General features: G+C 34.4%; 1 protein-coding gene and 2 long non-coding RNA genes across 7 annotated transcripts in view; 1 reads left to right on the top strand and 2 right to left on the bottom strand.

Moving 5' to 3' along the window:
• LOC145109371 (uncharacterized) overlaps positions 1-1,567 on the bottom strand; it is a 3,170-nt gene extending 1,603 nt beyond the window's left edge. For 3 of the 5 annotated variants that reach the window (XR_013708979.1, XR_013708978.1, XR_013708980.1), the window contains exons 1-5: positions 1,271-1,567; positions 1,110-1,181; positions 948-1,011; positions 576-723; positions 19-131 (exon numbers count right to left, since the gene is read on the bottom strand). This is a non-coding gene — a long non-coding RNA (uncharacterized LOC145109371). Of the gene's footprint in view, positions 132-575; positions 724-947; positions 1,012-1,109; positions 1,182-1,270 lie in introns of all 5 variants that reach the window. The other 2 variants (XR_013708977.1, XR_013708981.1) reach the window with 2 other exon arrangements.
• A 10,662-nt stretch (positions 1,568-12,229) lies between these two features.
• Positions 12,230-15,430, bottom strand: LOC145109370 (uncharacterized). Its single transcript, XM_079046509.1, has 8 exons — positions 15,114-15,430; positions 14,515-14,635; positions 14,299-14,393; positions 14,091-14,216; positions 13,886-14,006; positions 13,705-13,789; positions 12,659-12,772; positions 12,230-12,564 (listed from the first exon to the last, which is right to left on the bottom strand). The coding sequence occupies exons 1-8, from the start codon at positions 15,288-15,290 to the stop codon at positions 12,372-12,374; spliced, it is 1,032 nt and encodes a 343-aa protein (XP_078902635.1). The 5' UTR covers positions 15,291-15,430; the 3' UTR covers positions 12,230-12,371.
• A 25,317-nt stretch (positions 15,431-40,747) lies between these two features.
• On the top strand, positions 40,748-42,896 carry LOC145109369 (uncharacterized). Its single transcript, XR_013708975.1, has 5 exons — positions 40,748-41,461; positions 41,549-41,686; positions 41,836-41,878; positions 42,032-42,087; positions 42,659-42,896. It is a non-coding gene; the product is annotated as an uncharacterized LOC145109369 (long non-coding RNA).
• The last annotated feature ends 29,193 nt before the right edge of the window (positions 42,897-72,089 follow it).

Here is a 72,089-nt window from a genome sequence, read left to right as displayed (position 1 = left end):
AAGAAAAAAAAATCTAACCTTTGGAACATTGACCAACTTTGGTGGAGCTTTAACATCTCTAAATTTGATCTCTTCACGCCCGGAAGACTTTATTTCATCCTAATTTGACTTCTTTTTCTTTTCCCATTCTTCTAGAAGTTTGTAAATATCAATCCAATTGGTCATAAAGACATTTGGGAAAAAAAAGGAAAACATAAATAAATGGTTATTTAAGTCATCCAAACACTCAAAACTTAAGTAGTACAAAACAGCAATAAGAAAATGGTAGAAACAAATGAAAAAGTTACTTTTTTTGTTGTTATATAACATATCAATAACTAAATTTAAAAAAAATGGTATAAACAAATGAAAACACTTATTTTTTCTTGCGTTCTTTACTTTTATAAGCAACCACACCTAATACAGCCTTTCAGCAACCATTTATTAGTATTCCACCTCAATAAATTTATACTTTATGTATATAGTACTTCATATACTTCTTATGAATTACCAAAATTTTCTATTATAGCAAGCAAAAATAAGTGGTCATTAACACAAAACATTTCTTTTTTAAGATGTTTCAAAAAAGTTGTTACCTTTATGGTAATAGGGGCAATTGCACACCTACAGATACCATGATAATGGTCAAGTTAAAAAAGTGGCATGTAACTCCAACCTTGTTACTCACTGTTGTAAATAGCCCAAAAAGCTTTGATTCAAATGAAGGAGGTGAAGTGGCCCTCCCTGTATATGGAGAAAAAATAAGTTATTGGCAAGCAAACAAATCAAAAAAATTATAATTTGTGGGTAACAGTTAACAAATATCTAATAATTATATTTGTTAGCCATTAAGTAGCACAACTTACCTCCTATTGGTTGTTGCTTCCAGTCTCATCCGATGTTAAAATTAAATTTTATTAAAAAAAATATTATATTTGTTTTATTTTATATACCTTTAAAGTAATTACCTAATTATTTTCCCAATTTTTCTAAAAAGAGCACCATCTTTGCAAACAGAAATACCTCAGTAACCTGTCATCAATGGAGAAACAGAACTGAAGAAAACTAAACATAAAGATAAAAATTCTATTAATTCTAATAATCTTCATCAATTTTAATGTGAGGTGTACCTCCAGAAGTCGTTTTGTGGCATCATCAACATTTCTACATAAAAATGTCTTTGAGGTATCAGCATGATAACCCTAATTAAAAAGATGGATAAAAAATATATATATAATATTTCTATAAAAATAAAAAAATTAAAAAAAAAAAATATATATGATAATCTTACATTTAAGTAAACGGTGACATCAATATTTATAATATCAGAGTAACACCCAAATTGGAAGCAGGTGGAGAAAGCAAAGGAAGGCAGATGGCAATTGCAGAAAACAACAGGCAAAATCAGTTAAAACACATAACCAAACCATTATAGCAGAATCGAGAAAACCAACAGCGTCGATTGAGTGAATAAAGGAGAAGCAAGTCATTCGAAGAATTGCTGAGCTTCATCAACGACCGTTAGGAAGAAGTTGGAGCAGCGACCACCCCCTCCCTAAATTTGCCCTTGCAATCTTAAAACCTCCAACTAACTTCACCCTATTTAAAAAACACAATGAATCCATCCAATAAACCAATAAAACATACGGTCTTGAAATCATAGAATACAGGTACAGTGGCGAGTCTAGAACGTAACAAGAAACCGATAAAAGAAGAAAAATATTAAAAAAATATATTATTGCGGGTTCAAATCGGATCGAGTCGTAAAAGCAAAACAAAAGAAAAATTAAGTTCTTACAATTATACCCGACGAGGTCTTATAGCTTGATATAATTTCACAATTGTATCATTACTAATACTATCTAAAACATTTTTTTCAATATATGACACCAAACTATCACTTAAAAATTGATCACCCATTTTGTTGCGTACATCAGTCTTTACCAACTTAAGTCAACTCTCATATGCTTATGTTGTTCATTATCTTCTTCTATTACTTTTTTATCACTCTTTCTAAAAAACTTGAATAATGACATTTTTTATTTAATTTCTAAAACAAACAACAATCAAATACTCAAACAAATAAACAACAATCAAATACTCAAACACATTGAAATTAGAAACAATAAAAAAAGCCTATTTAAAATTATGAATAAAACAATCAAAACAATAGAAAAAAAATTGACAGATTCGATATTAATAAAATACTCAAAGTTCAAAAAATTAAAAAAAGTTTTTTTGCCAACAATTAACAATCAAATACTCAAGGTTCAAAAAATTAACAAAAGTTATTAATTAACATACCTGCAGTGCAGCAGTGGGCAAGTGGGTAATTGGGCAATTGGTTGAACAAGGAACATGCGCCGCTGTGAACTGATCTTGATTAACATTATTTTTTTTAAAATTTAAAATCTACTGGGCTTTATATGCATACTGGATTATGCCCTAAAAATATTGGGCTATTAAAACATAAAACAAGGGCTCTAAAAATTTGATATATATATTTTTGCTAAAAATATTTAGATAGTTCACACATATTTTTTGAGGTGGGTCACAAAAAAAATTATATACAACTTGTTATATGTATAAAAAAAAAGGTGGGTCAAGTGACCCACCCTCAATACACATAAACTCGCCACTGCAGGTAAATTCAACCCCTCAAGTAACTAATAAAAAGCTCCCAGGATGATTAGCAGGGTGAAATATTTGTCACCCCGTCATTAACAGCTCATGTTCATCACTAATTATAAACAAAGAGTTGGGGGAGCGATGTTGGAGATCGAGAATGGTAGGGCAGCCCTTCTAAAAATCAATTTCGTAACTTCAAAACACCCTTGTGTAAAAGGATTCCACTATATTGCCATTAATCAACAAAGAAACCCAAGACTCAGGTAAGATGGGAGCCCTCAAACTTTGATTTAAGGAGTCATTAGACACGGATAGAAGACCTAATCGACGAATTGGAGAAGATGGAGATGAACCGGAGGGATGCACTGTGGATTTCTGATGTAGGACGCAGGAAGCTACCATGTTTTTATGAAGAATCGGAGCTTCGAGATACTACACGAGAATCATTTGAGATAGAGAGAGATAGAGAGAGAAGAGGGAAATATTTGGGGAAAAGCTTTATTGAATTGATAACTATTTTCACGCAGTTGTACATTCTATTTATGCCCTCAAGACATTACTAACAACTTTCATCTATATTGCATTTACATTTATGCCCCTCTTGTAACTAACTTTATAACAACTAGCCCTGTAACATACTTTCCCCCTAAAACATTTGACTTGCCCACAAGTCATACAGATGCTAGAAAAAAATCAGGAAATTTATTTTTTATATGATCTGCAAATTCCCAAGATGCTTCACTCGGAGGGAAATCATTCCACTGTATAAGGTATTGTACAACTGCCTTGTTTTGTCTCTTCACAATTCGTCTATCAAGAATTTTACTTGGCTTGATATCAATATCTGTGTTTTGTCCTTTCCACCATGCCGGAATATGAGGAAGGTCAAGTAAACTTCCTTTAAATGTTTTCAGTTGAGACACATGAAACACATTATGTGTTTTGCAGATTCAGGTAGTTGTAATCTATATGCGACTTTCCCGATTTTTGACACAACTTGGAAGGGTCCAAAATACTTAGGACTTATCTTAAGATTGCTCCGAGATTGCACCGAATTTTGCCTGTAATTTTGCAATTTAAGCCATACCCAATCACCCTCTTGAAACTGTCTCTCAGATCTTTTCTTGTCAGCTAAAACCTTCATTCTGTTTTGAGCAAATTGTAACTGCTTTTTTAAATTGCTAATCATGTTTTCTCTTCTTTGAAGTGATCTATCAACAGCTTCATTGTTGGTTTCCCCGGGAAGATATGGTAGATGCAATGGTGGTGGTTGATTATAAACAACTTCATATGGAGTAAGTTTGATAGCTGTATGATAAGTAGTATTGTACCACCATTCAGCCAATGGCAACCAAAATGACCAATCTTTCGGATTTAACCCACACATACATCTTAAGTAGTTTTCAAGACATCTATTCACTACCTCAGTTTGACCATCCGTTTGAGGGTGATAAGCTGATGACAATTTCAATTGAGTACCATGTAGTTGAAAGAGAGCTGTCCAGAATTGACTAAGGAAAATAGGATCTCTATCACTTACAATCGTTTCTGGCCATCCATGTAATTTGAACACATTATCCATAAATGTCTGGGCAACCTCCACAGCTGAAAACGGATGAGATAAAGCCATGAAGTGAGCATATTTGCTCAATCTATCAACAACAACATATATAACTTCTTTCCCTTGAGATTTAGGAAGTCCAGTTATGAAATCCATAGAGATATCAACCCATACAGCTGTAGGTACAGGTAGTGGTTGTAATAAACTTGGATATGCAGAAGAATCATATTTGTTGGCCTGACATGTTGTACAATTACGTACAAATCTGCTCACATCTTTATGTAAACCTTTCCAAGTAAACAAGGTTTTTACTCTTTTAATAGTTGCATCTCTACCTGAATGTCCACCTTCAGGTGAAGAGTGAAGCCATAACAAAATTTTCTGTTTTGTTCCTTCCTCCTTGCCAACAACTATCTTCTGTTTCTTCTTTATAAGCCCATCTTGGATTATGTAATTAGGAGTGCCTTGAGAAACTCCTTGTTGCAACAATGAATGAAGAAATTCATCATTCTTGTAACTCTCTTTTATCATCTCTATTAAATCAGATTCCATTGTAGTGAGGGCTAAACAAAAAATTTCACTTCCTTCTACTCTTGATAAAGCATCGGCTACTAGATTTTCACATCCCGATTTGTATTGTATTTCATAATCAAACCCCATGAGTTTTGAAAGCCAAAATTGCTGGAATGGAGTAGAAATCTTTTGTTGAAGCAACCACTTTAGACTTTTTTGATCAGTTCTGATAATAAAGTGTTGTCTAGTCAAATATTGTTCCCATTTTTGAACTGCAAAGACAATGGCTAATAACTCCTTTTCATATACAGATAGTTTCTGCCATTTTGGACCTAAAGCTATAGCTAATAAAAGCTAAAGGATGTCCTTGTTGCATTAAAACCGCACCAATTCCGTGGTTTGATGCATCAGTCTCTACCACAAATACTTGTGAGAAGTCTGGCACAGATAGAACAGGGGCTGAACTTAAAGCTTCCTTTAATGCTTCTAGGGCAGACTGAGGTTCTTTTCCCCATTTAAATTCTCCTTTCTTCAACAGTTGAGTTAATGGTTTGCTTATCAAGGCATAATTTCGAATAAACTTTCTATAATAACCTGTCATTCCCAAGAAACTTCTTAACTCTTTCACAGTTTTTGGAATTGGCCACTTTACTGCTGCTTCTATTTTCTTTGGATCTGTCTCTACACCTTCACCTGATATGAAATGCCCCAAATACTCAACTTTTGATATAGCAAAAGCACATTTGCTCGCTTTGGCATATAGTTGATGTTTTTGCATTAGATGAAATACAGCATTTAAGTGCTCCCAATGTTGAGTTAATGATGGGTTGTACACCAATATATCGTCAAAAAATACCAATACACATTGTCTGAGTAAAGGTTGAAAAATATTATTAATCCAACTTTGAAATGATGTTGGTGCATTTGTAAGTCCAAAGGGCATTACTAGAAACTCGTAATGCCCTTCATGGGTCTTGAATGCAGTCTTGTAAACATCTTCATGAGCTACCCGTAATTGATGATAACCCGCTCTTAAATCCAGTTTACTAAAAACCTTAGAACCAGCCAATTCGTCAATTAATTCATCCACCACAGGAATAGGAAATTTGTCTTTAATGGTCTTCTTGTTAAGATCACGGTAATCAACACATAGCCTCCATGTACCATCTTTTTTGCCTACTAATACAACAGGAGATGCAAACGGGCTTGAACTTTGCTGAATAATACCTTTATCTAGCATTTCTTGAATTAACTTTTCAATAATATCTCTTTGTTTCACAGCATATCTGTAAGGTCTGATGTTGACAGCTTTTGCTCCCGTTTCTAAAGGAATTCGATGATCAAAAACTCCTCTTTTCGGTGGCAAACCTTGTGGTTCTTCAAAGATTTATTTAAATCTTTGTAATAACTGTTGAAGTTTTTCATTATCTTGACTGATTCCAACACTATTACATGTTCCTGACATTAGATTGATGTTATCTTCTGCTGGATTTTCCAATTGCAATAGATAGAATTGGATACCATTGCAGCTTAAGTGTTTTTTAGCAGAGGTTCCACTCACTACCTTCAATGCTTTTGGTGGCATACCCCTCAAGACATGCTTCCATCCTTGGTATATGAATTCCATTACCAATTTACTGAAATCCCAACTAACAGTGCCTAGAGTTCTTAGCCACTGAATACCCAAAACCATATCACATCCTCCCAAAGAAACAATTAGCATATCACTCTTGAAATGTGTGTTTTGGAGCCTTATTGTAAAATCTTTAGCAACCGATTAACATGGTAAATGAATGTCTCCTGGTACTCCAACAGATTGAGTATCAATTTGTTCCAACTTGCATCCCAATTTTTAAGCTATCTCTTTGTCAAGAAAATTATGGGTGCTGCCCGAATCCAAGAGAATATTCAAAGCTTTTTTCCCATAATATCCTGTTACTCGCATTGTTTGATATCCTTGCTTCCCATATAAAGCATTGACTGAAATGCATGGTTCTCCAGGCTCAATATCATAGACTATTTCTTCCTCATTCGTGCTTTGCCCTAACTCATCCACTACTTCTTCTACCAAGTCTTCAAAGCCTTGTACTTCTATGGTAAAAAGTTGGGTTTGTTTCAGTTGACATTTATGATTCTTGTCATAAGGAGCATCACAAAAATAACATAGTCCCTTTCTTTGTTTCTCAGCCCTTTCAGCAGCAGATATATATCTGGTTCGAGAATTGTTGTTAACATTTCTGGTTGGATTCGGTAAAAGAGGCGTATTTGAGGTATTTGTGGGTATGTTTGTTTTTGTTGTGAATTGGGAATTTATCGGATTATAGCTAGATAATGGTTTGATGGTTTGGAAACTGTTTCTAGCTGTAGTTTTGGTAGCTGATAAGGTTTGTTCTTGGCATCTTGCTAGTTCAATAGCACGAATCAAAGATTGTGGTTTTAAAGCCTTTACAAATGGTTTTACTGTAGGTTTAAGACCTCCAATAAAACTATCCAAGAAGTATTGTTGATTCAATAAGGGATTTCGATTTAACATCAAAGCCCTTAGTCTTTCAAAACTATCAAGATAATCTTCCAATGTTCCTTTTTGCTGCAACTTGTTAAATTCTTCTACTACCGAACGTTCAATATCTTCATAAAATCTAGCACATAAATCTTTTTTGAATTCATCCCAATTCACATCACCTCTAACAGCAATGTAACTGTTATACCAAGATTCTGCTCTCCCATTCATATACAGGATAGCCAAATCAACTCTTTGTGAATCTGGAATCTTACAAAGATTGAAGTATTTTGTGCATTTTTCTAACCAATCTCTAGGTTGACGGCCATTAAATGTTGGAAATTCCAATTTAGGCGTGAAATTAAAGGTTCTCGGAGACGGGTTGTTGAGAATACCTGATTGATTAGAAGTTCCCGTAATTACAGATCCGTTCCCGATTTCACTAGGTCGTCTTTCTTGATTCTTCATGAATTGAAAGATTTCCGCCATTTGAGATCTATGTTCAGCGATTTCAGCCTTCTGTACTGCCATTTGTTCTTGCAGAAAGATCCTCTGTTCTGCTAATTGTTGTTCCAAAGCTTTCATTCGATCGTCCATTGCTTCTTGTTGTTGATGGACTACCGTTGCGTTTTTGCCTCGAGCCAGATTGTCAAGTAGATTTACAGGATCAAAGAAACAAGCTCTGATACCATTGATGTAGGACGCAGGAAGCTACCATGTTTTTATGAAGAATCGGAGCTTCGAGATACTACACGAGAATCATTTGAGATAGAGAGAGAGATAGAGAGAGAAGAGGGAAATATTTGGGGAAAAGCTTTATTGAATCGATAACTATTTTCACGTAGTTGTACATTCTATTTATGCCCTCAAGACATTACTAACAACTTTCATCTATATTGCATTTACATTTATGCCCCTCTTGTAACTAACTTTATAACAACTAGCCCTGTATCAATTTCCTTTGACCAAAAACCCTCTTTGCCTCTTTCCTGCTTTGAACATCGGCAACCCACAACAAAAAAGAAAAATCAAATAAACCTCCCTCCATCAGAGGAGGCAGTGGGAAACAGTGGAGCAGTTAACATAAATGGTGGGAAGCATCTCGAATTCTGGAATCAACAGATAAAAAAAGGAAACAAAATTTAAAAAATAAAATAAAATAAAATTAAGAGTGGTCCAATAGGAAGAGAGAACTGTTCACCTGGCACTTCAAAATTAGTATATATATAATATGTCAAGATCACGATCATATTCGATTACTATATTATGTAAAATAATGCATGTAGTCATTATGTCATGTAGTATTTGATGTTTTATTAGAATATGTTATCGTGTTTATAAGATATATTTCAATTATAAACTTTTATAAATTATGTTACCGTATTTCAGGTCTTTAGTATATATTTAATTTTTTATATGAATTTGATAAATAAATTTTAAACTCTACATTTATGATTAATTAATATAAATTAGTATATAACATGATATTACAAATATTAAATATTGTATTTAAATTATAATTAGTATATAAAAATAAACTAAAAATGTATAAAATAAAAAAAGAGACTAAAATTGGCAACCGTAAAAAATGGAGATGGAAATAGGGTAGGGTTGAAGGAGAATGAGGGAAGAAATGGGGAAAAAATTGAGTTTGGGGGTGGGTTGGAGATGCTCTAAGTTAAACATTAAACATTCAACACCCAAACTAAAATATAAGTTAAACATTAAACATTCAACACCCAAACTAAAATATCAATCTTAAGTTTTTAACCATATCCAAAATAACATTTGTCAAACATGAATTAACTATTCGAGAATATTGATTGATTACTTTCCATTTCCACCACCATTGTTTATCGCCTCTTAACATAATGAGAATTAATTGCTTACTTAAGTTTCATTTTGTTTGAGCCCAATTTTTCATGACTAGACAAAGTAGAAATTCGTGAATCCTTAGAGACAATAGGCAGTGTCGATTTTTGAAAGTCTGAAACAAGAGGAATGATCGAGAGAAGTGATTTCGAGTTTAGCAATAGTTGAGAAGATTGGTCGATTTTTAAAACGATGAGGACGAGCGTAGGCTTTTTTTTGTTGTGAACAACAATGACAGAAATGTGAATCATGATTTCAATTTATGTCGATTAGAGAAGGGGGACGAGGAATGCAGGGCACAACTTTAAGTTCGACTTCGATCAGATAAGTGTTACTAGCGACTAAACGAGGGAAAGTAATTGGAATTAAAATTAAATGACTTTTCAATTCCGAATCGGGTATTTAGAACCAAATAAGATTTTATTGGGTAATCCAGACTGAATAACCCGAGAACCGAATAAGCATAATATAGATACCCGAAAACCGAATCAAATTGCGTATTCGGGCCTAATTTGGTTCGGTTCGGTTCAGGCTTTGTTTTAATTCGGATTTTCAGGTCAAATTCTCATCCCTACCTGCCACAAGAAAACTTAAAATAATTGGCTTTTTCCATTATAAAAATCATGATTTTTATAAAAATATAATTGATTTCACAGTATGAACAACAATTTTACAATACTAAAAAAAAATCTAGTGTCACAATGAACAGTGAATTTGCAATGTTATATTTCTTTTAAGTCATCTTTTCACAAGGACCATATAAAATATAAGGGGAAACAACATAAATGCCCCACGAAGTTTCTAGGGTTGGTCCATTTAATCCCTAAAATATTTTTGTTGCTTTATAAGGGCATAAACTCGTTTTTGTCGGGTCTATTAGGTCATTTTGGAAAAAACTAAAGGGGTAAACCGGTTACCCCCCACCCCCCACACACACACTTCCCTTGACCCAAGTATGTAATAAATCATCCTCCTTTTGATCTTCAAATACCTAAAAACTGGATCTTACACAAATCCACGACAACATTTTCCTCGTTCTTCCCTCCCTCATTTTCCTCATCCTTCACAAACTACCACAGTCCCGATCACCGCAAATTCTTGGCATGGTGTCGGAGGAAGTAGGAGGTGATTTATGTGATCCGTTGAGAGTGATGGATGTAGTGGTGGTGGAACCTTTTGGTTTTATATATGAGAGGTATCTCTTCACAAATCACAAGAGTCGTGAAGAAAAGGAGTTGATCTGATAACAACAACACTAATGGACCCAAGGTGGTGATATTTGTTTTGAGGGTGTCGTCGCCTATCTCCACCAGATCTTTGTTGATCTTTAACCCTTTGAATCTTTTTTCTTCTTACTCTTGATACAAACTCATGTAATTAACATTAGGAAAACAATCAGCCTAACAGAAACCCAAACCCACCACTATCTCTACACTCCACCTCGATAAACCCGGATCCCAAATTAGATTTGACTACCCCATAAAATGTTGTAGAGGATTTTAGGTTAATGAAATCAAACCCATCATTGTCAAAGGGAAATAAGGTTTTCACTAGCGTATTTCCTCCCAAACTGAAGTAGCAATCGTCCTCATCATCTAGGAAATTAGGGCACCCTAATTTGACATCTCAATCCCAATTTTCAACAAGGGCTTCCAAACACGGCTATGAAGGTCGGTCTGCTAAGAGCTTAATCGAGGATGAAGCTAAACTTAGTGATCAGGTTAGTAGGTTAAGGTCCGACTCGTTTAAAAAATCTCTTTTGTATAGTGAAAGCAACGATGGTGAAAATGATTGGAGAGAGTGTTGGTTTAACTATTCAGAAAAAGAGATGATGGGTTCGCCTCGAGAAAGGAGAATAGATTTCGAAATGGAAGAGGAAGGAAGGATTCACGTAGTTCAATAGGGAGAGGGAGATTTGGTGGTGAGGTAGTGATAACGTCTATTTTATGCATATATTTATGACATTTTCTTATTATTTTATACTATGTTTTTATGTTATTAAGAACTAAAAGATACTTAATACGTTTTGAAATGTTCAATTACAGTTAAAAGGGGAGCTGGAATGCAAAAGGAGGAGAAAGGAGCTAAAAAGACGCAAAAATGATGTTGTTGGACAACTTGACCCCTTATCAGTGTTTTTGGTCATATCTCATGAACCTTAACTCCGATTGACGAGATTCAAAATGATGTGAAAACTAGACACAATTTCGGACGATTTTCGTGTTCTGAGAAAATGCTAATTCCCAATTACCACGACGTGGTGACACCACCACGACGTGGTAAAACGAAACTTCGCGATCGTTGAGACTGACTTGGAGACTATGGGATATACACGAGGACCCACGTCGTGGTGATCAGATTTTCGGGAATCTATATATTTCGACACCTGTTCTTACCACAACTATACTATTACACGATTAGGTTTACTGCCTAGTGTGTGTTAATCCGGTTGCGATAAATTCACTTTTATAAATTTAAAACTTGAGCAATTAAATTATTTATATAAAAATCACACATGAGGTAGAGAGAAAAAATGGTAGATTTTCTCATGATAAAACAAAAAAATATTATATATTTATGTTTGGATTTGGTAACAAAGAAATAGTCAAAATATGATGTACTTTCTAATGATTGATGTGATTAAAAAGACTGGTTGTTTCCTACCTTATGTCCCGGGAAATTGTCAAAAAAAATTCAATATTTTCGGAAAACTTTCACTTTAATCCCAAATTTTATTTTTTAAACAAAAAAGTCTCGATTACTTCATTTTGGCTCAAATTAACAAAAATATCATTTTTTTTCTTTTAACAGGAAACGACATATTATTATGTAAAATCAAATAATTAGAACTTTTCTGTTCAATAAATAAAATTTGGGACTAAAGTGAAACTTTTCCTAAAATATCAGAACTTTTCTGGCAATTTCTCCTTATGTCCCCATAAAGACATAAAACAAGAAAATAACTTTAGTAACTAAAAGAACCAACCTAAAAACTTCGTAGAGAATTTATACATTTCCCCAAAATATAAATAGTGCATTTAAGAATAAGCATTTCAAAATTGATGACTAGTTTGAAAAAATATAAAAGTTTGGACTATTTTCTCAACAAATCATTAAGGTAAGTAGTTATATCTATCTTTTTTCTCAAATAAAACACGATAAACTATTGTATAAAATTTATCCAACACAAAATCTCCAACTTATAAAATCCTCCAGTTAAAGGTTTTCATATTACATAATAATATATATTTTGTTGTATTATATCAAAATCCTTATTATTCTCTCTCTATATCTGTTAAACTTCCCATACAAAAACATTCACCTAAACCACCATCGTTGTATGGTAGAAATGGGAGTGTTTAAAAAAGGTGCATATCGATGAATAAGAGGGTTAACCGTCCTCCCTATTTTTGACCACACACTTTGATGGTAACCAGCCGTCACAGGCGCATGATACATCAGCTTCAACAGCTGCCAATACATGAATGTTTGTATAATGTTACGCTGCCACCTGTAAATATTTCCAAATAGTTAATTTAAAAAAAAAAAAAAAAACAGATTTCATTTCACCCAAAATAAATAAATAAATAGATATAGTTACTAACGATAGGAGAGAGATGATCAAAAGGAACCCAATTCCAATCTCGGCTTGTGAAGAGAGTATGCTGAGTGTTGTTGTGTTTGATTCCACCCACACACAAGCCTCTTCAAAATACTTCCTAAAAATAATAAATATAAATTAATTACCATATGAGAAGCAAAAGAATGTAAAAAAAAAAAAAAATAAGGGTTAATCTCATAAAATTGATTTATATTTTGTGTTTTTTTTTTCGGATTAAACCTCGAATTTATTTATTTATTTTTTGCCTGAAAAAGACCTAGTATTTTTTTCATTTTTTCCGAAAAAGCGCTTAACTTTGTCTTTTTTTCCGGAAAAAAAACCCTCACATTCTACAACTTTTTTCAGAAAAAAAAAGGTTAAATATCTCAAAAAAAACCTTATATTTTGTGTTTTTTTTGGATTAAACCTCACATTTACTTTTTGCCTGAAAAAAACCTTGTATTTTTCCATTTTGGCCCTTTTAGTCATTTTTTGCCAAAAAAAATTGTAAAATGTAAGTTTTTTTTCGAGAAAAACTACAAAAGTTGAGTGTTTATTTGGAAGGTTGAGGGTTTTTTTAGGAAAAAAAAATACAAAGTTGAGGGCTTTTACAGAAAAATGAAAAATACAAGGTTTTTTTCAGGCAAAAAATAAATTTGAGGTTTAATGTAGAAAAAATACAAAATATAAGGCTTTTTTAGATTAACCCGCTTGAAAAAGATCTTGTATTTTTCATTTTTTCCGAAAAAGCCCTCAACTTTGTATCTTTTTTCCTAAAAAAACCCTCAACCATCCAAATAAACACTCAACTTTTTTTAGTTTTTCTCGAAAAAACCCTCACATTTTACAATTTTTTTTGGAAAAATATAACTAAAAGGGCCGAATCGGAAAAAATGAAAAAATGCAAGGTCTTTTTCAGGAAAAAATAAAGGTAAGGTTTAATCCACAAAAAACACAAAATAAGGTCTTTTATGAGAATAACCCAAAAATTAACTCTAAAATGATCAAACTTTTTTACCCAAAAAAAAAAAATTGGGATCTTTTTTTTACCTGTAAAAAGATGAACGACTAAAATTACGCCTAATGAATTTTGCAGAATGTTCCAAAGCTCGACATCCAATAGGCAACAAAGCAACTAAAAAAGAAATCAACATTTAAAGAATTAACAACAATTTTTCTAGAAAAAATAAAATAAATAAACAAAAAGTGGTTCGATTTAGTATTTACTAACATGTAAGGTGAAGATTTGAAGTGACAAAAGTGAGGCAGTAAATGAAAAAGATAAAATCTTTAGTTGAAATTACTGATTGAAGCCACACTTGCACTTCCTGTAAATTCCATGCCCTTGGTTTCTACAAGATATAATATTATACCATTAGCATCAACACAATATTTTCTATTTTCTATTTTCTATTTTATATAATAAATAAAATTACCCCATAGAGAGAGTAGAGAGAATACAAAGAAGAACATGCAGTTCCCATGAATGAAAGGCGATAAGCCCTATTTGAAAGGCTTTTAGGTATCAGTGGAAACATAGCAAGCACAGCTACGACAAACACCTACATCAACAACAATATTATATAAACTTTAACAATATTTTTAACATTTTTTTCTATTCCCATATGTAACTTGCATTATTACCCAGGCATTGACAGAAAACTGGATCGTTTGTCTATCCCAACGCAAAGGAGTTGAACTTGGAGGTGGTGTCCCTGTAGCTGTTCTTGTGGTTGACCCTACAATATAAAATATAGTGGCTTTTATGTAATTTGCCCTTAAAGGCTTAAAGAGATATGTAGTACACAAGATAACTAAAAGGGGAATGAGAGAAGAATAAAAGATGACAAGATTTAATACCTGTGCTGCGAGGTGCAGATGATGATGATGATGATGGTGGTGATGGTGATGATGATGTTGATGATCTTGCAGGCTGTGAGGTAGTATTTGTAGTCATTGGTTCCACAACAAAATCAGGATCCTGAACACCAAGTTGTTTATCAGAGAATGTGTTAATTGAATTTCCTCCATTGAAGCTAAATTCCATTGTTAAGAGTAACAATAAAATGCAAATTTATCACCATCATGTAATGGAGCTACTAATCTATGCAAGCATTAAAGGCAGATTACAATCGAGTAAGTTTATGGACAACTGTTTCAGTCCCCTGATCTATGAGCCCTAATTTGAGTAATTTCAATAAATTGAAGGAACATAGAGCTCAATAATGCTTCAACAATTCATTTCCATAACCTAAAAACGAGTAAGCAATCAAAAGCTAATAAGTAGCGAGGTAAATCGATTCTAACTCATTACCAATTCACACACGGATAAGATCTGAAATATCTAGCACAAGCAATTCATCGGAGACAGTTCGAAGTAAACAAAACCCTAAGTTCTAGAATCGAAGTTGACAATCAGATTATGAGAGCGAAAATTAGGAAGGAGGAAGAGTACTAACGATGTATCGCTGGTAGAATTTGCGTTTAAAGTGGTTGACAACATCATCGGAGCGAGAAGCCATGTGAGGAGGGATGAGGACATTGGACCAGTAGTCAGCCCATCTAGAATCGTTATCATAGTCGTAAGCAGCTGCCGCTATCTTCTTCAACTTCTGTGGATCTTGTCCTTCTCCCATTACTGCTCGATTTGATCTCTGCTCGGAGAGGGGAGAGATCTTTCCCTGTATAGATGAGAATATTCGAAGTAAAGTGTTTTTGCCTCGCCGGTGGTTTGTTGGTAGATTCCTTGATAAGCGGTTCCGAGTAAAAATTGGTGTTGTGTGGACTGTTCATATGTTTGACTTAAACTTATGGTCCATCGTGCATAAAAAATTGTACATTTTCATGGAAACTAGAGTGATTATTATTATTTTTAGAATCAAATAAGATAATAGAGAATGGGCCTTTGGATTGTAGTAGGGCTTCTCGAGGGGACGACCCAAACCATAGATCACCTCACCATTCATCTCCTCCAGCCTTCTTCCACAACAACCTTTGTGTACTTGCCACCAACCATAAGATGTTTTGCATGGAAAAGAAAGAAATGAGGAAAGATCTAATTGGGGGTTGTCACATGTGGAAGTGACGAGAATCCATCATGATCACGACCACAACGATGCACTCAGATGGTGTACATGATTGTGATAGCCTGCCATCGTGGCCACAAACATTTTCGTTGTGAGTATACCAAAAAGCCTTAGAATTGTAATTATTATGATCAAACATTTAGATTGGTTAACGTGGAGTCATTAATTTCTTTTCTAAATGGTAATTATGGACAAATGTTACATTCCAATCTGTATAGGTATCATGTCTTATTCTTTTCTAAATGGTAATTATGGACAAATGTTACATTCCAATCTATATAGTTATCATGTCTTAGCCAATGTGGAACATTATGTTCCCGCTCCTCCCACCCAAGAAAAAAAAAGATTCGATAAGGATAGACTAAGATGTGTTAATTCAAGGAGGAGTTGGATATCGACTATGATATCATGTTTCATGTTTGATATATGTTGAGTCTCTGATATTCTCCATAAGAAAACATTTATAGAGAGAATAACGTAGGGTTACTTAGTTTATTATGGTGATATCGACCCTAGTATCACGTTTGATTGTGCATTAGCCAATGTGATACACTAGTGTAAATATATATATATATATATATATATATATATATATATATATATATATATATATATATATATATGATTGTTAACATATTAGTTGAAAAGTTATTTTAGTGTGAGTCTAAGCTTATTTAGTTCATCATGCCAGCGTAGACCGACAAGGCAACTTGAGCTGTGTAAACAATTGTGCGAAATAAATAAGTGTTAAGTTGTTTGCTAATTTTTTTCATGTGTATTGTAATTTATTAGTCGAAAAGTTATTTTAGTGTAAGCCTAAGCTTATTTAGTTTATCATGTTGATAACTTTGTCAGCGTAGACCGACAAGGCAACTTGAGTTGCGTAAACAACCTGCGCAAAATAAATAAGTGTTAAGTTGTTTGCTAATTTTTTTCATGTGTATTGTAAAATTATAATCATAGTTGACTATTTGAAGAGCAAATTAAGCTATGTTTGATAGACTAACTGAAAAGTTATTTGATAACTAAAAAGATTGTGCATTAGCTAATGTGATACACTAGTATATATATTTGATTATTAATATATTAGTTGAAAAGTTATTTTAGTGTGAGTCTAAGCTTATTTAGTTTATAATGTTGATTGTTAGCGTAGACTGACAAGGCAACTTGAGCTGTGTAAACAACTTGTGCAAAATAAATAAGTGTCAAGTTGTTTGCTAATTTTTTTCATGTGTATTGTAAAAGTATGATCATAGTTGACTATGTGAAGAGAAAATTAAGTTATGTTTGGCAGACTAACTGAAAGACTATTTGATAACTGACAAGATATGTGATAAAAAATGATGTTTGCTAAAAACTAGTTGATAAGCTAGTTGGAAAGTGTAAAATGACATATAAGGGTATGCAAAAAAATATGTTTACGATCTGTTCAATCAAACTAGATAAATAGAGACTAAAACCCATTTATACAAAAACCCTAGTCGGAGGGAGATTTTCGGCTATTCTTAGGCGGGTTCAAACATCGTGGTTTTGATGGATGATTGGCAACGTCCAAAACGCCGCTCGAAGGAGGACTTACTCCAACAAGTCTCTCATTCGGTTTTTGTCATAAATTTTCCTGATTCCATGTTCGTCCAAGATATTTGGAGTGCTTGTGATCAATATAGGAAGGTCATAGATGTGTAGGCACTTTGGATTTGTTTGATTCATCAAGATTAGTAATCTTGATCTTCTTGTTTCAAACCTTTTCACAATGTGGTTGGGAAGTTCACGTCTTAATGCAAACTTGGCAAAATTCCAACATGGTGATAAAGTAGCGAACATAAAGGAGCACTAATCTTATGGCAAGCTTGCTACTCGGAGGTTGGGGGAAGTAGAATGTTCAGCTGCGGATGACTCCATCACAGGGGTCTAAACGAGGAGTAGAAGGCTCTTATGTTGGTGTAGTTAAAGGTATGAAACATTCAGTAAAATTTTCGGATTCTCGTGTTATGGTTGTGGATGATATTTGCTTAATTGTTAAGGATCTTTCTTTAACACTTGTAGGAAAAGTGAAAAGAGTTTAGCACCTTAAAAACTTTGCATGAGATATGTGATAATGAAGGTTTCAGTAATATGATGTTAAGATAATTGGGAGGTTTTTGGGTATCTATTGTCTTATAATGATAGAGATAAAATTAAGAAACATCAATAAGCATATTATTGGCTTTTTGTGATTTTTACATGGACGAAAACATTTGTAATCGATGAAAGCGTAGTTTGGGTGGATGTTGAGGGAATTCGTCATGTTGCTTGGTTGAGTAATACTTTTAGCAAAATTGCCTCCACGTGAGGTGATCTATTGTACGCGGAAGATCTAAATGACAACAATCTTTATTGTGAGAGATTTTACATTAAGGCCCCGTTTGGTAGACATCTTTTAGGTCTAAATAGATCTTTTCTGGTTGAATGGATCAGAAAGACCGTTTGATTTGCACAAAAAGAGGGGTATTTCCCGGTAACACAAAACCATATCTTTCTGGCTGAATGGGTCGGAAAGACAATTGTGCCCCAAACTTCGCCTCTTTTTTTTGGATTATTAATTTTAAATAAAAATTTTAATTTCTTTTTATTGGACTATTACTTTTTTACTGGTTTATTATATATTAATAAATATTATTTATAATATATACTCCCTCCGTCCCAATATTATTGTCCACAGACAAAAAACACACAGATTAAGAAAAACGTTAATTACCACTAACTTTATATAATAAAATGACAGTTTTGTCCTTACTTTGCATTTAATGTTCCATTAAATGCTTAGTTGGTTAAGTAATAATGAGAGGATATTTTGGTAAAAATATTATTATTTTTAGAAGTGGACTATTATTTTGGGACAAACCAAAAAGGAAAGATGGACTATAATTTTAGGACGGAGGGAGTAATATTTATATATATTAATAAATATCACTTTATTGGATTATTAATTTCTTTTAGTTAATTTTTAAAATTTATTTTTATTGGATTAATTCTTTTTTTTTTGGACAACACCACCACCTGTCTATTTTATTTTTAAAAAAATTCATCCATCTCACCACTATCGGACATAAACCGGGTCAAGAATCACACGTTTGATTATAAAAAAAAAACTAAAATGGTTAGAAAGTATAACAACATAACATCAACTTGAAAAACAATAAACTAAAAGCAACCTAACCGACATTCTATTTGGATTTTCATTGATTTGTGTTTAATTATTTTGTATGACAATTTGTATTTGGATTTTTAGATGATTATTGTGTAATTTTGATTTTGTATGCAATTTGTATGTTTTTATAATTATTCAGTGATGTGTATTTTTAATGCACTAGTTTTTTATTTATAATTCCTATTTTATCGCATCTAAACCACACCTTACAGGCAGTGAACCCGATCGAGTATAGTATAACTTTGATAAGCAAGGGTGTCAAACTCAAGGGGAACGGTAGTGAATTAATTTAAAATGTTTGATTATAGGTTACACAAAACACAAAAGCAGTAAAGAAAGGGTTTATTAAATCTCAAACGAACAACTAAATAGCAAATCTCGATAAACTGGCAGGAAGACAAATCTCTTTAGGTACTTTGGTTTAGACAGATTACATCTTAAAATCATAGATAATTGCACACACAGATTTATTTATTCATGTTCACCGATTTCTAAAATGATTAGGTTCATGTTCACTATCACTAATCATTTAGCAAACAAGTCAATTCAAGCAGTGATCAATTGATTAAACTAACATGTTTCCTAGTGTTCAGTTCGTATCAAGCAAGACTTGTAATAATAGTTAATTAAATTTGTCAATTCAATCTACTTATATGTGGTTGGTCATCACATATGCTCACACATTAATTTACTTATTTTCCTAGTTAACCCTAGTTTCATGTTCACTATTCCTAGGCATATAATCTTGATGGTCATCAAAATCATAAGAGGCAAGCAATCAAGCAGATGTTCATACAACTCGATATACTTAATAATTAACAGAAAATAATTGTCATTAACACATAAGGATCTTTTAACAAGCTTAACAAGATAAATTAAAAATGAATAAAACAATCAGATATAGTAATTAATCCAATAATCAAGGTTTCATCTAATCATAAACTCAAAGCAAATGGTTTTGACACCAAAATCAGAAAGTAAAAACATAATAGTATCACAGTGGAATGCTAAACATGGTCACGATAACAAAACACATGATTACCGACACGAATCCGCTCTCTAATCCTTCAGATCTTCGCTCTTGTCAGCTTAATGGTCTTCCGGCCGCCTTCTAGACCCTCAAAATGGCAGTTATGAAGTTTTCTTGTCGCACAAGTCGAAGTGGAATATTATAGATTATGAAAAATGGTGGAATGATATGGGGTATTTATAGTTGAATGAAGATGGAATTAATATGGAATATTAGAGTTGGATTAGAATAAGGAAACTAATGGTGGCTTAGGGATTAAGCAAGTAAAAATAAGGTAAGTGGTGCTTGGGGAATAAGTAACTTGGAGGGAATTTCCGTCCAGCTTTTATGTTTCATCTTCAAGGCCAATTTTGGATAAGATAAATGCCGAATTAGCAAAAAGGCCCTATCACATAAGTCGTAGGAAATTTCGTCTAGTTTTCAAAACATTTTGAATCTCGTCAGTTGGACTTATGAGTCATCAGATATACCCAAAACACTGAAGAGGGGTCAATCTGCCAGCAATATCCTTTTTGCATATTTTCAGCCCCATTCTCTTCCTTTTGTATTCCAGCTCCCATTTTAACTGTAATTGAATATTTCAAAACATATTAAGTATCTTTTAGTTCTAAATAACATAAAAATATAGTATAAAATAATAAGAAAACATCATAAATATATGCATAAAATAGACGTTATCATTCAGCAACTTCATCCATCATAGTATAGAACAACAGGTTAATATGGTCTTTTTTCATCATTCAGCACAGTGTGTCAGATGTACAATCAAACAACATGGTTTCTTTCCTAGACACCAACTATCAAACGTGACATAAGACTCATTTGGGTTATCTTATTATAATCATTTAGGTAGTGTTTGTTTTTTGTCTGTAGATCTGCGTGGCCTCTTCTGTCTGCGACCACGCGCAGACATTAGCCTTCGCAGATCGTTTGTTTTTTTGAAAACTGCAGACCTAAAAATGTCTGTGCGCCCTCTTCTTGGCGCAGATGTGGACCAGAGTCTTCTAACATCTTCTAACATCTTAAGACGTCTTCTAGCCTAAAAAAACATATATATCTTTATTTTTTTATGTTTTTTTTAATTTATATTTTTTCCAACTTTATTAATGATAAACAATTTGAAAAAAAAATTACAAAACTTAAAAAAAAACGTTCGACGATACAAACATGATATTTTTGACAAATTTATAAATAAAGATTTATTACAATAATAGTCGTTGAAGTTGTTTATATAAATATGAAAAAAAATCATAATATATTCTTATATTTTTTTGCCAAATTTTGTAAAACATTATTTAGTACAGTATCGTCAATTTCTCGAGAAAATATTTATGGTACATTTTTGGTGGATTTAATTGAAAAAATCGAAGTTTATTTCCATCCATTTATGTATCAAATTCTTTGATCACTAATTATAATGTTTAGTTATAACTTTGCAACCAAAGTTGTTGGTTTTTATCAAACATATACGTTAATTTATACAATTTTTATTTTTATTTTTTATACAATAATACATAAAAGTTGATCTAGATTCGTTAATTATTTATAACAAATTCATAAAAATATTAAAAAATCACTTTGAAATTTAAAAAAATCAGTTTATTTAGATTTCAGTTTATTTTAGTAGCTTGCAGATGTTAAAAAAACAAACAGTCTTCTTTTTTCAGACTGCAGACGTTTGGTCCACCTCTTCTACTGCAGAGGTCTACAGATGTGGTCCGCAGACTGCAGACATTTTGCCTAAGAAAAAACAAACAGCACCTTAAGGTTGATATTCATGTAAAAAATTATATGGTCCATGCTCGTGAAATTATGGGGTGGAACCCTATATATATATATATATATATATATATATATATATATATATATATATATATATATATATATATATTGTAGACTAAGATGATTCAGATTCTGATAAGGAGGGTAGTGGTTTCCATACATATAACCTTTAAGGTGATGGGGTGCCGTTTCATGAAAATGGGTTAGCATACATTGAGTAAGTCATCTTTGGATGCACTAAGTCAGCTCATGTTAGCTAATACAACTTGAAATGCATTGTGTACTAATACATAATCAAATTTAAGGGTACAATCCTAACAACTTAATTTTACGTGATTATATCAAAAACAACTTTTGGATTACATAAAAAATACTAACATTCAATAAACCATATCATATAAATGAAAACTGGATCTTTTTGTTCTTTTCAGTTTTCTTATTTACAAAGAAAATCCCGATGGAAACATTTACTTAGATTAGTATTTTTCAACTCTTATTTTCTTGCAAATAGTTGCAACGAAATTAATAGATGATATCCCTTTATAGTTTTGAGAAGCCTAATGTTTTTTATCTAAGAAATAAAATGGTGTATGACACCTTTAGAAGTTTGTCAGTTCTATGAAATCTCATAACATAAGAGCATCCACGTAAGATTTTCATGGATCGTTGACGTAAGAAATAGAATTTTAGTAGGCTGAACTCCAACAGGTAAGGACTTATTAAGAGTAGGAATATGGTCATTCATACTTTAACTTGAATGTGACTTCTTTGAGAGTAACTTTGGCTTTTCATCTTCGTGTGGTTTTTTTAGTTAGGCAAACTTGTGGTGCAACTGTAGTGCTACATCAAAAGCTAAGGTGATCGACATATAGTCCATATCAGTCGGTGGTATCATGGGCTCGCATGCATTTTTAGGTCAAACGATTACTATAAATAAATCTTTAATATACAATTGTAACCCCAATGTAGAAAGCGTGTGTGACATTACTGGATTAAATAGGATTGGGTAAATCATGTCAATTCATTATGTTCTCTATTTTCTATGCATATTTATTGTGTGATCTTGTTTTTATGCTGACAGTTCTTGAACCTAACATAGATCTCTTTCTTGGAGATACTTTGGAAACTCTAATATCTACATATATGATAAGATCTGATTATTCATTTCCATTAGCAGTGATCAGTTTTTATTGTTTTGAGATTATGATTGGTTTTTGATGCACCTCCTCTGGTGCACTTTAACATCTACATACATTCGATAAAGTCATAATAAACTAGCTCTTTTGCCGAGATATTCGCTCTATACAACCTGTTGTTTGAACATGACAATATGATGAGTTTTCTTCCAAATTTGGATCTCATAATAGTGAATTTGTATCATTATGTTTTTGTCGGTATACGTAATCATGTTTTTGTTAGTGTATATGTGTAATCATTGATACCACTATCTTGTCAACTTAATCAAACTTGGATCACATAATAGTGAAAGTTGGAAGATGTGATTATTATTTAGTATTAATTTACCGCTTAGGCTAAAGGGTGTGATGTTTTTTTGTCAATGGTAAAAGAGTGTCACCTGTGCACCACATAAGCTTTTGCAGTTTTTACATTTTTTATCTATGAACTAGGGTGTAATGATGTTTTTACCTACCAACTTTTTTTAATTAAAAAATATAAAAGTTACATAAAACAAAAAATAAAAATTAATTAAATAACATAAATTTTTATTAAATTTTAAAAACATTAAATAACATTTCATTAAAATTTAGAAACATTACATTTGATTTAATAATCATAAAACGAAAATTAAATTAACTAACTTCATAATGTAGTGTCTTTGATCCAAATAACATAAAATCTTTCAGTCCGGATATTCACCGATATCATTGTCAATTGGCTCATTTACATTAATCTCGTTAACTCGATATATATGTTCCACCAAATCGTTTGTGAAGCTCGTGGTGTTTTTTATTGTCACGTATCGCCCTTCTTCTTGCATGTCATACGTGGGAACCAGCCGGTATTGGTGCACTTGAGGATGCATTGTCATTTGCTTGAATCTGACAAATTATTTTGTGCCCGTCTTCCAAAATCATATTATGTAAAATGATACACACATACATAATAAGGGTGAGCTTTTCCACCGTTCGATGATGTGCCAGATGTTGTAGTATGTGCCAACTCTTCTTGAGGACTCTAAATGCTCAATCGACATCCTTCCTAGCCTTTTCTTGGAATGTTTTACACCTTATGTGTTATGGATCACCTGGACATGTTAGCATTTTCACAAACACAACAAATTCAGGGTATATATCACCAACAAGATAATACCATAATCATACATCATTTCATTCACTTGAAATTGACAGTTAGATGTGGACCCATCACAAAACTCATTTATGAGCGACATGTCTAAAACATTAATATCGTTGTTTGAGCCGGGAACACCAAAAATGTATGTCAAATCAAAAGATCCTGTGACGCAAAAACTTCAAGTATGACTGTGGGGTGATTGTGTAAATTGCCCTTGTTATGCATTAGGACAACTACCCCGAGCCCAATGAAGACAATCCAAACTTTGAAACATATCAGGAAAGCCATCAACACTAGCATGATGAGCATATAATAATTAAACGTCAATAAAAATGGGTTCACGCAAATACCTTAGGCCGTAAATAGTGACAACGCATCTGCAAAACGCATCCAAATGTCCCTAGCTATCCGCTCAGACATTTGAAAATTCATCCCATGAATCAGAAACGAAACCATAAACTAATTGACGAACCGCAACTGTGCATTTTTGTATTTCCGAAAACTCATTCGCACCTCTTTCATCTCGACGTTGTATCATATATTCAAAAATGTTAGTAATGTCACCTACTATACAGAGAAATAAATGTTTCACCATTCGAAATCGACGTCGAAATAGATGTTCCCCATAAACAGAATTTTCATTGAAGTCGTGTGCCATTAGACATGTGTTTGTATCCCACGATCTCTGAGAAGCATCTTCACCATCCTAGTTCTTCTTAATTGACACTGACGGTGTCAATTGCATGACACCATAATGACACCGTTTAGTCTTATAAAGAATTATATACACTCACCATTACCATAATAACACCGTTTAGTCTTATAAAGAATTATATACACTCACCATTCCCATCAAAGAAAATGTGCGCCCCTTAAGGGTCTTTCACAATGCGTGGAATATAACAATTCTCTTGTGTCAAAAATTTAATAGAACGACTGTTGCTTTGGAAACTGGGAGTGGAAGTTTGTAAAATCCCTTTTACAATTTACATAATTTGATAATCATAAGATTAAAACAAAGTTCAAGCTACACAAATAGTAAACACAAAGGTTGTTTTCTTTTTTGCTTTTATCCCACATTGCCCAAATTAAAAAAAAGAAAGAGAATAGATGGTTCTATATAAGGAAAGCCTTCTTTATTCTTTACTAACCACTTTTTCATTATTTCTTCACATTTTCTATATATTTTGGTTGTTGTGTTTCGTTAGATGAATTTTTATTATAAGATGTCATTTATTGGGATGTTGTACCCTCCCATAATAAGCTGAATATATCTTTGTTGAGATATTGGATGAAACTAAACAAAATACAAAATGTAGTTAATTCAGGTATCATGAAATAATTATATTATTTCATTTATACATTTGAAATCATTTTAATATGTGATCTTCTTTTTTTTTTAGAATTGGTTTTATATATCTCCACCTTATTCTTCCGTTTATCTTCATAAATCTTAATTTTAACTAACTAAGTTGTTATTGCATTTTTATAGTTTCTTATAAATTATTATTAATTAACTGTTGTTATTTATTTTTTGGAATTTTACGAATTTTTTATATGATATTCGGATATTGAGTATACAAAGTTTTAAGAAATTTAGACTTAACGGCATATTAAATACGTTTAAAATTATGAATTTAAACATTTAAAAGGTAAATAACACTGTTTAATATTTAATTATGTTGCTTATGAATTGTCTCTTTTTGATGAATATGTGGGTAGAAGTAACTACTGAAATAATTTTTTTTTTGTCTAGTGTAGGTACAAATAAAAGACAATAATATATTTTATCACTACAAAAAAATGCCGATTAGTGACCAAAGTGAAATAGTCACTAAACAATACAAGGAGTTGTCACTAAATGATATAGTGACCAAATACTTGGTCCTCACTTTTCGTCACCATAGGTCTGTCACTAAACTAATCTAGTGACTAAATATATAAGTGGTCACTAAATAGTGACGAAAATATATTGTTCACGAAATCTATGACAACCTTAGTTTTCTTTTCATATATTTAGTCACTAGATTAGTTTAGTGACAGACCTATGGTGACGAAAAGTGAGGACCAAGTATTTGGTCACTATATCATTTAGTGACAACTCCTTGTATAAGTGGTCACTAAATAGTGACGAAAATATATTGTTCACGAAATCTATGACGACCAATTTCGTCGCTATATGTTGTCACTTTTTTTCTTTTTTTTTTGAAACAACAAACTAGCTAATTTACTCCTAAATACCACCTATGTCTCCTAAAAGACTTGAATACATGACATTTCATTTAAGAGTGTCATTCCTAACCACTAGACCAAAAACCCTTTGAGATGTTGTCACTAATCAATAACAATTGTCATTATTTTATCCATTATTTGGTTAACATATTAATGGTTATGATGTCAAAGAAAGTGGTAACTGTTATGAAATATTAGTTTGTGAATGACCATTGGATTCTCCATTTCTCTCATAACTCTCTATCATTATTTAGCATTACTAACAACCATTTCAATGTGTTTTATGAGTGTAATTGTTGGGTCAAAAATATGGTTTATACTTTGCTTTTCTAGTTGATAGTAATTTTCTGTAATATTATATGTGTTTACGGTCAGGTTTACGGCCAAATAGTGTTTACGGCCGTAAACAGGTTTACGACCGTAAACTCTGTTTACGGCCCAATGGGTGTTTACGACCGTAAACTCCGTTTACGGCCGTAAACCCAAGGCCGGCCCAGTCGAGTATATATAGGGGTGAGGGGTGTGAGGAATAGATTGATGATTGATGAACACTAGAGGAGCTTAAGTGTGTGTATTTGAAGGTGTTCTAGAGAGAGAAAAGAGAGTGTGTATTAGTGTGTGTGAATCTTGTATCCGGATCTTCATTCATATCAATACATACAAGATTCATCATATTCTTCTTCTCATTCTCTTCTATTTGATCTGAGATCATCCGTTTGATTGGGATTCCGCACCATCAAACGGATCTGATTGATACACAAGCAATTTAGGGACTTACAATTGGTATCAGAGCTTGGATTGTATCAGTCAATTTTTTTTCAGATCTGGAGCTTATTTGATCTTATTTTGAAGAGTTTTTTGCGTTTTTGGATAGATCGTGGCAAAATAAGGGGGTTTGTTCTTCGCGTTTTTGATAAAAACGAGTTTTTGATCGAGTTTTGGAGCAAAAAAAGGTGAAAAATCATGTTTTTCCTTCGTAAACAGTAAACCTCGTTTACGACCGTAAACCCCGTTTCCGGCCGTAAACCCCGTTTCCGGCCGTAAAACCCCGTTTTCGGCCAAAAACCCCGTTTTCAGTTCTAAGGCTATATTTTTGGCTAAAAAAAATTATTATTATTATTAATTAGCTTTTAATTTTTTTTCTTTAAATTTCTAAATTGACTTTGACTTTTCAAGTTTAACCTTTGTCTTTAAACTTTGATTTTTAAATTTTCAAATTTAGATTTTCGGTTTGATTTTTTAAGTTTGGCTTTTAAGTTTGATTTTAGCTTCTAGTTGTGTTTTAATGGCTTTTGAGGTCTACGAAGACATGAAAGAGAGACAGGATATGTTAAGACAAAAATTCAACATGTTCAACTATATCCCTGGAGAAACCCTGGAAGCTCAGCTGCAGCGATTTACTACACTTACTTCTGAGATGAGTATAGCTGGGATTTTCTTGACTAAATCTGAGATAAACAAAAGGCTGCTTAATGCACTTCCGAAATCGTGGGATATGAACGTGGCTGACATCAAGAAGACAAAAGATCTCAATCGTCTTAGTCTTGCTGATATAATTGAAGAACTTGACGCTTTGAATTGTCGAAAAACAATGAGTTCTGCAAACCCTCCGGTCAATGAAGTTTCATGTTCTCAATCATGTGAAGTTTCATGTGAAGATACGATTAAATTTCTTCGGGAACATAATGATTTATTAAAAAGAGAAGTTGAGGACCTGAGATATGAAGGTTATCAACTCAGGAAAGGACAGAAACCCCTAAAGGCCCAGTTAGGAACAAAAATAAAGGACTTTAGGAAGCTTCAGGAAGAATTCAGCAACAAGTGTGAAAATTATGACTATATTAAGAGACAACTTGATGCTGTAACCGAAGAACTTGACGCTTTGAAAATTAAGTGTGGAAAAACAGATTTTAGTTTCAAAAATTATACTGCGTCAAGTAAGACAATCGACTCCTTATTTGAAACCCAATTAAAATTCAAAGATAATCAAAACAAGGGTCTAGGGTATGATAGTGTTCCTCCACCTTTCAATCATAACTACACATCTATCCCTTCGACACAGGAAGAAATTGACAGGGAGGCACATCTTCAATATGGCAAACCAGCTGGTTTTGTATCAGGAGGCATTATTAATGTTGATAAACCTGATGCTCCTGATGTTTCTGTTACATGTGCAGGTAAAGTAGTAGAGGATGAGAACAAGGAGAACACCATTGAACAAACCAACATCTCCTTGAGCCCAGAATCTGTTGCTTCGAACTCAGTTGCTTCTGATCAACCTGTTGTTCAGAAATACAGGCCACCAATTCCAGTGAAACAGAGTGTCTGCTGTAGTTGTGCGTGTGGGAAAAGCAAGAGACAAGGCATGGATACGCCACCAGGGGTAGGAAGAAATAACTTCACAGTGAAGAAAAGGACTTGCTTTCACTGTGGAACACCTGGACACATTGCCAGACATTGTCCAAATCGTGCATACGTTCCCTACTATGCACAAGGCTAGCAGAACGCGCCAAGAGGGAGATACTTCAAAAGAAACCCCTCAAGGTCACGTTCAGACCATGATGACTGGAACGCGCAGAAGGCCAAGAATCAAAATCCAAAGGACAAGAAGGGAATGCCGGCCAAGAAGCCAAATCCAAGAGATGCTCCCGTGAAGCCAAAATCAAAGTCATCTCGAAGATCGGCTTCAAGTTCCAAATCAAGTACTGAGCCACCCATCAGATCGAAAAAGAAATTGGTTAAACCCAACTACAAATGGGTTCCAAAGGCTCACTCTCCCAAATCAACTAATGACTCTAATATTTTTTCATCTTCTGTTTGTGATAAACAGGATATGTCATGGGAGAGAGTACCGTGCAAGGATGACAAAGGTCGACCCAGTTTCAAAATGGACTGGGTTCCAAAGACCAACTGATCCCGCTATGTGTCGGAGTAGCTATGGAGGCATATCATCAGACTTCGGTTTGTTGGTAGTGGCTGTTCCTGGCACATGATAGGAGACATCTCTCAACTGTACAACACTCAGAACATTGTCTGGGAGTATGTGTCCTTTGCGGGAAAGGAAGAAAAGAAGGGATCACACATGGGGTTAGTGCTTAATGACATGAAGAATTTTTGGATCTGTTCTGAGATTACACGTGCTGTTCTCAGACCTTCTGGATGCAAATTCAATCGGTGACTTACGGTTTGAGTTTTCTTCTCTATACTCCTGAGTTTTTCTTAAGCTGATTCGCTTTAAAGAATAATTTTTGTTTTAGGATAGTTTAAATTTGCGCATTTACTTTCGTTTCTCTCCTATGCACAAATTTAGGGGGAGAAATAAAAACAAAAAAAAAATTAGAAAGTTTTAAACAAAATCCAAAAACATTAGAAAATCCAAAAATCCAAAAATATGTTGGTTAATGAAATGAGTTTGAGTGAGATGTTTTGGGAAGTGATATTATCAAGTGATAACAGGCAATCTGAGTCTGCGTAACGTACCCAAAGTTGAAGGGTCTATGCTCTGGGTTTGATGCGCTGGTAGGCATGAAAGATTCTAAATGGACTTGACTAGGCAGAGTTGAACTTAAGAAATTCTTAGACTTGACAAATCTTGACCTAGTTAAATCCGTTTAGCCTGACAATACGACGCTCGGATAGGTTGAGCAGGGAGATATATATATGGGAATCTACTGGTCATATTAAAGAACTCGTATCTGGAACTGTGGATTAACTTTTCCTCGATGTGCGGATTATGTCCTTAATTCCGGTATTGATGGGGCGACTGGTAAATTCCGATGAGTTAGGTCTGTAGAAAATCGTTTTCTTTCTCTATCTATCTGTTAGTCATATGTTACCTCCTCTGCGTGACTCAAGATCCGACCTGGACAGCAACATATGCAATTCTATTTCTCTGCATCTTATATCTATGAAATTCTTCCTATCTGTTAGCCATATGCTGTCTCCTTTGCGTGACTCACAATCCGACCTGGTACACAACATATGCAACCTTCTACTTCTCAATCCCTCTAAAATTATAATTAACAATAATCTGAATCTGTCTTCTCTCTTAATGATTGTCTGCTCACCCGATGTAAGGAGTACTCTGGAAGTCCTTGATTACTGGGGCATATCCGGAAGCGGGAAACATGTTCCAGTACAATTAACAATTGAACATTCAAAGATTGTCTATAGATCTCGCTGCTCAATTTAGGTGGACAACAATATCCCTGGTCGTCGTCAGCTGAATGGTCCTTAAGATATAGTATCTAGGAACTTAGGATCAGATTTAATATCTAGGAACTTAGGTTCACCTTGTCTTATAACAAATAGTATGTCCTAAATCTGTCACAATTTTTCGTGTTTAAGTGGACAACAATACCGGCGATCGACCAGACAAAGACTTGAAGATAGAAGGTACCGAAAAGTGGATTAGGGCTGTCTAATAACTTTGATCCCAAATCACTCTTAAAGTTAGATATCATTTTATTTTTGTTAAATTTGTTCATAGTTTTCTTCTAATTTAAATATTAGGGGAGAATTAAAAATTTTAAAAAAAAACCAAACAAAAATCAAAAAAAAAATATTGTGTGCTAAATTTTCTTTTAGTTTTGTTTTGTCTTGAATAGTGAATTCAGGTGAAGATGAAACTCATGGAGTTTGTGTTGAAGATTTCTGAATCAAAGTTTCATCCGTGAGCATCGAAGAATTCTCATTCGAAGGAGCAAGAAATGAAGATTATTCTTTCGACATTCATTCTTTCAACCCCAGAAGCAAGGTGAAGCTGCAATTGAAGATTATGTGACGGATTGCATTGAAGCCTCCTCAATCAGTCTGTTGCTATCTTAAACCTGTTGAAGTGATCTAGGAGTTTAGTTCTCTCTGATATTCTCTCTGAAGATTCTCAAGCTGAAAGCGCCATCTTTCAAGAATCTTATCAAGAAGCCTCCTCACCCAACGTGCGTTCAAAGCCAAATTCTGAAGAAAAGCCCAACTGCTCAAGATGAAGTCATTCATGGAAGATTCATATGTTCATCTTGAAGTCGTGAAGAATTTGAAGATTAAAGCTGAAGCCAAGCTCCCAATGAAGATTATGAAGAAAAGCCAGCTAATTTTTAGGGGGAGCTTGTTGGGTCAATTAAGAAAAGAAAAGAAAGCTATAAACCAAGGGGGAGATTGTTGGGTCAAAAATATGGTTTATACTTTGCTTTTCTAGTTGATAGTAATTTTCTGTAATATTATATGTGTTTACGGTCAGGTTTACGGCCAAGTAGTGTTTACGGCCGTAAACAGGTTTACGACCGTAAACTCTGTTTACGGCCCAATGGGTGTTTACGACCGTAAACTCCGTTTACGGCCGTAAACCCAAGGCCGGCCCAGTCGAGTATATATAGGGGTGAGGGGTGTGAGGAATAGATTGATGATTGATAAACACTAGAGGAGCTTAAGTGTGTGTATTTGAAGGTGTTCTAGAGAGAGAAAAGAGAGTGTGTATTAGTGTGTGTGAATCTTGTATCCGGATCTTCATTCATATCAATACATACAAGATTCATCATATTCTTCTTCTCATTCTCTTCTATTTGATCTGACATCATCCGTTTGATTGGGATTCCGCACCATCAAACGGATCTGATTGATACACAAGCAATTTAGGGACTTACAGTAATAATGCACCATCATAATGTGCATTCATCTTTCATCTTATTTTGGTTGTATAAATAGTGAGCCATATGTATTAGAAAGTTGGTGATTTCATCACAAGTATTGGAATAAAAGTTCTCTTCACTCTCATGTCTTTCTTTACTTTATAATGTATCTTGTTATTTGATCTTATTTTATAACACGTTATCAACACGACTCTACCATAGAGCTCTAACTCCTTATAGTTCTTGTCATTTTCAGGTATGTATTTTTTATAAGTTTACATGTACATTGCTTACAACTTATTTTATGTAATGTCTTAACTAACAATTCCTTAACATACAAGTCTTTATTTTGATTACTATTTTCATTATGGAAGACCATGCTAGAGAAAACTTTCTCTACTTTTCATGCTACCAACATGCTCCTGCAGTAGCAATATCATGAGAAAAGTTTAAAATAAATATGAATTAATCTCATGTCTTCTCGTATCATGAGAAAGGTTTAAAATTAATATGAATTAATCTCATGTCTTCTTGTGGCTAAACAGAATAATGAGTTATTGATGAAAAAACACCAATCAATCTCGACCGGTTCTAGTACATTCCCTGAAGTGAATGCAACATCATATAATCATAATAGTCATAGGTATAACCGAGGTCATGGAGGATATCATAATTATCATAAAAATAACAAGATTACAAGTAACCACCAGAAGTTGGAAAATAACAAAAACTCACATCCTAGATAAAAGTGGTCAAGGAAAAAAGAAAGTTGAAAATATTTGTCACCGATGTAGAATGACCAGTCATTGGTCTTGTACATGCCGCTTTCCAAAGCATTTTGTTGATTCTTATCAAGCTTCTCTAAAATCTAAAGAAAAATAAAATATCGAAACAAATTTTATTTAAAATGATTTTCACGAAGATCGATCATAAATACATTTGGATATTGTCGATTTTCTTGTCTACCCAAAAGGGACAAGTGGTGCTATGGATTGATGCAAGAATAATATGTAGTTTTGTTTCATGTCATTTATTATGTTTTTATGTCATATTCATATCATGAGAAATGATTCCAACACAATCTTCTCAAAGAAATAAAATATGAATTTATTTCTCTAAGTCGAATGTTTCTTATGTTTTATTTATTTATTGAAGAGAAATATGAATATTCGCAAAAGAAATGAGAAAGATATATGTCCTGCAGATAGTGCAAGGACACATATCATTTTTAATAATGAAAAATATTTTGCTTATTTATCAATTGGAGAAGCAAATGTTAATACAATAATAGGTAATACAAAAATGATTGAAGGCTCCGGAAGAGTGAATATAATATTACGACAATGAACAATAATTACAATTGGTGATGCATTATTTTCGTCAAAATCACCAAGAAATTTATTAAGTTTTAAGGATATTCGGTCCAATGAATATCATGTTGAAACAACTAATGATGGTGATAAAGAGTATCTCAATATTACAAAAATGATATCAGGTAAGAAAAGTCTTTTAGAAAAATTACCCGTATTGGCCTCCGGATTGTATTTTTTTTTGAACAACCACATATTATAAAAAGAAAACTAGCAAAAGCTAGTGAACAAAAACCAATTACAAAGAGTCATATAAAAGGGGATTTCGCAACCACTAGGTCCAAGATATATTACTTTTGCTATTTCTACTAGAGAACCAATTGAAAGAATGAATGACAATGCTTTCAAAAATATGATTTTTCCGCATGTTGTACGTCTTGAACACTTCACTATTCCTGTAAGCCTAAATAACCCAGATCGTGGTATTGATAATAACTTCAAGCTTTCGTTTTTTTTTCAGACTTGAAGGAATGCCATCCATCCAATCCAATATCTCAGCAACATTTGCAAACAAAGGAAAAGGGAGATCAAGCCACTTAAACACTTTATTCCAAATTTCCTTTGCCACGTCACAATTGACAAACACATGACTACAGACTTCTATCTGAGTAGAGCATAAAGGACAATGCACCGAGATCATGTCAACACCCCTGCAAGCCAAATTATAACGAGTGGGAAGTCTATCAAGAATAGTTATCCAAAGATGAATATTAACTTTGATAGGCACTAGCCTACACCATCTCGTCTGAATCATGCCTTCCTGCAACAAAATCGAATCAATATATTTTCTAGTGTTATTAACAGTAAAGCCTTCATCTGGATCACCACCCCACTCCCAACTATCTGCCTGATCGACGCACGTAACATGAGAAAGAACTCTGGTCAAGGCCGAGAACTGAGAGGCCGTGCTTCCACTATCATGTAATTGGCGACTCCATCTCCAAAGCCAACCACTTGCATTCCATCTATCTGCCACCGAACAATTTTTCTCCTATTCCAATGCAAAAAGTCTAGGAAAATGAGAAGAAAGCCTCACATTATCAATCCAAATGTCCTTCCAAAAATGAGTATTTCTTCCATTACCAACTTTTCTAATAAAAAAAGAGTGTGGAATAATATTAAGAGAATCGAGCTTATCATAAAGCTTCACGAGATTAGACCAAACCCCCCTCCTCTTGGTTTTGAAGAAGACTCACCCAACCCACCATGCATTATACAAATATTATAAAGCCTCCGGATTGTATTATACAAATATTAGAATGATTGAATCTAATGCTATTGAAAATAAAAGGTATGAAAACACCTTCAAAGTTTGGCATGACCGGTTGGGCCATCTTGGATCAATTATGATGCGTAGAGTAATTGAAACTTCAAGTGGTCATTCCTTGAAAAACCAGAAGATTTTCAAGCTAATGAATTGTCTTGTGTTGCATGCTCTCAAGGAAAATTAATTTCCCATCCATCATTGAACAAAGTTGGGTATGAAAGTCCTAGTTTCTTGGAAAGAATTCAAGGGGATATATGTGGACCAATTCATCCACCATGTGGATCATTTAGATATTTTATGGTTTTAATTGACGCGTCGACTAGATGGTCACATGTGTGCTTGTTGTCTAGTCGTAATTTGGCTTTTGCAAGATTACTTGCATAAATAATCTGCCTAAGGGCACATTTTCCCTATTACCCAATTAAGAAAATTTGACTTGATAATGTTGGAGAATTTACATCATAAGCTTTTAATGACTATTGCATGTCAATTGAGATAACTATTGAACATCTTGTTGCATATGGTCATACACAAAATGGTTTAGCCGAGTCGTTAATCAAATGCCTTCAATTAATTGCAAGACCATTACTAATCCATTATAAACTTCCTACATCGACATGGGGACATGGAATTTTACATGCAACATCACTTATACGTATCATGCCAACTAGTTATCATATGTTCTCCCCTATTCAACTGGTTTGCGGCCAGGAACCAAATATTTCCCATCTAAGGACGTTTGGATGTGCAATTTATGTACCCATTTCTCCCCCTATAGAAAAATATTTAAAACCATCACCTGGAGATTTATTTACTGGTATATTTGATGATTATTATTTTGATGAATCATATTTTCCAACATTAGGGGGAGAAATAAAGAAGCTGAAAAATAAAATCTCTTGAAAGGAATTATCACTTTCAGTTTTAGATCCTCGTTCAAGTCAATGTGAACTTGAAATAAACAGATAATTCATTTACAAAATGTAGCAAATCAATTGCCATATGCATTTACTGACCCTAAGAGAGTAACAAAGTCTCATGTACCAGCTGTAAATGCTCCAGTTAGAACTGATATCCCAGAAGGAAAAAATACAACTACAAATGAATCTAAGGCACGCCTGAAGCGTGGAAGACCAACCGGTTCCAAAGATAAAAATATTTGAAAACGAAAGGGAGAAAATATAATTGATGGTCCAAAAGAGAAAACAAAATCTCTTGAAAAGATTAATGAAGCTTTAGAAGAGCCCAATGACATAACAAAATAAACTAAGGTACCTGAAAATTACGAAAATGAAGAGATCTCAATAAATTGTGTCATGACATGAATAAGATGGAACCAAAATAAGACAAACGTCGATGATAAATTTTCATATCATGTTCTGCGCGTGATTATAAAGAAAATGAGGATCTTGAACCTAAATCTATTGAGAAATGTAAGAAAAAAGAATATTGGCCAAAATGGAAAGACGAAATAAATAAAGAGCTTAATTCTCTTACTCAACGAAAAGTTTTTGGACATGTAGTCCATACACCAAACAGAGTAAGACTAGTGGGACACAAATGGGTATTTGTGCGCAAAAGAAACGAGAAAAATGAAGTTGTGAGATATAAAGAAAGACTTGTTGCACAAGGTTTTACCCAAATGCCCAAAAGTGATTATGAAGAAACATACTCCCCTGTGGTTGATGCAATTACATTTCATTATCTAATAAGTCTGGCAATACATGAAAAACCGGAGATGCGTCTGATGGATGTAGTTACGACCTATTAATATGGTTCACATGAGAATAATATTTATATGAAATCCTAGATGGGTTTAAGGTGCCAGAAGCACAAACTTCTAATTCTCGAAATGTATATTCGGTAAAATTAAATAAATCTTTGTATGGATTGAAACAATAAGAACATATGTGGTTCAATTTTTTAAATACCATTTTGTTGAAAGAGGGCCACAAAAATGATCCAATAAGCCCATGTGTATTCATAAAAGATTCGGATCAGAATTTGTCATAATTGATGTTATTGCAGATGATTTGAACATAATTGGAACTCCTAGAGAATTGGAAAAAGGCCACTTCTTGTTTTAAAGAAATATTTGAAATGAATGATCTTGGTAAAATGAAATTTTGTTTGGGTCGTCAAATTAAGCACACAAAAATGGAGTTTTTGTACATTAATATCTAGAAAATGTGCTTAAAATGTTTTATAGGAATAACTCACATCCATGAGTAACCCGATGATGGTAAGGCACTTAGATGCCAAAAAGGACCAATTTCAACATCATAAAAAACATGAAAATCTTCTTGTTCCTGAAGAACCATATCTTAGTGTTATTGGTGCACTAATATATCTCTCTATTAATACAAGACCTGATAAATCTTTTGTCGTAAACTAATTAACAAGATATAGTTCTTGTGCAACAAGAAGACACTGGAATGGAGTCAAACACATTCTTTGGTATCTTCGAGGTATAGTGGATATGAATTTATACTAATCAAATTCATCAAATGTGAAGTTAATTGGTTATGCAGATGCTGGATATTTATCTGATCCACACAAAGCTCAAACTCAAACAGGCTATTTATTCACTTATGGAGGTAAGAAAATTTATTGATATTATGTTAAACAAACTTTAGTTACTGCTTATTTTAAACATGCAGAGATTATATCAATTCATAAGGCAAGTCATGAATGTATTTGGTTATGAAAGTTAACTCAACACATTCACAAGAAGTGTGGTCTAACCTCTAACAGGGATGTTCCAACCATACTATATGAAGATAATATGACTTGTATAGCTCCATTCAATGAAGGAATTATCAAAAGAGACAGAACCAAGCTATATTACCCAAGTTCTTTTTCACTTATGATCTTCAAAAAGAGTGTGGCATCAACATCCAGAAAATTCAATCAACTAACAACATTCCCGATTTGTTCACTAAAGCACTTCCTACATCAAAATTTGAAAAGATGGTACGAAACATTGCTATACGGCGCTTCAAGGAAATCAAGTGATGTGCTGATCAGGGGGAGTTGGAAACATATTATACTCTTTTCCTTAGCTATGTTTTTCCTACTGGGTTTTCTTAGCAAGGTTTTTAACGAGGCAATTGTTTCCAATATCTATTATTAATCATGTACTCTTTTTCCTTAATAAAGGGTTTTTACCATGAGGTTTTACCTATTAAGATTTTAACGAGGCATGATACAATCGTCATTCAAGGGGGAGTGTTATGAAATATTAGTTTGTGAATGACCATTGGATTCCCCATTTCTCCCATAACTCTCTATCATTATTTAGCATTAGTAATGTGACAACCCGGAATTTCTAACTTGTGTAAACATTCAAATTTATCAGTGTTAGACTCATTTTGCTTCCAGTTATCACTGTTTGGAACCTGTATTGAGTATTTTAACTCTAGTGAATCAAAGGGATTAGTATTTGGAAGTGTCAGTTTAAGTTCTAAACTACCTAGCAACCGTAAACCTCCTCAAAAAGGAGTTTAAGGTCGAGACCTTGAGCTTACGGTCAGGGTGACCGTAAACCCGCTTACGGTCAGTTGGACCCCTCTTGGACCGAGAACCCTACCCTATATATAGGGTGTTTAGCCTTCATTTCACCACTTTAAACACTCCAAAGACTTTCTCTCTCTACTCTCTCTCTAACTTCATCGAGTTTGCTCAAGGAAATCCTCAAGAACATGGTGGTGTTTTGGACCGAAAACACCTTCTTTGCCTTCAAAAACCGTAAGTATCATCTTCCCCTTCATAAATCGAGTTAAAATCCTTCATTTTGGACTTAAGATCATCACTCCTTGCTTGAACAAAAGAGTTTACGGTCCTATGAACCTTCATAGACCGTAAACCCTTATAAAGGGTGTTCGTATAGCCTTTACCCTTCCTAAGGCTAAGCATGGTCCCTAGAATCCGATGCCTTTGAATGAAGCCCTTGAAAACCACAATTTGTGCGAGATTGATGAGTTTACGGTTGACCTTTAATGACCGTAAACCCATGGACCGTACACTCTTCAATGACCGTATATTCATGGGCCGTAAACCCATGAACCGTGAACTCCATGACCGTAAGGTCATTGGACCGTAAACACTCGGACCGTGAACTCCAGTGGTCATACCTCTTTGACCGTAAACTCTATAGGGTGACCATATACCCTAATTATGCAATCATATGTGATTGTATCCCATAAATCTTAGAGTTTCCTAGCCAATAAGGGTGTTACCCTTCTTATTTAGTCGTCTATACACTAAATTCATACACATACATGTCTATGTGTGTCTATTAGGATCATTGTGTGCTCAAGGTTACACCTGACACTCTGCACTCCTCTTTCAACCACACGTCAGAACCACTCACTACAGGTGAGTTCATACCCCTACGTGTTTCCAAGTTTTCATGTTTTCAGGGGGGGGGGGGATACAAGCAAAAGTACAAGGAAACTTGTACTTAAAATATATTATTTTGTTTAAGATAATTATACTTTCAGCATGCTTTTAACACGGAAAACAGTTTTACCGTAGAAACAGTTTTCAAAACTAGAACAATGAACTTGTGAATCATGTAGTAAAATGTATTATTTTATAAAGGATTCATGCAAATCATAAACATGATTTTCAGTATTATTACTTGTAAATTTGTTAGTCTAAGTTGGAGACACGTCCTTGGTAACACTCCCATAGAATCAGAGTGTAGGACTAACACTTGTGACCAGAATCTCTTGTAGGGAGAGCGTGACTGTTGTGTATAGATCTATACGAGACTGACTATCCCGCACCTCGCTGCTAGCTACAGTGGGACCGGCAGGTCTACGGGTGACAAAGTCATAAATGATACTGGCCCCCATACGTGCCATATCAAGTTAATGTATGGTTATAAAACTCACAATCTAGATAGCAGAGATTTACTTTGGTAATAATGAATCAAGTGAACTAACCTCAAAGTAATAACCGATTTAATTACTGGAGGGTATTAATAATAATATCTTTAGGACTTAGTTCATCACAGTTTTCTTTTATTTAGTTTTTTTTAAGACTAATATAACTCTCTGGGTGTAACCAGGGTTTTTAAGAAAACTGCTTTTATCAACACGAGTATGGTAGATACTTGCTTACCTCACTTTAAAACGGATAATCGACCATCAACCTTTAGGGAAAATATAGGATTTTCCCGGGATAAACCGGCTATTCAAAACGGATTGTTCATCATGTAACCAACAGATATTCATATTAATTCCACGACTCCTTGGATTGTACATATTTTGTACGAATCTGGAAGTCCTGGAAGGAATGGGTTTCAAACACGCTTTTCATAAGAAAATATAGGATTTTCTTGAGGAACACTCTTCAAATGAATCAAAGAACATTTTTCATCAAAAACTAAACGCTTATGAACTCACCAGCTTTATGCTGATATTCTTTCAAACTGCTTGTATTCTCAGGGAATCAGTAGACAGGTACTTCTTGGATTTAGAGGAGCCGGAGCAATAAGAGTCATGTTTTTATATTTTACATACTTTTGATGTATTTAAAAACAAGTTCCAAACTGATGTAAACACTTTCATATTTGTATTCAATGTTTGGTTGTGTTTACTACGCTTGCTATACAATTGTTGTGATACTACGCATGACGTGCTCCGCCCCCGAACGTTTCCGCCGTTCCGGTTTGGGGTGTGACAAGTAACAACCATTTCAATGTGTTTTATGAGTGTAATAATGCACCATTATAATGTGTATTCATCTTTCATCTTATTTTGGTTGTATAAATAGTGAGCCATATGTATTAGAAAGTTGACAAGTATTGAAATAAAAGTTTTCTTCACTCGCATGTCTTTCTTTACTTTATAATGTATCTTGTTATTTGATGTTATTTTATAACAATAATAAATTTTTGATATTGTTAGAGACCAAAAAAGTGGTCACTAAATGACAAAAAAAGGGTTAATAATTATATATATATATATATATATATATATATATATATTAAAATTGTGAAAGATAGTAACAGTAATCTGGATGGGGTTTGGCAAATTAGGTCCCTGTACTTACATTCCATGTGTGTCCCTTTATTTTCAGTTTTTTGCCAAATTGGGTCTTTTTTTACTGCATTTGTTTTCTTCTTTTTGTTCTTTCTTATTGGTAAATATAAGGGCCATTTTTGAAATTAGAGCTAGAGGACAGATGTTCCACACGTGTTCTGTTTCTGGAATTTTCCACCGCCCTCTTCGATCAAATCCCTTTCTATTGTTCCTGATTTCTTCTGTTTCGTTCTTTCTCGGTCTTCTCTCAACCGACTATGAACCACATCGCTACCTATTTTCAATCCGGACTCGAGCCACCGATGCAAATTACTCCACCTACCGATGCAAATCGATCTCTTCCACCCGCACCATCTTCTAAATCGATTATGTAAGCACCAGCAGTAAAACAGACGACGATCCTTTAAGAATCGTAAGCGTTGGAGCCGGTGCTTAGGGCAGTGTGTTTGCAGCAATGTTACAAGACGGTTACGGTTATCTTCGAGATACAGACGTCTCTGATTTTCTTCTTATTCTTCTTTCTTTCTCCCTGTCTGGTCTGATTCTGTAAAATTGGTTCGGTTCTTCAAAAAAAATCTTCATTGGGTTTTTCTTGATTTTGCATAGCGTTTTGGATTGATAATCTATTGTTAACCTTGATGGGAGTTTTCCGGTTGGCTTTTAAAGTATTAACAACGATTTTGTTTTTTTTAACCCTAATTTGAGGTTTAACTTAGGGCTGGTTGGTAAGTTGGAAAAAGAGACGAAAATTGCAGATGGTGTTTGTGGTTCGACCACCCAAATTGCCGATTAACGACCCGACAAGAAGTACAAAGTTCAAGTTTCGGAAGATGCAACTGTCATAGCTACCGACTTGAAGAAAGGTAAACAAACTTTAATAAATCTGATTCTACTTAATTAAATCATTAGTTGTAAGTTTGACTAGCTTTTATTTTGTTATGTTGAGGAAGTCTGTTAAAGAAGCTGTTACAGGTGCTGTTTCAGTCATCTCTTATATTTCACTCAATCACTTTCACTTGGCACTGCTGCTGATACAAAAGCTATTACAGCTATGGATTTTTATTGGCCTTTTCGGATTCTGTTTAAAGGTATTTCTTAATCTCTTGCTTATTTGTTCTTATTTGTTTCTGATACATAGACAATGCATGCCAACTATTTGTGAAAATGCCCAAGTGAAACTGATATTTGATGTTACATTTTTGCAATGAATTAAGCTTTGATGATTTTTAAAATGCAGTCTCGGTGGACAAGAACCTCCTACGATGTATCAATATCCGTTGGTACAAATCTAATCTTCTATATCAATTGATCAATGGATTGGCACTAACTATCTTTATGTTACTTGAAAATTGATATAAGCTTGATTAGTCTTTCACACACTCTTAATTTTTGTAAAAATGATATTTTCTTATATGATTATCCTTTTGGCCTAGGTTGATGTTGTACAACTGATGAGTGACATTGTCGATTAGCAATTTACATGGTACAAGTAAGTATAATAGTCATGTATTCTATTTTGAAGTATATGAAGCTTCTCTTGATGGTATAATTAATGGATTATAATAGGTTATATCTTATTCATTGAATGTAAGTTAATAATACAAAGAAGTTTCAATGCAGATGCAATCAAATAGAGATAGATGCGTAGTTTTTTTAAATTGATCTTGGAGAAAAAGCATGTTTTACACTTAGTAATTCTTCAAATACATAATTACATACATGGTACATAGATTTGTTAATGACAACTTTTGTTTAGTTTAATATTCTCACAAGGTTTCATGAAAGTCCTTGATCTCTTTTTGTTTAGTTTAATATTCTCACAAGGTTTGATGCTACAGGACCTTAAAAAAATGCATATCTATTACAACTTTAAAATAATCATTACATAAACATATCAAGGACAATCACTAAAATCACGAATGATAAACTGTAAAACATAGAATGGATTTTCATTGTAGGGGTATTGTAAAATGAATTTTGCCAAAATTACTTTCATTTATAAAATTACTTTATAATATGGCGTAATGTTTCAAAGTTTCTGATGCTTTAATTTATTGAAGGTACATTGGGTTAGAATGGCGACATCAAATATGGGAGACCTGTTGATTTCATTTTAGTTTACTCAAGGGAAGGTGTAAGTAGTTAATTGTAAGTTACCATATCTTTATTAATATTTGAATGTTTAGTTTGTAAACTGACTTGTCATTTTTTTTAATCCGGTGGTTGGTCATACCTGATGATGCATTGTCTGTTGCTCCAATCTTTTATTTTGGAATAATATTCGAATTCATTTTCATATTTTACTCTTTGTTATAGAGACTTTGTTTATTATATATAAATGTTGAGGAGAGTTATGGTACAGGTGGACCAAGGAGAGATATAACAGACGTTACAATAGAAATAATACAGAAGCTAATAAGATTAATGAAAAAAAAGTCAATGAACATGATTGCTGCAATTGCTTCTAAGGATGTGGACCCCACATCCCAATTGCTGCAATTGTTTTGTTTGTGTAGATGAAGGTTTTAGTTTCACCAACCGATCTCAAGGATTTGGATTTGTGATTTTTGTTAGTGAATATGTTATCATTGAAATGTTATCTAATGATAACTTGCATTGTTTACCTACTGAAAGACAAATTTTTCATTGACATTTTACTTTGATTATTATCCGTTTGTAAGACAATGTACTGTACTTTAAAACAGATGCGACACCTTCCAACCCCCGCAACGCGGGGGAAAACTTTTCTAGTTAAGGAATAATAAGAAAAGGTAAATGATATAATCTTTACAGTACGACAACAAAAACCAAATAAATCTTCATATTTATAATATAAAATATTAAATTAAAGTTTTAAAAAACAAAATCCATAAAATATATTTCGAAAAGAAAACATATAAAGATCAATGTGAATTAAAAGTAAATTCAATTGATCAATATAATTGAGATAAACATGAAAGCTCGTTGATCATGAATTCCATTTTATTATTTTTCTCATCTTGATATTTGATATTCTGGTCTTAAAATTATAGGTGCTCTTCTTTAATTACCTTAATTTTCTCCTCAAAAGCTTTTGATTTTTTATTTTCTAATTCGAGTTCCATCTGTAACCTTTTTTTTTTTGGTTAAAACTTGTTTTGTCAAAATAAAACACCCTTTTATATGTCCCGATATATGATGTGTTTTTTCATACAAATTTCAACCGACGAACAAAAAGAAGATGCTTCCTCATTTATCAATTCATTCTGCATAACAAAAACAATTTAGATTAAAAGTGAAACAAACAAATTATTCATAAGCATGTCAAGATATTAAAAATACGTAAATTTTTTCAGCCGGCTCATTGACCATTTTATTTTTCTTTTTCGAAAATATCCAATCTTATAACGTTCAATCAATGATACTTCTTTTCTTTCTTTCTTTTTATGTTTAAAAAGGTTGCTTACCATAACTTTGTCAATATATATATATATATATATATATATATATATATATATATATATATATTTGTGACATGAAAATAAAAGTTTAGGTTTTAAAAAAGTTACCATGTCAACAATCCTTGCAATTGAAACTGTCAATCGTAGGTGGAACGTGATTAAATGATATGTTTTTCTTATTTTTAATGTTAACCTTTTATAAAATTAAATAAGTGAAAATGATTATTTGATGCAAAATGTAAAGACATATAAACTATTTATGTAATTTTACTATTACACATTTACTATTTTTGTAATTTTACGCTACATTATTATTGTGTTACATAATGACTATTTCTGTAATTTTGTGCTACACCGTTACGGTATTACATATATGACATTTTATAATTTTGCAAAGCAAAAAAAACACATGGACCATATTTGTCATTTGACTATACTGTTATATAGGGACCATTTCAATAACTATGCAAAGTAAAAGCATACGGGACCAAGTCTAGAACTTTTGAAAAATAAAAAGACACAAGGGTTGTTTCTGTCATCTTTCAAAACCAAAAAAATAAGGACCATTTTTGTAATTCTACAAAGTAAAAACATAGGGACCATTTATGTAAATTTTGCAAAATAAAAAACAAAAGGGTTGTTTCTGTCATTTTTGCAAACCAAAAAACACAAGCACCATTTCTATCATTTATCCATACTATTACACTATAGATTATTTCTATAATTCTGCAAAAAGTTTGAAAAATAAAAAACACAAGGGTTGTTTTTATCATACGTGCAAACCAAAAAATATATGGACCATTTCTATCATTTGTCCATAGTATTACACAGGGACCATTTCTATAATTCTACAATGTAAAAACATAGGGACCAATTCTGTAAATTTGGCAAAAAAAAAAAAAAAAACAAGGGTTGTTCATGTCATTTTTGCAAACCAAAAAACACAGGGACGAATTTTATAATTCTATAAATTGAATACACATATACTATTTATAAATATGTTATTTTACCATTTATTGATAAATGTTAGGAATGATATAATTGGTAAAGAAATAAAAACCTGAAATTCCCCACTAGCAAATCTTTGACATAGTTTTACCCCGTCATCAATGATTATACCATTTGAAGGATTATTTATTGCTTCATCTTTTATAGGGAACTTCTTGAACTGGAGATGCAATTTATATTGCCTATTCTTATGTTGGTTGGTGAGGTGTGTATGTATAACACGCGTCATCAATCGATAACTTGGATCATAAGTTGAATTTTCCTACAAGCATAATACAAAGGTATATCTATCTTAATGTGTTTATAAAGGTTCATTTATGATAATTCATAGTGCTAATAAATAGCAATGTACTCTAATTTATTTGTTTATACTAACGTCATACTTTCATTGTTTCTTATAAAATCATTGTATAATGTTCTAATAGAAAAAAGCCTTTTGAAAAAGCCTTTTGAAGTACATTGTCTTCTTGAAAGTACAATGCTATAATAGAATGAAATGAAAGTAAAATGGTATACTAAATAAATATATAAAAGTATATTGTTTCTTTGAAGAAACTTTTGCATGATATATATTGATATTTTGCCATATTGAAATAGAGAGTTAATAACATCATACAACGATTTAGTAACATGCTAAAAATGCTAGTTTCTGTTGAAGTTGAATGTTTATTGTGAGATGTCGAAGGCTTTCTAGGTCGTGAATAGTTTCGAATGTATGTTTGTTATTTTATTATAAGGGCACTTTTGTATTGAAGCTTTGAGAGTTCAGTCTCTTATATTTTTTATATGCTTTCCTGATCCCTATAAATATGGGATAGTATTAGAGTTAGAAAGTAACTTTGTTTTCGTAACTGTACTCTCTGAATATTCTCTGTACTCATCGAAAGTGTAATCGAGCCAGCCATATTATATTTAGATCTCTGCATTCTATTTGTGAAATCGAGTGTTTGTTGTTCATTTCTGATTGGTTTTCACTCTTTAAATCAAATTTTTTGAAGCTTTTCTAAAAAATCTTCCGTACAACAATGACGAACTTTAACATGAACACCATGACGTCTTACTCTCATCTTCTTGGTTCTTCTACTAAGATTCCTATGCTAATTCCTGAGTTCTACGATCAATGGGCTGATCGTATGGAGGACTGCTTGAATGAAATTGATGAGGAACTCTATAAATGCATTATTGGTGATGTTCGTCCTCCTACTGCTGTTCAAAGTATTGGAACTTCTTCCAACAATCAAAATGTTAATGAACAGACTGGAAAATTGTTGAAAAATGAAATGTAACACCCCGTTTATTAAATAAATAAATAAATAAAATTAATGGATGAATAGTAGCCCTAAAATCCATAATATTTATCGGGGTGTTGGTTTCGGGAAGTCGAATGGCATGATTTAGAGTTTCGGGGGCTAAAGTGTAATTTCGGGATTTAATTTGTAAAGATTTTTAGAAGACAGGGGGTGTTTGGTAAGTATTAGGACTTAAGATGGATAGATTTTGGGAAGTAAGGGCTAAATGGTAAATTTCGGACTCAATTTGTAAAGAGTTTTGAAGGCAGGGGTTAAAAGGGTAACTTAGGGACTCATTTTGAAAGAGAAGGGGGAAGGAGGGAATAAATATGTTATTATGGGATACATTCGTAAGGGGCTCGGGGTATATAAGACCCGCCACCCCAGTTCTAAACCCTAACCCTAAAGAAGTGTCAGCCGCCACCTCTCCATCCTTATACCTCCCTTCCGGCGCCGCACCACCCCTATATCCCCATCTCCCCCGCCACCGCTTTATCGCCAACATCGAGCCGCCCTTGTCACCGGCAACATCGAAGACTGACGAGGAGTGGAGGGCAGCCTCCAGGGGTAGCTACTTTGTCGATCGCCGTTAGCAACCAATGCTGTCGGACCCTTGCCGCCTTGCTGCTGTCGCTGCTGTCATTTCGGACGTGAAGAGAAGCCGGGATCAGAGGGCGTTACGGAGGTCCTGTCGCATTAATTTCATCGGAAAAAGCATCTTATTCTCTTTCTCTCGTGCGTGAAGCCGGCGACAACCAGCTAGCACGCTGTCGTCGCCGCCCGACAACCCTCTTTCCGCTACTCCGCTACTCTGGTTACCGTTTACCACCCCGAAGGGGCTGTCGTGTTCGCGTGGGTAGGCTTTCTGTCGAGTAGGGTCGTGAGGAACCATCATGGCAACCGGCCATGGTGGATGTTGCCGTCAATACCGTCGTCAACCCCCTTCAAGATCGATGAAGAGCTGTTCGGTGGGTGTTTATCTTAGTGTGTGTGTGTGTGATGTAGTGTGTGGGTGAGAAACCCTTGGTCGGAATCTGAAAAGAAGTCACCACCACCACCACGTGCCACCGCCGGCCACCACTAGGGTGGTTGTGTGTGTGTGTATTTGTATTAGTGTGTGTGTGTTATTTGGGGTTTAGCATTGTAAATTGTAATTGGAAAGTAGAATAATGAAAAGAAACTCATAACCACCACCGTGAGGTGGTGGATGCCGCCTCCTGCCGCCACCAGCCGTCGCGTTAGGTGGCTGTGTGCTTAGTTTGTGTTTGGATTGCTTTTGGAGTGCTTGGACACGATTTGACTAGGGCCATAACGACCACCGTGAGCCTCCGTTGACCGCCACTACCCGAGGTGGTAGTGGGTGGTGCCCGACTTATGAAACCCTAATGGGCCTTATGAGACTCTAGTGGGCCTAATGAAGCCCTAATTGATCTAAGGACTTGGTTTTGGGCCTATTAGGCTATGATTGGGTTGAAAACCCTAATTAGGGTTTAGAAAACCCTAATTTTGGATATATGGGCCTTGGACTTATCGGGACCCGCATATTGGACCATTGGAATGGAATTGTGAATTACACCCAATCACACCATATGATTTATCTAGTAGAGTGATGGACTTAATGGATTAAGTCCTTAATGGGTTAAGTGAGAAACACTTAACCCTAATCATCATTTTATGTGAAAACCCTAATTTCACTTGGGCCTTGATTTGGGCCTTTCTATTGGGCCTCGATGATTGAGTTATTAGTGGGCCATCTAAGAATAATCATATGGACTAGAATATTTAGATGTGCTTTAGGGTAAGGCCCATATGTGAGGTTTGGGCCCAATTTGGAAAATTGGGCCATAGATGGGCCATAGTCTGGGCCTTTATGATTATGGGATATTGGGCTATTAGAAATGTCAAATGTTGGACTGGACTAAATGGTTGAGCCTTAAGGGAAGACCATGTAGAGGTTTGCCCTAAGCATTATGCATGAAAGACCAGGAGGAGGCTCTTGGCGCTCAGTATGTTATTATGTATGGTATGAAGACCCACGGGTTAGCCCTAGGCAATATGTATGAAAGACCAGGAAGTGGTTCCTGGCACACTGTATGCTATTATGTATGGTAGGAAGACCCGGGGGTTAGCCGTAGGTATTATGTATGAAAGACTAGGAGGTGGCTCCTGGCACACTGAATGTTATTATGTATGAAAGACCAGGAGGTGGCTCCTGGCACACTGTATGTTGATTAGCCAAGTAGAGTAGTATGTATGTTAGTTGTCTTTGTGATGCTTGCATGGAAGACCAGGAGGTGGCTCTTGGCACTTGTCTGTAAGACCTAGGGGTTGGCCCCCGACTTGGCAAGAAAGACCACGTGGCGGCCTGTGGCATAATGGCAAGACTATGTTTTGACACATAACATTTTATTTGGTTATGATATATGTATGGCTCATGGTTATGTATGGCATGTATGGATCAGTTGATGTGTATGGTATGTGGTATCTAGGGAACTCATTAAGCTTCATGCTTACGACTTTCAACTTTTGTTTCAGGTACTTATGTTTTCAAATGAAGGAGCTCGGGGCGATCACAGCGCATCACACTATATTTTCCGCACTATATGATCTTTGGGATTAATACTCTGATAATTGTTTTATGTAGAATGTTTTTCAAAATTTTGAGCAAAGTTACTATTTTAATTAAATTTAAAATGAAATTTTTGACCATAATTTTTGGAATGTTACATGAAAAAAGAAATGTATGCGTGAACTTCGTGGTGCTCTTCCACCTGGCGTATACAGTTACGTGCGCAATTGTAAACAGACCCACATAGATTTCACTTCTCAGTCCATTATAATCCAAACCTTCGTCATCAAAATCCAATTCTTCAACCATCGATTAAAATCAACATCAACATCAACATCAACTTGCAACCAATCGATTCAAAAGCTATTCCTGTTCGATGCGAACGATTTTGACTTTTTCTCATGTTAGACTTGTCGATTCCAGTTCCTCTTGGTTCAGTCGACTAACAACATTGATACACAAGTATCGATCATCGACATCTCTCAAAAATCAATAAGCTTTCTCATTCGAAATTAACATTCAACACTTCAAAATCAGATTACGACTATCTACCCATTCGAAATCAATCCTTTGATTTTCAATTTAGACTTCAAGACAACTGAAATTGAACATCAGATTGATAATCGAACAGCCCATGGAATTTTAACTTTTGAGTTGACTCATCGATTGAAGCAGTACCACTTCAATAATCACCACAAACTACGTCGACAATCCCATTCAATTAGATTCTGAACATCTAACACTGAAATCGATTTTGACTCCAAAACAGATTTCAATTTTGACTTCTCTAAAATTTGTTTGACTTTCAAACAATTTTTTAATCGATCTAAGCAAAGAAATCAAATACCAAATCGAAACTACAATTGATTATCAAGACACATGATGATTCGACGGTACAAGTAAGTAAAGCGTGTGTACCATACGAACCAGGAACAACGATTTAATTTTCATCAACAATATCGTATCAAAGTTATTAATTGGATTTAAAAATGATATAAAGGTTTGATGGATCTTGAATAGTAACAATATATTATTTCGAATCAAATGATGAATTGGGCTGAATTTATGAACAGTAATTGATTGTGTTTTTGATTTGGGCTCAAGGTTTGGACCTATGAACAGTAATTGTTTTAAACCAAAACAACATAAATTTTGATTTATAAATTAAAAAGAAATATGAGAATATGATTTTGGTTTTTGATCTAAACAAAAATAATTGGATCAATCAACGTGGTTGAAACGGATTTGATCCAATGAGGCAAATCGATCGAAAATTGAAAAAACGTAAAACACGAATCGAAATCATGAACGTTTTGGAATCCATTTGAGAATTTGAGATACCTTTTTGACGAATCGAGTTCCATTTTCAACGAACAAATCAAATTTATAAGATCTTAGTTCTTTTGTTGGAACGAGAAAATCTCCAATTTGAACATTGTACCACCCACTATGCTTGATGTACAACTCGTTCTTCGTGTTCTTCAACGATCCAAGAACATCTTCATAAGAACCACCAACTCTTTTGGGTTTTGACTTCAAATTCAATACAACCTTTGGAAATTGTTGCTTTGGAACCCAAATTTGCTTCACAGATTTAGACTTCACAACATTTGACGATTTTTGTGAGTAAACCTGCTTGTTTTTGCGTTTAATCTTCTTCTTCTTTTTCTTTCTCATCTTTTTTGCATCTTGAAGACTTGATTTCATGAACAAACCCACTTTCCATAACATCAACTTTGTGAGTTTGAATCAAATCTTCTGGAGTTTGATACTTGTGAATTTCTTGAATCACCGACTTCCAATAAGGAATCATTCCTTCAAACGAATCACAAGAACACAAAATATCATTGGTTTGAACTCCAATCGAGCAAAAAAAAATTTCATCATGAGAATCAACTTGACCTCTTTTTTTCTTGAACATCAAGAACACGATGATTATCATCAAGAACATGTTCCCGAGCTTCACGACAATCTGCATAATATTCAAGTTTATTGCTTCCATATTTACATTCAACAAGAGGAATTCCTTTTATGACTTACCTTCTTTCTTATTTCTTCGTCTCTCTTGATACGTTTTAACCAATCGATCAAACAAATCTTTGGTTTGATAAATTGGATGACTAGTTAATTCTCCAACCTCATTCTTTTCTTCATTTGAAATGAGTGCATCTTCATTTTTCAATCCAACAGTCAAGCAATAAAGAAGAGATTCAAAAGTGTATTCACCTAGAAAAGTTTCATTATGTATTAACCATTTCTCCATAATTTCTTCTTCCCTTTCGAATCAAACGATATGAACTTGGGTTTTCTAGAGAGAGAAAATGATAATCAAGAAAATCTCTAGAGAGAGAAAGTGAATATGAACCAAATTCTAGTAAGAGAAAGTGGTACAAACAAGTATTCTAGAGAGAGAAAATCGAATTATGGATCAAATCAAGGAAAAATTTGATTTCTAGAACACAAAACACTCTCTAAACACGAAGATCAATAAGAACATGAAGAATCACCAAATCAAGAATGCCACCATAGATTAATTCTTGATCAAATCAAGAACACCCGCTCTGATACCAATTGTAGTTGAGTTGATTATGATGACATGTGCGGAATAGAAAAGATCTAGTGAATCATCATCCAAAATCAAGAACACAAGGAGTAAATAAATCTTTTTAACCTCTTATTAGATCTAGAAAGAATATACAAAGTAAGTCTTGTACAAATTCTCTCTCTAGTCTAACACTCCAAATGATTCATTTTCCATAATGGGAGTCACCCACTTCCTATTTATAGGAAAGACTCAACTCATTTACACATAAAAGAGAGTAAGCCTAACAATCCACATCCAAACGTGACTTTGCACCGTAACAAGTACAATGTTATTTTGTATTGTTCTTATTATAAGAATTAATGTCTTTTATGTACTTTTTATGGACTTGTTTGGTATGTAGTGTTTGAGTAGACACTTGATGAATGAAAAAAGACACCGAGGAATGGAGAAGCCAAGTCAAAAAAAATTGAAGAATACTAATTTCTCAAATATGGTATTTTCTCTAACACATACTTTTGATAATACCACTCTACATGGAATTAAAAATATGTGTTTTATTTCTATTTAGATAATTGGCCCCCAAAAAGGGATATTGTAGAGATCTGACCTTCATAAGTCAAGTAGCAATCATGATGTTGTATATCCTAAGATTCATAAGGGACATACTAATCTCAAATTGCAAGATGAGGTGTTGCCTACTGATGAAACAATGAAGTCACTCTCTCCCCATCAAGGTCATCTAGGAAGAGTTCATTATTTTAGTTTGAACCAATAGGAGGAAGATTATGGAGAAGAGGAACATGAAGTTGATTCTTTTCTAGATGAGAACATTGGTTCAACTTCTCGTGGTATGTCGGTTTGAAGTAAAATAGTATATGATTAACGTGTATGATTATATAATCAATCAATTTTTTTGTTGAATAAATCTATGTAGGCATGTTTAATACTCGAAAAGAATCTAGAGCTTTGAATGAAGCTAATATAGGTGCATATTTAACGAAGCTAAAAAGAATCTAGGCACATCTTGAACTTTTCCCCTGTTTTGTGGGATATTGCTTTTTTACTTGGGAAATACTTTATCCGAGCGTACTTAGCCGAGTACCTTTGTAGCTAGAGAAGGGCTTTCCGGCCTGACTTGCTTGCCTTGGTTGTTTCAACATATAGGCCGGAAAAATGATTCCATGTCGACCCGGGAGTTATGTGTGTAACGACGTGAATTTTCAAAACAAATTTTCATTTTCCAACATAACATTTCTCATTTAAATCATCTCAAAACACAAGTGTATCAAATGTTATCATGGTAAGACACATCCCAGAATCTCAAATACAAAATCCTTTGTCAGTGTGTACAAATCATGCCAGCGCCTTCCCGCGATCCTCGTTGGTACCTGAAACACGTATCACATAACACGGTAAGCATAAATGCTTAGTGAGTTAACCAAAATACTACATACAGCACATCAGCCACTCGAGGCTGTAGCTCTACGAGACCTTCCGGTCAATGTGTCTCAGGGACCTTCCGGTCCCACAAACTGAGTATACCTTCCGATCCTACTCTGCTGACCTTTCGGTCCATACCATATTGACCTTCCGGTCCATCCACTGCTGACCTTTCGGTCCATACCCTGTTGACCTTCCGGTCCATACCATACTACTCATAACATACATAACATATACATATCACATGGAAACATATATCACATACTCGTCATAACACATAAGACCTTCCGGTCACACATAATTACCATTCAAGGTAAGGTATAGTGAGAAGACTCACCTCGTATGATGTCTAGTATATTCTCGTTCTCGATATCCCCGATCTTGCCTCCTCCTATCAAATGATAATATCTCTAATCAATACTCTCTTCATGTTCTCATCTCTTAAGAATGGGTAGAAGACCATTCTACCCTTCCATGACCTCTCTTGAATCAGTTTGACCAAAACCCTAAGGTCAACGGAAGTCAACTCCAATCAACGGTACAACTTTGACCAGACTCTTCGAGTGCACTCGAGTGACTCGGCGAGTCCATGCGTGTCCTTTGAATCCTCCTAAGGCCTCACTCGACTCGTCGAGTTAACCTTTCACTCGACGGGTTACCACTGATCACGAATCGCGGGGCAACCCGATCCGACTCGTCGAGTCCTCTCATGAACTTGGCGAGTTTCCTCCATGGCAATACTCAATTGACCTTCTGAGGTCAGATCTGTTTCTCTAACTTATAGATCTGACCTTCTAGCACCCAAAAGTCACGTAAATGTTCAATCTTTATGTCCATGCACCACACATCTAGCTCTATTTGATAAAATAACCCTTATAATGGTGTCTTAGGCTCAATACTCTTATGTGACTGCATAAAGCTAGGTTTTTGGGACTCTCTGGACCTCTCAAGGTCCAGATCTAATGTCTATGCCACAAAGGGACTCAATATACTCCATAACTCAACTAAAAGGGGGCAAGGAAACCCTAGAATCATGAGATCCACTATATACACGAAAATAGACATGGATTCATATGTCAAACAACAACCTTTGATGAAGTGATAGAAGATCTGAGCTCCCCAATTAGCCTAGCTTGAATCCCTTCCTTCATTCTTGCAAGAATGCACTAATGGTGATGAAATTAGATCCTTCCCTCACTCTCTATGCTCTCTGGTTCGTTTAGGGTTTCTCAAGGGTGTGTGGTCACAAATGAAGGCCATAAGGACCCTTAAATAGGGCGCAGGCCCAACGATTTAGGGTTTCTGTCCACAGCACAGACTCGTCGAGTCGACTTGCCGACTCGTCGAGTCCATTCATTAATCCGAGTCATCAGTCGCGATCCTACTCGACGAGTTTAGGCGTCAACTCGTCGAGTCCCTCTTCTTAACTTAAAAATAAATACTTAAATTATGATACCTGGAAATCCGGATGTTACAATGTGTGTGTTGACACCTTACACCATTAACGACAAATATATCTAAGAGTATGAATAATGCATTGAAAAGGTAAGATGGTTACCGATCACGACGTGTGTTGACCTTACATTCAACATAAGTGTGCAACTTTGTAAGAAAGCATAATGAAGATGCAATAAATTACAATATACTTCTACCATCATGTATGTGACATATGTTTGTTACACCTGACACCATGCACAAAGCTATCATTTAATTGAATTTAACTACAATGAAAGGTGCCTACATATTGGTCACATGGTTACAAATATATGAAATTGGAGGAAATACGTACACCGTCCATTAGTTTCAGCATACGTACACATGTGGTTAGTAGCAAATAGACAAATTTCATTGTTCACATGCAATTATATTGTATATACATTAAAAATATAACTTTCTTTCCATTGTTAATCATGTACACACTACTCTGACATATAAATAATAATATAATTCCACTTTTGCACCACTCACTCACGTTGATTATTGGTTGAATTCAAATTGGAACATTTAAGCATATTACTCTAAACGTTATGTTAGTCAAGGTTGGAGGCATGAAAAGTTGAATTCATAACAAAATGGGTATTCGTCATCATGATGAACATATGCCACTAATTTGGCTATAATCAAAGAACTATCTAAATTCTTAACCAAGATTCAATGCAATATAGATTGTATATTTTTTTAACTGACTTTGTAATTTCATGTTTATTCTATCGTAATTTTTTTAAATTTATCTCGTAGCATCTTAATATTAAAATGCTTTATTTTTAATTTATTCTGCTAAAGTTTCTATTTTTTGGTGTGTAGTTTATATCTTTTTAATTAAAATGTATGTATGAAATAAAATTTAAAAGACAAAAATGATGTTAGTATAATATTAATATAGGTTGAAGGGTTGAAAATAAAAATTGAAAAGGTTGAAAGTGTAAATTGTAAAAAACGTTTGACAAAATATGGCCAACAAAACCATTTTGCAACTGTTTTTAAAACTAACCCATTTTTACAAACAATTTCTCTAACTAACTCATTTTGTAATTAAAAAAAAAAAGAAGAAGAAGTTGCTCTTTGCAACGAATAAAACCATCAGAAGAGATTCTCTCTAACATTCGGTTGGTAAGTTTTCTTTTTTATTGGTTGAGTTTAAATAATTTTTTGAAAAAGTAAATTATAAATAATTTATTATAGGTTGACTTTTAATAAAAATATTTATAAGATGTCTAAGGGGTGTCAATTTAGCAACACCCTTAAAATAACATATTATGACTTCATCTTTGTAATCGTTTTCCCACTAGCGTGGGTATAAAATATTCAGGTGTTCAAAACTTCAAATATGGTTAAAAATCTCTATTATGGCTTTATCTCTGTAATCGTTGCTCTTGTCCCATAGTTGTTAAACATAAGACTAAACATGATGAAATAAAGTTGACCAAGTATTATTATACATAAAGATTACCGAAACATTCAAAGGGTCTAAGTAACTCAAGTTTATTACCAAAAAAAATAGAAAGAAGAGAAGAAAAACGTACTCGGTACAAGTTTGAAACTCGTAAATTATTAGTATGTATTGCATTTCTTTTTATCAACGTTAGTTGATATATGTTGCGATGTTGAATATTTTTCACTTAATAAGTAATTGAAACAAATTTTTGTGTATGATTATTGTGACATCCCCAATTTCACGGGCATAAAAGACCGATTTGTTTATGTTTTATTTAAAAATCAGAGTATCTTTTTGAAGAATATTATTGCGGAATTTGTTCCCAAAAATATGATAGAGATATTATCAAAGTATTTCCGAAGAAATGTATTTTAATTATATTAAAAACATTAGGATGTTATCGTCAATACAGTACATAAGCATAAGCGGAAAAAAACATAGGTCTTACAACATCTATTATTCTACTGGCCTATAATCCATAATTCTCTCATCTGTTCATCACATCGGTGCTCTTGTGTCACTACCTGTAATACAAGAAACTGAGTGAGTCAGACTTGGGAGCTTGGTGAGCATATAGGGTTTTCAACCCACAACAATTAAGTTCTTTAATTTCATCAAATCATTCAACCCGATTACCCGTTCCCGTTATCCTCACTTTCTGTCCCTAAAACATCTACTTTAAGGGACCTAGCCTAAGGATTATCTTCAGGATAGACAATAATGTTAAGGGGATTCCTTAGCAATATATGTCAGTAAGGCAACCATGAGGGGGATGGAGTACACCTGGTGAACACGTAGTTCAAAAACACCTACAGGTTGCGAGCCTGTCATCGTTCCACTGGACTGTCTAGAATAGTTCGTGGTCGTCATCTATACTCTTCTAGATGACTGGATCAACTTTAACATCAGGCCTTTCATCATTTATTTCATCCATATCATCTACCCATCTTTACCCAACATAATTATAGGTACAAAATACATATACAGTTTAAATTGAGTAAAACATGTATAAATCGTTCATCTAGCATAGGTATCAGGAACACAGATAATAGACACATATAGCAAGTAATTTATATTAAATACTTCATATCTATGTGTAAGATGAAAGTAACTATACACTCACTTGTTAAAGTGACGAATCGAAATTCGGGCAACGCTTCGCTTCTAACAATCGTCTTTTTCTTTGACGAAACCTAGTATTATTATCACTAAGTCTTAGTCTAATATTTATTGAGACTAATTATTAGTCTAGATTTATCATTAACTCAAAGTATACTTTCATGATCTATCAAGTAAGGAACAACCAGGTAGTATTATATATATTGGAGGTAGGGTCCGTTTGGTATACGAAGTATACTGTTTGGAAATTCCACTTTAAACACCTCACTTAAAATCACAGCCTAGACATCATCCCCGTAAATCACTGATAAGTCTTGTTTGTAGGTTCATAATAACGTTAATGAACTTAAACATAAGTTATACTCAAAGTATGGTAAACATGACTCACTTACAGGGGGGTTTAGCGAGGAGCCGAGCTCTGTGCGGGTAGAATTTATGAGCCGAAAGCTCTTCTTCTCGGAGCCTTCTGGTGCTCCGGGACTCGCTACTAACACCTAGGAGGTGTTAGGGGAAAGAATAGAGGGTTTGGGGTGTTTGAGAGAGAAATGGTTGAGAGGTATGAGTATATGAGTGAGAAATAAGCTCTATATATAGGTTGGACGAGTGCGTGTACGCTGGGCATACTCAGTACACAGGGCGTACCGATGACAAGTGTCACGATCTCGTGCGAAGCCGTGGGGAAGAAGTAGTGGCGCAGATCTTGCCACGTATCACTTCGAGGTTTTTATCCAAAGCTGATTATCTTCTAAAATCCGCAACTTTTGCATATGAGCTCCGGTTTTTACGTTCTTTATATCCACACACAGGAATCGACGGGATTTACAACTTTTGTTTAGACTACGTAGGCTAATTTTGACTTTATTTTTAAAGTTATATTTTAATAGGCTAAGACAGTTAAAGTCCGTTAAAAATTCATAACTTTGTCATACGACGTCCATTTTCGACTGTCTTTATATCGTTGAGCTCCTATTAAAGAGATCTTCAATTCTCATTTAGGTTGTGTCGATTAATAATCGATCGATCTAAAATTTGATTTTCGGGTTGTGTACTGCTACGCTGAATCTTAGAAAAATCATAACTTCCTCAAACGAAGTTAGATTTGGGTGTTCTCTATATGCACGCTCTCAGTTTAACGTATACTACGACTTTCGTTTAGATCGCTAAGGCTAAAAAGTAGTTTTTATCAAAAATTCACTTTTTACGATATGCGGCGTCGTGCCGATTTAGTCGCGAAACTTCGACTGGTCATAACTTCCTCGTTATAAGTCGGATTTTAACGTTCTTTATATCTCCGAAATCCTTGTCACGACTACTTCAAATTTCTTCAAAGATATTGGGTCTAATTTTCATTCTATTTTTGACGCATATTTTTATTATTATTTTATTATATCGTTATAAGCACATATGTTGCACATAAATCACATAATACTCAAATAATTCTTCTTCATTACTTCAAAATAGGTTACAATTGTTGACCCTAACTATTACATCATTATAATAATGCTTAGCCACAAACACAACCGTTAGAATTATAACCCCAATGCAGAAAGTGTTGGGTGACAACAAAACAAGTTAAACACTTCAGACAAATATCAAAATAAACTTCAGTGAACTCGCAATAAACTTCTAAAAAACCTAAATCAAAAGAGCACAATATTTAACGTGGTTCGGTTGAGGTGACATATGTCTACGGACGAGAGAGAGAGAGAGAGAGAGAGAGAGAGAGAGAGAGAGAGAGAGAGAGAGGTTTATTAACTTCACTTCTAGAAAATCCAAACTATTTGACATTTTTATGGAAACAAAGATTCCAACTACGAGATGTTTGTTTTAGTCCATAGATGGACTTCTCAAGCTTGCACACTTTATTAGGGAATTTAGCATGTATAAAACCTTCTGTTTGAGCCATGTAAACATCCTTAGCCAGTTTCCCGTTAAGGAAAACAGTTTTGACATCTATTTGCCATACTTCATAGTTATAGTGAGAAACTATGACAAACATTACCCTAATTGAATTAATCTTAGCAACTGGTGAAAATGTCTCATCATAGTCAATCCCTTGGGTTTGAGTAAATCCCTTTGCAACCAGCTTAGCTTTGTAAGTCTGTACATTACCATCCATGTCAGTCTTCTTCTTGAAGATCCATTTACAGCCTATTGTCTTTCGATCAGATGCTTGATCAACCAAGATCCATACTTGGTTATCATACATGGATTGGATCTCGCTATCCATTGTCTCTTTCCACTTAGCAGCCTCAGGGACTACCATCGTTTCCTTGTAGTTAACAGGCTTATCCAAATTTACCAGTGTTTCATCACTGATAAATGCATCCCCTTCTTCAGTTATATGGAAACCATAGAACGAAGGTGGCATATTAACCCTACTGGACCGCCGAAGGGGCAACAAATTGTCAATGGGCTCACCAGTTTCATTCTCAGGTTGAGAGCTAGTGTCTTCAAAGTTGCTTCATCAGATGACTCTTGGATTTCTTCAAGATCAATCGTACTCCCACTACCCTCTTCGGAAATGAGCTCTCTCTCGTGAAATAGTCCCTTTCGAGCTACAAACACCACGTTTTCACTGGGTCTGTAGAACAAGTATCCAAAGGACTTATGTGGATAACCGATGAAAAAACACTTCTTGGATTTGGGTTCAAGATTGAGGATGAAAAAACACCACCTTGATATGTGCGAGCAAAGGAGGTTTCCCTATCCACATTTCATGAAGTGTTTTGGCAACATTCATGGTTAGAACAAGATTGAGGACGTGGGCAACTATTTCTAAGGCATACCCCCATAATTATATTGGAAGCGAAGCTCGACTCATTATGGAATGAACAATATCAAGTAAAGTACGATTACGCCTCTTAGCTACACCATTTAGTTGTGGTGTCCTAGGATGTGTCAATTGTGAAACAATTCCATATTCCTTCAAATATTCGTTAAACTCGATACTAAGATACTCACCACCTCTATCAAATCGTAGCATATTTATCTTCTTGCCCAATTGGTTCTCTACTTCGTTCTTAAACTCTTTCAACTTTTCAAAAGTTTATGATTTATGTTTGATCAATTAAATATAACCATATCTACTATAATCATTAGTAAATGTAACGTAGTAGCAATTTGCATACTTTGTGGCATATTTGAATGGACCACACACATCCATATGGATGAGGGCCAACAAATATTCACCTCTTTCACATGTACTAGCGAAATGTGATTTAGTCATCTTGCCCATCAAACAAGACTCACATTCATCGTTTGGTTTTAGATCAAACGACTCCAACACTCCATCCTTTTGGAGTTGAGCGATGCGTTTCTTGTTAATGTGCCCAAGATGACAATGTCATAGGCATGAATTGTCTAATCTATTAGAATAACCAATATTATAGAAATTGTTGTGTAATTCATTCACACAAATAATAGTCTTATACACACCATCACAAGGATAAGTTTTGAAAATAAATACACCATTAATATAAAATTAAGCATTACCATCATTATTATCAAAATCATAACGATATCATTGTCTAAATAAAGTATGAAAATAAATAATGTTTCGAGCCATTTCTGGTGAATAACAACAATTATCCAAATCAACCCTAATACTATCAAACATAAGCCCATAAGTCTCAAACCTGGTAACAGCCAATCTTTGCTTGTTCCCCATGATCAGGTTTAGCTTCCCATGTTCGACCTCTTCACTTTCCTTTAGTCCCTACATATCAGAACAAATATGGAAACTACATTTCGTATCAAGAACCCAAGAATTCGAAACATAAGTATTATTGACTTGAATAGAATACGTACCAGAAGAAGAGCCAATTGTTTTGGCCTTGTCATCTTTCACTTCCTGCAAGTACTTGGGGCAGCTTCTTCTCCAATGACCCTTTTGGCCACAATGAAAGCACACAACCTCTTTTGGATCAGCAATAGGATGAGTATGGAAATTGGGCTTTGCTTTGGGTCCACTGGACTCTCCATGGTGGGCCTTAACTTTTATTTGGATTGGGAAGGAGCCTTTATCTTCTTTCCTCTGCTTTTTTGGACAGTCATGACAGGAACAGTTGTAGAACTATTGGAATGAGACTTTCTCATTCCCACCTTAGCCGTTTGTAACAAATTATGAAGCTCAATCAACGTGGTCTCTATATTGTTCAAATGATAGGTCAATATGAACTGATTATAACTACTAGGTAGAGAGTTGAGGACCATGTCAACGACAAGGTCCTTATCAAAGTTCATGTTGATATTTTCCAATCTTTCCACGTGCCTCTGTATTTTTTGCATATGAGCGCACATAGATTCCCCCTCTTTCAGTTTGCACGCCATTAGGAACTTAAACCACTTCATAACATTCTTTTATCACCTTTTTATGAACATTTGAGACAAGGCCTTGTTAAGCTCATATGGCCAATAATCCTCATAAGTCTTTTGGAGCTCATGTGTAATAGTTTCAATCATAATGCAAGAGAACTTTGTGGCATCATCCATGTTTTGATCTTAATCAACAATCTCCTCGGGAGTGGCAGTTTCTTTGTTGGTTTTTGGAATTGGAGTAGTGAGAACATACTCTTTGTTCTTGTAGCGACACATCATCTTCAGATTTCTCATTAACTTCATGTAGTTTGGTCCTTAGCAAGGACTGGTAGTAGAGTGAAGTTGTGGTTTCATGGAGGAGGAAGTTCACCACCCGAAGACATCTCTGAAAAACACAAGATTTTAATTAGTTGATTCAATACATAATATTTTAACCCAATTAATATTCAATGCTAGGATCCTATAATGCAATTCGAAATTAAGAAAAGGGATGTCGTAATCTAATCACGAGTTCATTTAATGTAGGTAATGCCCTTTACCAGATTCAATCTATATGAAATTTCTAGATTATTTGAGATTCATTGAATCTTATCAATTACATGTTTAATCTCAATCTAATCACGAATTCATTTAAGGTAGGTAATGCACTTTACTAATTTCAATCTGTATGAAATTCCTAGATTAATTGAGATTCATTGAATCTTATCAATTACATGTTTAATCTCAGATTATGCTCTTCAATTTGTGACTTGGATACCTAGGATCACAAATAAGATGTGAATAACCATGCAAACCCGCTTGACAACCTCGATATCTTTTATCATCTCAAATTTAATGTGTCGGTAAACCACACACGCTCCATCAATTAATGATAATTTTCGAGTTGTGCCATCATAACAACTTTATAGTCCCAAATTAGTGTATTGGTTAACCATGCACACTCTACTAATGACTCACAAAGATTGATGTGCATTTTTCATGGATTAGCATACATTTTCACATTTTCTTAAAGTAACTAGAGTGAGATTTAAAAAAAGGTTCCAGTACTTTATGGCATTATCTTTTTAATGAGGTTATGACCTATTGAACCCATTCTGCTAACGACCATCCACCACACAAGAGAGCGGTGGGTGAAAAGGACACCATTCAACTGTCATTTTATAGGCTGTTTCCTTATACACTATTTATAACATGGCTTCGTAAATGAGGCATACTAGCGATCCGACTAACTCGTATCATACATATAGTATTAAACATTTAATATATAAGTATAAGGGTGTATTTTAAATATTTTAAAATAAGGTTTTGAAATTAATTATTAAACATTTTAATTTACTAATTATTTAATCCCATTAATGATTTCAATATTTATCTTTTAATTAATCAAATAATTAAATGTAATCAAAATCATGAGGATAATTCACAAATTCAAGATTTTAAGAGATCAGATTACCAAGTTGAATATTCAGATTTTATACAATTAAAATAATATTAACTAAGGTAATTATCCTAATCAATTTGAATTTTAGCTAACAAAATATTTGCTAAACAAAGGCTCCTTGCAACGTGTCAGAGAATTCTCCACATCGTGATAGAAAAATAAAAAAGACTGATAAGAAGATTGCCACGACATGGCGCTGCGACAAAATAACAATTCTACAATCTCCAATTTGTTCAAGTTCAACTAATGCACATTCAATTGTTATACAACCTAATGCTCTGATACAACTAATGGGTTTTACATGTAATAATGCAGAGAAATCCTTATACTCTTAAGGGTACATGAAAACTACTTTGATTTATGTCAAAACACTATTGACGCAACATACTATTGAATAACAAAACTTCTAAACCCTAGTAGAAATCGAAATTCACAAAGAATTACATACCTATGAATTGTTATTGTAAACATATCCTTTGATTCCAACAAGATCAATCAAAAAGTCTTTTTAAAAACAAGCTCTAATTGTGTGCGAGCCTCTAATGGTTCACACCCACAACACAAGAACCCTAGAAAGATTAGGAGAGATGGGAAAGAGGATCAATTTTCGGATATGGTATGGAGGAATAGAGTGGCCAAAAATTCCATGGTATAAGGCTCTATTATAGCTAATTAGGAGAAATCTAGAAATCCTAATTTGAACATAAAATAATATTATCTCAAATAAGGCAGTTATCTAGTTCCTAGATTATCTAAATTATCTAAATGAAGGCTTCCAGAAATCTTAATAAGGTTTTATAAAACCGTCCATAGGAGGAAGGTTCTGGAACCTCTCCTCTGCTCAACTTTTGAACAATTACAGCTTTACTCCTTCAACCTTTAATTAAATCTAATTAACCCAGATTAATTCCAATTAATTCTAAATTAATTATAACTATTTCTAATTAATATATTAATCATATAATATATTAATAAATCATTTATCTCTCTCCTATAATCAATCTAAGCAATTTCTTGGTTATAAGGGCAACCCAAAAAGGACTTCACTATTATTTATCAACATTATACAAATTTAGTTAGGTCCTTTGACACTTTAATCCAACACTAAGTTTCCTTTTCTCACCTTCCACTGAAGATCACCAAAAGTGACATGATAACCTTCATCATCAAGTTGAACCACTGATATCAACATTATTTTTAAGTATGTAATGAACTTGACATTCTTCAAAGTCCACTTTGTACCCAAATTAGTCTTGAGGACCACATCCCCAACACCTGTAATATCAAGGCCCTAGTTCTCCGCTAGTCCAACCTTCCCTTCGTACCTCCTGAAATTTTTCATTAATTATCTGGAGTGACTAGCATGGAATGACGCGCCAGAATCGATGATCCATGATTCAATTGAGTTTTCAAATACACAGGTAAGAGCATATCCTTCATAGTATGATGCAATGTTCATCTCATTCTTGCCTTTTTCTGCAAGAGGCTTCAGACATTGAATCTTGAAGTGACCCTTTTTTTTGCAGTTCTAAAAGGTGATGTCCTTCCTATTCTTCGATACACCTCTCTTCCCTAAGTTTGATATTCCTCTACCCCCACTCCCTCTGTTAATCTTCCTCCCTATTTCATCAGTACTAAGAAGACGGTTAGAGGATTCTCTAGCACTTCATATGTGCAAATCCTTACCAAGGATTAAGTCGTGTATGCCTTCGAATGTCAGCTTAGCACCTCCAGTTGAGCTGCTGACTGCTGTCATTGTTCATGACCAACTTTTAGGTAATGATGATAATAGTAGCAATGCTTGGACTTCATCTTTAAATTTAATCTCAACCGATGTCAACCTTGATAGGATTAAATTAAATTCATTGACATGATCAGCCACTGAACCACCCTCCTTCATCTTCAGATTTACCAATTTTTGAATCAAGTGAACCTTATTCGTTGTTGAAGGTTTCTCGTACATGTTATATAGTGCTTTTATCAACCCATAAGTAGTCTTCTTATTGACAATGTTGTAAGAAACATTCTTTGCCAATGATAAACGCACCACACTAAGTGTTTTCCGATCTAACAACTCCTAATTCTTCTGCTTCATAAGGAACGACTTATCTTCTGAAAAAGGTTCATGTAAATTCTTCTGGTAGAGGTAGTCTTTAATTTGCATTTTCCAGAAACCAAAATCTTTTCCATTAAATTTATCGATCTTAACTCTCCCGTCTTCAGCCATAGCTTCGATAGTTAATTAGGTGACAACAAAACAAGTTAATCACTTCAGAAAAATATCAAAACAAACTTCGGTGAACTCACGAAAAACTTATCAAAAACATAAATCAAAAGAACACAATATTTAATGTGGTTCCATCAAGGTGATCTACGTCCATGGACAAATGATAGAGAGAAGGTTTTATTAAATTTTTTGAACTATTACAAGCACCCAAAATTGTATCTCGTTTTAAGCTCTCACAGAAATCTAGAAATTTACAATGATGGGAATATGAGCCTATTTATAGGCAAGCATGAGAAACCTTAATTCTGCTAGGCCATGCCCATGCATAATTAGCCCATTTAGGGGATGCCTAATTTGTAACAACCAAAAAACAATGATAAAGATTTTCATTTTTAAAACCATTAATTCCATACATCATATGTCTCAAAAACAACCACGATACACACTATCCAAAACATCAGAGTAAAAGTAATCATAAGTGTGGAAACATGAGGGGGATGTTATGTCATCACATCAGACCCTTCCCTTTTGTACCGGAAGTACCTGAAACCATAAACATAAATGTAATCATATAGCTTAATAAGTTCCCCAAATTACCACATACCAAACATACAGTTGGGCCCAACCCTGGGGTATATTTCAACCCAATACACAATCTTAGGCCCAACCCTGGGGTTTCTTTCAACCCATCATATGCGCATAGGCCCAGCCCTGGGTTTCTTTTAACCTAATTATACAATAATGGGCCTAACCTTGGGGTTTATTTCAAACCCAATCATACAAACATGCAAGACTTACAAAGACCGTTAGCAGCCTATTTACACAATCCAGTGGGCTGACATTGGTGCCTTCGACCCATAAATATTGTGAGAAAAATTTCCTCTCAGAAAAATGCTCAACTGCTACTACTCTCACTGATAGAATATCGCTGCTACACACCACCTATACAGTCATACCAAATAAACCCTTAGTTCTTCATCCAAACTAGGTGTTTGACTAAAAGTTAACTCGAGTCAAAAGTCAACGGTCAAAGTTGACTTTAGTCAACCGCCACATTATGGCCACCCATGGCCATGCCGTGGCCCTCAATCATCCAAACAATCGTCATTTTCCCCGTCGTCATGTTGTGGCGACCTAATGCCACGATGTGGGCAGTGGGTTTTCAACAACTTAATGGGTTAAGTTGTTTTCTTCGATCATAAGAGCTCCAAAGCTAAGATCTGGTCCGAAACAAGGTCTAGAAGGATAAAATTGTTGGATTAGGTGTCTAAGCCAATGACTAAATTAATATAATCTTGAATAATTAGCAAAGTCCTTTTGGATTGCCCTCATAACCAGAAATAGATAGAAATGATATTAGGAGAAGGAGAGATAAATGATTTGTTAATATATTATGTGATTACTATATTAATTAGAAGTATATAGTTGATATGTTAATTTATTATTAATAAATTAACATGAGATAAATAGTTAAAAAAATTGGCTTGAAATCAATTAGAACTAATTAATAATTGATTAGATCTAATTTGGAATTAACTTTGGGATCAATTAGAATTAATTAATTGTACAAGAGTTGCTTTGTAATTATTCAATAGTTGAGTAACAGAGAGATTCTAGAAACCTCCATGCTTGGACGGTATTGTTACCCTATTAGGATAATATAGAACGCTCCAAAGGGATAATTAGGAAACTAGATAATTACCTATTTATGGGTTATCATTATCTAGGGTTTGTTAGGGTTATCTACCAGCTACATAAAGACTCCTTGGGCTAGAATTTGCGTATGTCTCCTTCTAAGAAGCATATGAACAAAAATTCTTGGTCTCTCCTCTCTCTCCTCTTCATTCTAGGGTTTCTAGTGTTTTGGGTGTGAGCCATTAGAGGCACGAGATTTCTGGTGCTCGCTTCCCAAGGTTTTCTATAAGGAGTTTGAAGTGATTTGTTTACTACAACAAATCAAAGGCATGTAGCCTTAATTCTTGTAATTTGATTATACTAGGAAGTCATTCGGGTTATAGTTTTTTTTATTTTGTTGTTCATGGCATGTTACATTCAAATCGTTAAAGACATAGATCATTTACGTTGCATGTGCCCTAAAATGTTAAGTGAAATTCCATAAGTACATAGTTGTTGTAATCTATAAAATACATCAGTGGTATCAGAGACTTTGTATGTCTAACATTGTTTGTACATAAGATGAACTTGAACAAAACGATTTTTTTTCTGTCAGACTGATCTCACAACGTGAGCACAATAATTTCTAGAATTTTGGATTTTTCTACTTAATTTGATTTATATGGTTGTTATTTGGTAATTATCTCTTATAATATCTGCCAAATCTGAATTTTGCTTATATTAGATAATTAAATAAAACCCTAAATGTTAGGATATATTCTTAAACTAGATAATGATTGATTATAAGATTAATTAATTTTATCCTTATAGATCTTATTATTAATTTAATTAAACGATTAATTAATAGATAATTAATAAATCCATAAATTGGTTTAAATTTAATTAAATTAAAAGTTTAGTTTAAAAAAGATTAAACCTTGTATTTTGAAATGTTTTAAATACACCCTTATATATATATATATATATATATATATATATATATATATATATATATATATATATATATATATATATATATATATGAGTTATAAGATTAATTACTATATGTATAAAAATCAGTCAGTCAAATCGCTAGTAAGCCTCATTCAAGAAGTCATACTATAAGGGGACTTTAAAGAAGCGTCCTATAAAATGACCGTCATTTGGTGTCCACTCTCTCCGACCGCTTTCTTGTATGGTGGAGGGTCGTGAGCCAAACGGATTTGATAGGACATAATCTCATTAATAAGTATAATGATATAATGTAACTAAAACTTTTTAAAATCTCACTCATAGTTACTTTAGATAAAATGTGAAAAGTTTGCTAATCCATAAAAATGCACATCATGTTTTATATGTCATTAGTGGAGCATGTATAGTTAATCGGCACAGTAATAGGGACTTATAAAGAGATATGATGGGCATATTGAAAATTATCATTGTTGATGGAGTGTGTGTGGTTAACCGACATATCAATGTGAGATGATAAATGACATCAAGGTTGTCAAGCGAGTTTGCATGGTTATTCACGTCTTGTTTGTGATCCTCGACATCCTAGTCACAAAAGTTAGAGCATAATCCGAGATTAAACATGCCATTGATAAGATTCAACGAATCTCAAAAGATCTAAGAGTTTCATAAGATTGGAGTTGGTAAAAGCCTTACCTACCTAAAATAGATTCAAATTTGATTACGTCATCCCTCTTGAAAGTTCGAATTGAAAATATGGATCCTAGGCTTAATTTAAATTTATGGGTTAATAATTAAGGATTAAAATCGACTAACTTGAATTCTCCTTTTCTCCTATTTTAATATATCTTATGAAGCTAGACATGGTCTTCCTCATTCTTAAGGAAATAGTTTTCCTTAATATTCTAGAGATGGTCTTCCAATTTCAAGTCAATGTGAAATTGTTTTCCCTTCTTAAGGAAATGATGGAACTAGACATCATTTTTCTTCCACCTCCTCCTCCTATGACTCTTCCAACGTCATGTTTTCCTTAAGTTGAAAAATACGAGACTACTCAATCCCTATTGGCATATAAACATCAAGATGGAAACTTTGTGTGTGCATATGTTCTGAAAAGAAATCGCACATTGACAAATTGGATAGATTTCCCAAGGAAGAAAGCCATTGTTTTGGTTCTGATTTCGTTTCCTAAGTCATATGGTTAGTTTATTGAAAACTTTCACATGAGGAATCTTGATGTGACCCTAATTGATCTGACCCAAATGTTGATTGTTGCTGAAACAGAAATGATTAAGAGCATATCTAAGGTAAAGATGCTTGTTGGGTCTAATTCCAAGGTTTCCGTGGACATTGACAATGATAACAATGGTGGTCCAGAAAATATTTCTCTTCCCAATGGAAGGAGTCGTCCAAGATCAAACTGTTTGATCATATAGTAAAAAGAAATGGCTTGTAACATCCTGTTTACTAAATAAATAGATAAATTGGTGAACAAATAGTCGCCTTAAATCCATATTATTTAGTGGGGTGTTGGTTTTGGGGAGCCAAATGTTATAAATCGGATTATTCAGGGGTTAAAAAGTAATTTTGGGGTTTATTTTTAAAAGATTTTGGAGGCTAAGGGGCTATTTGGTAAGTATTAGACTTAATTTGTAAAGGATTTCAGGAGGCTGGGTTAAAAAGGTAAATTTCGGACTTAAAATGAAAAGAACTTTGGGAGAAGGGGTATAAAGAGTAAATTTTGGGCCTTGGTTGCAAAGATGTTTATGGGGAGGGACCAGTTCTGCCATTATGGCAAGATGCTCTATGGTGTGTCGGGTATATAAGCTCTAAGAAAACCCTAACCAAAATGATATACAGCCGCACCACCCTTATGCCTCCCTCTTCTAGCAGCCGTCACCTCCCAACTTCCGACCGCCACCATATGAACCCTCCGCAGCCACCGTTTGCATCGTCGAGCCCGGTAGCCACCGTCTCCGCTGCTGCGTCGCTGACATCGAAGCTGAGGACCGCCACTGCTTTCTTACCGTTGAAGACCGCCGACGAGGTGCGTGGCGTCCGCTGCCACCCTCCTCCGTCATCGTCCCCTTCTGCTTTCTGTCGCTGCTGCTGCTAATGCTCATTTCATCCCTTCTCCTCCTTCAGTCGTTGTTGCTCCGTCGCCCACTGTATCGCCATCGTAGCGCCATCAGGAGCTCGGTATAACTTCAACGATGCCAGCCGCCAAGTCGGCGGCCAAAGGCCGCCGTTTCACGTCTTGTCTCTCATGTATCGATGTGTTGCTGGGCAGAAGATCAAGAGGAACCGTCGTCACCACCGTGAGGTGGTGGCTATCATCGCTAAGCACCACCGTTGTCGCCTTTCCGTGATTCTGTCGTCGCCAAACGCCACCAAGAGGGTGGAGGTGCTCCTGTTCCGGGCAAGACAAGTGTGTGGGTGTGTTTTCTGTGGTAGTGTGTGTTGTGTGTGCTTTGTTTAGCCAGAATCCTCGGGAAAAGCCACCACCACCACGTGCCACCGTCGGCCACCACTAGGTGGTTGTGTGTGTGTGTGTTTACCTTTTAGTGTGTGTTTATTTTTGGGTTGTAAAATGTAATTAGAAGAAGAATAATGAAATGAAAACTCAAACCACCACCGTAGGGTGGTGGCTGCCGCCTCTTGCCGCCACCAGTCGTCGTGTTGGGTGGCGGTGTGCTTGTTGTGTTGATTCGTTGGGATGTTTGGACGAAGGGACCAAAACCCTAATGGGCCTAATGAAACCCTAATGGTTCTAATAAACCCTAATTTTGGTTATATGGGCCTTGAACTTATCGGGACCCACATTTGGGCCATTGGAATTGTGAATTGCACCCAATCACACCATATGACTTATTTAGTAGAGTGAGGGACTTAATGGATTAAGTCCTTAATGGGTTAAGTGAGAAATACTTAACCCTAATTGTCATTTTATGTGAAACCCTAATTTCACTTGGGCTTTGAGTTGGGCCTTTCTATTGGGCTTTGGTGATTGGGATATTGATGGGCCATCCAAGAATATCATATGGACCAGAATATTTAGATGGGCTTTAGGGTAAGGCCCATATGTGAGGGTTTGGGCCCAATTTGGAAAATTGGGCCTTTATGATTATGAGATGTTGGGCCACTAGAAATGCCAAATGTTTGGACTGGACTAAATGGTTGAGCCTTAGAATAAGACCATGTAAAGGTTTGGGCCCAATTTGGAAAATTGGGCCATATGTTGGGCTTTGATTCATAGTTTAACTTTTGGGCCTTTGGATTGGGCCTTGAGTTGAATCAAGCTAAGATAGGGGTAAACAGTCTTTTACCCCGAGCTTGGACTGATGATTTTTGTGTTAGAGCCCAATTATTAATTGGGTGATGTTTTGATATTGACAGTTCGGGAATCTGTCATCCAACAGCTGGGATTGTGTCTGTGGGACTTCAACAGTGTGAGGTGAGTCTCCTCACCATACCAATGGGTCTAAGGCACCAATGTCGGCCCATTTTATGATATGTGACACACTAGCTGAAGTTGTATTATGTGGCATGTTAGCTTGTTATGTGATAGGGAGTATGCTAGTGATTATGTGGTATGCTAATTGATTATGTGGTACATGATATGTTAGTTGTCTTTGTGATACTTGCATGGAAGACCTCAGGGGGGTTCTGTCACACCCCCAAACCAGAACGGCGGAAACGTTCGGGGGCGGAGGACGTCATGTACAGTATCATAACAATGCACAATAGTAAACAAGCAACAACATCATCCATTGCATTAATAATATAATTTAATACAAGTGTGTTCTGTTTGATCATTTGAAAGACACCAAAATATGAATCAAAATATAAGACGAGTCTTGAACATGCTCCGTCTTCTCAAAAACCTGGTCATCGGTACCTGTCTACTGGTGACCTGAAAATACAAGTTATTTTGAAAGAGTAGATCAGCATTTAAGCTGGTGAGTTCATAAGTATTTTAGTGTCAATGTTTGTATAAGTTTGATGAAAGTGTTTGTAAGTGTTTGATGTAAATGTTTGTAAGTGTTTGATGTGTATGTTTGTATACCTCCTAGAAAATCCTATATTTTATACTTATTATGTAATGTAGTCTTCTACCAAGACCCGACTGTTCTATATGTTTGTTCTTTTGTAAAAGTGAGTGTTTTTCCCAAGTATGACTATCATTACCAGAATATAGTTTACGTTACCGTTTATGTGAGAAGATCACTATATGAATGTAATGGGAAAATGAAGATGTACAGTAGTATTGTATAAAGTAACTACATATGTACTAACTACCTTAAAACCAGTTGTTTAATTAAGGTAAAATGTGATGAGATTATAACCATACTTGATTGACTAGTAAAACACGACGTTCAAAGACGTCGAAATGGTATGACATTCGTCACCCGTAGACCTGCAAGTCCCACTGTAGCTAGCAGCAAGGTGTAGGATGGTCAATACCGTATAGATCTATACAAAAATTCACGCTCTCCCTCCAGGAGACTCTGGTTACAAAACGTGACACAACAGTATATTGCCATGTCATGAAGTAGTGGCTCATATTATTGTTAT

This window comes from Lactuca virosa, chromosome 4 (genome assembly GCF_052849685.1).
Source record: "Lactuca virosa cultivar CGN04683 chromosome 4, Lactuca_virosa_CGN04683_v6, whole genome shotgun sequence".
Classification (NCBI taxonomy): domain Eukaryota; kingdom Viridiplantae; phylum Streptophyta; class Magnoliopsida; order Asterales; family Asteraceae; genus Lactuca; species Lactuca virosa.
Note: the sequence above shows the minus strand (reverse complement) of the source record. Positions and strands in the feature narration are given on the sequence as shown.

What these genes read in the sequence shown, in the direction of transcription:
- LOC145109370 (XM_079046509.1), bottom strand. Translation starts at nt 15,290, where the DNA reads ATGGGAGAAGGACAAGATCCACAGAAGTTGAAGAAGATAGCGGCAGCT. An exon ending in AGTTTTCTGTCAATGCCTGG is followed by an intron (nt 14,217 to 14,298) that starts GTAATAATGCAA and finishes TTGTTGATGTAG; the next exon opens with GTGTTTGTCGTAGCTGTGCT. An exon ending in TTGATCATCTCTCTCCTATC is followed by an intron (nt 12,565 to 12,658) that starts GTTAGTAACTAT and finishes AAATATTTACAG; the next exon opens with GTGGCAGCGTAACATTATAC.